The 72,089-nt window shown below is 36.3% G+C and overlaps 1 protein-coding gene across 1 annotated transcript in view; it reads left to right on the top strand.

Annotated features, from left to right (window-relative positions):
* GMNC (geminin coiled-coil domain containing) overlaps positions 1-231 on the top strand; it is a 10,702-nt gene extending 10,471 nt beyond the window's left edge. Inside the window, exon 5 of the mRNA XM_036447597.2 lies at positions 1-231. This exon is cut by the window's left edge and continues 562 nt beyond it. Within this exon, the coding sequence (XP_036303490.1) occupies positions 1-59 (59 nt within the window). The 3' untranslated portion in view covers positions 60-231.
* The last annotated feature ends 71,858 nt before the right edge of the window (positions 232-72,089 follow it).

The following is a 72,089-nucleotide window of genomic DNA, read 5'->3' as shown; positions in this document are numbered from 1 at the left end:
TTGTTCGTCGAGATGAGGTGGGAGGCTGGAAGTTTACCTGGGTTCCCAAACAGACTTAGTGACTCCCCTTCTATCACAAAGGACTGCCATGAACTCTGTTTACAAAGACCTCTCTTGCACTTAAACCTGGCTATGTGGAATACAGAAGCTATTTCCAAGGCTGCCTCCTGCCACTTTAAATGTCACTCTCAATTATCCACTTAAATCTGCAGGGAATGGCTTCCAAGATTCTAATGAAACATGTCTGCTCTTCTTTCACCTAAATTTGACTTGCTTACACACCAACACCTGCTGTTGACTTCCTCCCAGCACTTGAAAAAGGTATTTTCCAATTGCCTGTATATTCCTTTGAGATCTACATTTGCCGTTCCAATTATAAAAAATTTAACAGATTTTCTTCTTGCATCAAACAGTTTAAATGCTCACAGCTTCCACACTCTCACTTCTATTACTCTCCTGCTCCTCTTCATTTCTGAAAACTACCTTCAGAAAGAGTGCTATTATTACTCTATGTACCTGGTACTGAGTGTTCAAGTAGCTGGGGGTAAGGTAGAAACAAGTGTATTTGCCCATCACCATGGATGGGAGTCAAATGCAGATGTGAGTAGTGTTATGTGTAGTGCAGTTCAGTAAGTTGAGTGTCCCAAGGTGGAGTTGACAAGGTATCTTTAAACATCTGTATCTCTACTGATAAGCAATACCACAGATAAATTAAGAATTAAAAAGAATTAAAATTATCTCAAAATGCCCTCGGGGTGTCAGTCTCTATAGGCACCTGGCATTGCCTCTTAAATGAATATGGCCCAAACAAGAACATTTTTGAGGGACTTATGATCACAAATCAAATTATCACCTTAATTACCCAGATGCCAGCATCCTTGAAAACATAGGTTACCCTGGTTCTGCCTATGTCTCATTTATTCATTCATTCATTCATTCATTCATGAATTCATTTTTTCATTCATTGACCCAACCAAAATATTTCTAGAACACCAACCATATATCAAGCACTATACTATTTATGAGGTGGTAATAAAATATGAGCAAGTTAGACACCATGGCCACCCTCATGAGACTTAGAGCCACACATCTGTTGTGGCCTGGAGAAAGCTGTTTTCCTAGTGTGAGAATTCAGCTTTCCCAGCTGCAGAGTGTATAGGAGTTGAATAAATAACCACCAATATTCTATGAATTGAGGCTGGGTCCCATGAGCCTTACTCCAACACTGTCATCCCAGGTCACTACTCTCTTTAGGTTTAAGAGGCACTGCAGACATGTTGGATGAACTTTACATATAATTTAAAAGAAATGTGAGCCATTTGTAGTTAATTCTAGAATCATTGCTTTGATTGTAGTTATTTTTTTTTCTTATATGAGCCCATTTTGCAAGTTAATTCTCAGTCTGTGTGAGAATTATTTGCATCTAACAAATGGAGGAATTACTTTTTTCAACATATTTTTATTGATTTCAGAGAGGAAGGAAGAGGAAGAGACAGAAACATCAATGATGAGAGAGAATTATTGATTGGCTGCCTCCTGCACACCCTCCACTAGGGTTAGCGCCACAACCCAGCCATGTGCCCTTGACTGGAATCAAACCTGGGACCCTTCAGTCCGCAGGCCGATGCTCTATCCACCAAGCCAAACCGGCAAGTTTGAGGCATTACTTTTTAAATGTGTGCATAGATTTAATATAAATGTTGACATCAAAGATTTATCTTTTTCTACATAAAAAAAAAGAATTCTTAGTAGCACTAAATAGAACATGTTAGTTCTTCTTTCCAATTCCCCAAGATACCAGTGCTTCTCAGAATACTTTACACAATATTGATGTGTGCTTGTGCTTTTTTGGACCAAATTTCAATTAATGATAAAATCCACCATCTTGACCCTTTCCTGATTTTTCTGTTTTCCACTTCTCAATAAGTTACCTTGTACAATCAGTGCCTGGAAGCATAAGTAGGCTATTTGGAATTATTTGTAACTAAGATATGCCTTTTGTTCTTGTTGCTGGTTGTTTTTTTGTTTTGTTTTGTTTTGTTTTGTTTTTGCTTTATTTTGCTGACCTATTTGCTGAGCAAATAGCCCATTTTATAATGTGTTGTTACCACCTAGTTTTCTTCAAATTTAATAAAGGGGATTTCAAGATTTCAACTAATATTATTCTCCATAATATCTTAATGACTTACAAAAATACATAACACATTTTATTTAAAAAACAAACAAACAACTGCCTTTGAAATTCTAGTATCTGCACTGCTTGTGGTTGAAATTTACCTTTTTTTAAAAATATGAAACTTAAGAATTAGAATTGATTGCAGTCTAATGCACTAGGAATCAAGAAAACAACACAACTATTTCAAAAGTCTAAATAATCAAGTTGTAAAACAAAATTGAACAGTCAACAAATATTTATTTTGCATTTTATCTATCTTATCATGTGTAATGCACCATGAGGAAACATCCAGGCTTAGAACAACACATTTGAGATATGGATATAAGGCACATGAAATGAATAGCTCTTAATGAAACTTGGTCTAAGACTGGTTTAAAGATATTACAGTACACTTGTAGTAAATAGCTTGCTCTGGCTTGTACCATGGGTAGTAGCAGGAAAGAAAATGACATCTTGTTGAAATCATATCTACAAATCTTATATTTATTTGACTTATGGTAAGAAATTATTTTATTGTTGTTTAAAAAATTAAAAATTTCTTTCAACTGAGTATCTAATTTTTTTTAAATTTTAAAAAATATATTTTATTGATTTTTTACAGAGAGGAAGAGAGAAGGATAGAGAGTTAGAAACATCGATGAGAGAGAAACATCAATCAGCTGCCTCTTGCACATCCCCTACTGGGAATGTGCCCGCAACCAGGGTACATGCCCTTGACCGCAATCGAAACCAGGACCTTTCAGTCCGCAGGCCGACGCTCTATCCACTGAGCCAAACCGGTTTCGGCTGAGTATCTAATTTTTATGATTTTACTATAGTTCTCCAGTAAACCACAGTTAATATTTTATTAATATTCAATATAAAGAGAGAAATAAAACCTAAATATGTTTGTGATCATTATGATATTTTTATATTGTATACTAGAGGCCAGGTGCATGAATTCATGCATAGTTGGGGTCCTTCTGTATGGCCTGCAGGGATCAGGCCAATACCCAAAGTTCAATGCCACCTGCAGCTCCCTATCTGATGCTCCTGCTCATCCCAGCCACACTGCACCTGCTGTGGGCTCATGCCCCATCAGTCCCAATAGGGATAGGCTCGCGCTGCAAAAGCAGAGCTTGCCAGCCATGAGCCCTTTGTCTGGCGCCCTTCCAAGGGGAGTGGCGTGGCCTGTGGGGTCAGGGTGAAACCTGCTCTCCGAGATTCCCTGAGGGGTCCTAGATTGTGAGAGGGTACAGGCCAGGCTGAGGGACCCCACTGGTGCATGATTGAGCTGGGGAGGGACCGCAGAAGGGCTCCAGGGATGTCCAGCCCATCTTGCTCAGTCCAGATCTGCTGGACCCCAGCAGCAAGCTACCTTCTGGTCGGAGCTTCTGTCCCCAGGTAGTCAGTGCACATCATAGTGAGCAGCTGAGAAGCCTTAGCATATCATTAGCATATTATGCTTTGATTGGTGGTGCTACCATTCTGTCTATTTGTATATTACCCTTTTATTTATATAGGATAAGATTTTCTAATAATGGATTTTCTTGTGATTTTAACTGTAATCTTGTTGGTTTGCACCTCTTTTTTTTATGATGTTTGTGGCCAGACCAATGTCCTCAGCATTCAGGGTTAATAGTTTTTACCTTTATTCATGATTCATTAATGAGGCTTTCAGATGTTAAGTGGCTTAAAGAATTAAATGTTTTGTGAGTATAGCACACTCTTATAAACTAACCTCTTATAAAAATTATAATCCAGGATCAATTTTTAACATTTGATAGTATTTCCAGAGTTCTTTGATCAGCTGTAAATAAATCATACTTGTATCTCACAAGTATCTGGAAAATAAGGGCAATTAGAAAGTCTCACTTAAGGTAACATTTCATGAATGAGATTATTTAAAACTGCAGTGATGCTAAGCTATAATTGTGAAAAATTAGAAAAAAAGAAACTATGTGAATCAATGGGGGGGTGGGGGGAATGCTCCATTGCCCAGCCAGTGTGGTAGAGTGGTTGAGCATTGACTCATAAACTAGGAGGTCAAGGTTCAATTCCAGGTTAGGGCACATGCCCTGGTTGCAGGCTCAATCCTCAGAAGGGAGCATACAAGAGGCAGCCAATTGATGTTTCTCATCATTGATATTCCTCTCTTTCCCTTTCCTCTCACTGAAATCAATAGAAACATATATATATATATATATATTTTAAAAGAAGTGCTTTATTGATATACAAGGGTTGGCAAAAGGAGGTTTACAGTTGCATTGTGATATTCTTTTGAGTTATAATGCTATTATAATAATCAAAACCTACGTGTCTTTTTCCATAAGAACAGCTATAATTCCACTTTTGCCCACCCTGTATTTCAAGAAAACAAACATTTAAAATAAGTATGACAAATAAATTTCAACAAATGACCTGCATCACAAATATTGTACAAAGTAATGTATAAAATAATACATCCGAAGTAATGTATAAAATAATACATTCATTGATAACTTTTTAAATCCTTCTTTGAGGATGTTTTATTAATAAGAGAGAGAGAGAGAGGGGAGAGAGAGAAAGAGAGAGAGAGGGGGAGGGAGAAACATCCATGTGAGAAAAAAACATAGATTGGTTGACCAGGGATCAAACATGCAATCTAGGTATGTTCCCTGATCAGGAATGCAACCCACAACCTTTTGATATAAAAGATGATTCTTCAACCAATTGAGCGAGGTAACCTCTTTCCTGTAAAGTTATGATACAAATTTTACATTTGCTTCAGCTTACAAAAGATTCACATTAAGTATTAAATGCACCATTTTATTCACTTTTCATGAAACCAAATAAAATTGGTTTACAAGTTATATGTTGTATGTATGTTTCTTAACATATTTGTCATATTTTGAGCTACATTACTTTGTTTCATGAACAGAACCAGACTTCCAGTTTTATCTAATTCTTACATTGGGTATTCTATAAATGTAAAATATATAATTTAACACTTAATATTTTAAATGATTATGCTTGTTTGTGATTAAAGTTCTTTTTAAATATTTGCAAGTTGGTTTGTAATAAATTTATGTTTAGTAAATAAATGACAAAACTTTTTAATCTTACCTTTGGCTCTAATTTTATTTTATTGTTTTATTTTTATTTTTTATTGATTTTTTTACAGAGAGGAAGGGAGAGAAATAGAGAGTTAGAAACATTGATCAGCTGCCTCCTGCACACCCCCCACCAGGGACGTGCCTGCAACCAAGGCACATGCCCTTGACCGGGATCAAACCTGGGACCTTTCAGTTTGCAGGCCAACTCTAATTTTAGAAATGATTTTCAGTGAATGGAGCAGCAGATTAAAATGTTTTATGTACTTATTTCTGCCATAAGTTTTGTCATAGAATATGTATTTTAATTAACTAATAGTAGCATGGTTAATCATTGAAGCACTTATTCATCAGATAATAGAACTTCTTCCAGATTCTGCAGAAGATATACAGATGAAATATATGCTCAGACTAACTTGACTATAAAAAAGAGAAACATAATTTCAAATATGCTTAATTAAAACAAGGAAATAATTAGCTTCCATAATTGGAAAATTTGTGCCTTATATATGGCTGGACCTAGCTGCTCATGTAGTCAGGAATCTGATTTGGGTATCTAAGAAAATGCTGATGATCAGGAATGAATTCCAAAATGGTGTTAACATAGTACTCACTGCACAAAAGCATGTCAGAAACCAGGATGGGATAAGCAATGTGAGCTTGAAGAGCAGCAAACTATGGCCTATAAGATATTATCTAATTTTGTGACATTCTCCTCTACCTTCATGTTTATAATATTCTCCTAAATAAATAAAACCTTCATTATATTTTTCAGACTGCTTTCAAATATACTATGATGAATTATGAAAATATTGAATGTCTGCAAATGAAAATTGTGAGCAGATTTTTCATTGAGGCCACTATATAGGGCAAATATCCTTAAGGGAATAGTTAGTATCAAGAGATAAATAATTTGAGACTTTCATATCAGGCCAGTAAACCATTTGCTATCTGGAGATTCTCCTATCATCAGTTATGGATCACCTGAATTGTATGTAGTTTCCTTACAGAGATATTTGACTTTTGCTTTCCTCCTTGAAGAAAACTACATCTAAACTCACTCACTCTAAATGGTCCTTGAGCCTGGATGTCATCAGAACAGGTTATTGGAAACAACAGATTGAGATAGATATATTGATTCCCATTTTGTGGTAAGAAAAGTGAATCTAAGTGTTATGTGGACCACCAAAACGAGTTTGACTCAGTGGATAGAGTGTCAGCCTGCAGACTGGAGGGTCCCAGGTTTGATCTGGTCAAGGGCACATACATTGGTTGTGGGCATATCCCCAGTGGGAGGTGTGCAAGAGGCAGCTGATCGATGTTTCTCTCTCATCGATGTTTCTAGCTTTCTATCCTTCCCCCTTCCTATCTATAAAAACATTAATAAAATATATTTTAAAAAAAAGAAAAGAAGTGTTATATGGACCGTATTATAATTACTCATTGAGGCCCAAGGTAAGCTTGGCACTGACTTTAGATCCAGTTCTCTTTCCACTACATCATATGATGGTGATGTTTGGGATAGCAGTCCATCACATATAATTTTAGGCATTTGGCCTAGGAGCATAAAAGTATAGAGGGAATTTAAATTCTTTGTTTCATTCATCAGTGGACTATTCTGGGGTCTAATCTTCTCTTAACCCCATAATTGCTAAAATAAATTATTCACAATAGACCTAAGTCATCTTCTATCATTTTTTAAAAAAAAGAGAAGTACATAAGTTGAAAAATATTGCAGAAATTAGGGACAAAAAGTAGGATGGAAAAGGTAGACCACACATGGGCAAAAGTATTGATATGCTTCTTTTTTAAAAATATATTTTACTGATTTTGTGCAGAGAGGAAGGGAGAGAGATAGAGAATTAGAAACATCGATGAGAGAGAGTCATCGATCAGCTGCCTCCTGCACACCCCCTACTGTGGATATGCCCGCAACCAAGGTACATGCCCTTGACCAGAATCGAACCTGGGACCCTTCAGTCCCCATGCTGACGCTCTATCCATTGAGCCAAACTGGTTTCAGCTTGATATGCTTCTTAAGTAAAAGTAAAAAGTTAGGTAAGTTAAGAGAGAGATAAATTCCTTTCCCAATTCCTCCAAGTAATATAAAGAAAGGCCTGAAGTAGCAATTAATAAACAATGCTCATGAAATATCTTCTCCCTGTCACACAGGACATAGATTTTATACCTGTTCAAGTAATGGCATTGTTCCCTTTCCTTTCCTATCAATCTTTGTAAGCATAATTCAAAGGGAAACTAAAACATTTGAAGGATATTTATAATTCTGGGCCCACTTCTTCTAACACATGGGAAGCATTCTATCCTTTTATTTTGGAAATTGGGGGTTAAATATTATATCTTTGAAGTGATATAGCAGATATGTTTTCTCATATCTTTTCCAGGTTTTTAATATTAAATAATAAGGCATAGAAAGGTGTTGCAGGTAATTTCTCATTTCACGAGTCCTTAATGTACAATGGCTGATTTCTTTGGGATGAGGCCAAAGATCTCTTGATTCATAAGTAGGATATTCTAAAGGTAATGCTCCCTCAGGGCCCCCAGTAGCTGAGAGCAAGAGAAGCCCTTTAATGTGTGTGCAGTAAGAAGTCAGGACCTTTCCTTATAATCAGACAAAAGGTCAAAAACACACCCTTCTTTCCTTTTGGTCTCCTGAGATTTGTCACCTCAAAAGATCTAGAGTCATTCTTCTTCCACCCCCGGTCCACAGGGGAGTCATTTCGGGCAGAATCTGGAAGTGGCATCTGCACAGTGCAGCCCATAGGCCCATCCATCCATAGACCTGTGTGTGTATCCTAGGAATCTCAGCCTCCTTGGGGAGGAGAGCACCATATTATCAGAGTTGTCATCTTTCCTTCTGATCTTAAAGATCATAAGTAATCCATCTAGCCTAGCCTATTTTCCTTACTCCAAATGTTTTCAGTAGTTTTAATTAATCGTCTGCTTTCTTTTGAAATTATAGAGAAATGCATTAATTTTCTTGTGGGCCATTCTGTTAGCAAAAAAGAAAAAGAAAAAAAAGGGCTGAAGACCTAGAATAGCCTTTTGATGAATGAATGTAAAAAACAAACACTCACATACTTTCAATGACGTTGGCATGAACTTCTAGAAGGTTATTTATTATCTATCATAATTATTAGGATTTATTCAAGCCAGTAAATCAAAGATTTATATGTTCATTGCCTACAGATCAGTGATATTATGAATAAAGAAAGGACTTATGTCACTCTGGCTGGCGTGTCTCAGTGGTTAGAGTTTCCGCCTGTGAACCAAAGAGTTTCAGGTTTGATTCCAAGTCAAAGGCATGTACCTGATTGAAGGTTTGATCCCCAGCCAGGGTCAGGGCTTGTGGGGGAGGCAACCCATTGATGTGTCATATAAGTTTGCTTGTTTCCCAGATATTCAATATTTTTAAATGGGTTATAGCATAACTTCAATCTTAATTATCAAAGATAACGATGGTTATAGTAACCAGCTTTTTTTGGGGGGGGGTAATTTTTTAATATCTTGCTATTTATTTTATTTGAATGTGATTAAGAATATAATGAAAAACAATTACCACTTTTTTATGCTTCTTAGCAATTGGGATGCAATTTCAGGGGCCAGTTTCAGCACCTTGGTCAGAGCAATGGGATTAAGAACATTTTTGTACATTTGTACACCTTGGATTCAATGGAGCAACTATATATATATATATATATATATATATATATATATATATATATATATATATATATATATATCTCCTGCTCTAATAATTCTACAGGTATGCTCTAAAGTCTTCAGGCAGCTTTACCTTGATAAGCATCCTTAAAAAAAAAAAATCTATCATAGAGAACTTCTCTCTTTAGTACTTTGCAATTACTTAGTCAACAGTCATGGGGGTCTTCTTTGTAACATAATCAACTATTGTGTTTTCTGGCCTCACTTACTAAATACAATCTAGAATGCCCAGTTTTCTAAACATCTCTTCACCATCTGCCTTAGTATTTCTGGAATTTCTATTTCACTTAGGTTTGGCCCATCATTTTTTTCAAGCTTCATTTTTCCAGTGCTATATTTTAAGGTTCTTCCTAATGTATAAATCTTGTATCACTTACCCTTATCAATTTTCTGCTTCTATTTTATCCAACACTTTTAAGATCCATTTCACTACAAATACATAAAATGTCTTTGTGTATATTTTAAAAAAGAAGTGAGACATTCCAAACATAGAAAGATTGTTTATAATTGATAACTATCTACTAAGACTTAATGTAAACCTATTGGCATTCTAAGTTAACTTGATATTTCCCACTTACATATGTCATTTTGGAATGTGGACACATGAAGCATGGACCTTGGCCCCATTTTTTTCAATAGGTCCACATTTCTAACTTTAGGCATGCATATGTATGCACACACATATTCACACATGTGTATATACCCTCATGTCTTCCTGCATGCTGGACCAAAGAGGAACAACAGGTTTAACCTAGGTCAAATGATAAGAGGGAGAGAAGTTCCAACCCTTTAATGTTTAAGTGACCCCAGTTATGCATGAATAAGAAGAGTGAATTCAACTTGCTAAATAGGTCAGCAGACAGTATGATGAAAGATCAGAACAATCTGGTCATGGATCACCATTTCCAGCACTGGTCCATTACCTTCCATTTCAGCTCATAAACATCCCCCATTATTATAAAGCCTGGCTTACCTAAGATGAAACAGTCTATGCTGTCCCTAATAATGAAACAGATCTAACTCAGTAGCCTCCTTATTTTTGTGAATCATTGCTGTCATTTTTTAGAACAATACTTAGAGGAATATAAGTATTTACTGCTTATCTTAAAACCACTCCATTAAAAAAATCTGTCATTTGCTTGTATATTTAACTATGTCAGCACATACCAGTGCACAGCAATTTGCTTTTTTTTCAGTGCATGCAATCAAACATAACAGTGAAATGAGACAATTCTAAGGCCAATAACTAATTGACTTCAGTGGCTACAGCCCAGTATCTGGGATTACTAATGTCCTTCTGTGCTGCAGCAAATAACATAAGTAATCATTCTAGAGTGATTGTCTGGCAAATTATTGTTTTCTAGATCAGAGTGCCAATATATATAACAAAGAAATATAAGCCAAATAATGTCTATAAATCTAGATCATTGAGTCGTTCCTCATATTTCTCCTAGAACAGTGTCTAGAACAGTGATGAAAACATTTAATAGGCATTCATAAAGGGTTTGTTAAAAATATCTATAATAAAGAGCCAGGGTATAATGACCAATAATGGCCAAAGACTGACCATCTGGAGGTCAGTGCTGGGTTGCCATGGTGACCCAGCGCTGACTACTGAGGCTGCAGGCCCGGTACCCAGCAGTGACTGCTGAGGGGCTTTGAATCAGGCCCGGAAAAGACCTGAAGAGAGAAGCAGGGGCTGATCCATAGCATCTGAGGCAGCTTTTGACCAGCACTTGCCTCTCTCTTTCCCTCAGAGCCTGGCCAGCAGCCCTGTGTCCATTTCTCTCCAGGCCTCCACTAGGGCTGCTGATCAGCCCTACCTTTCTCCTCAGGCCCTGTTGAGAGGCCCAGAGACACTGACTGTCATAGAAACTGGCCAATCAAAACCAAATCTAGGTCAACTATTAAGAGGCAGTGGCTGCCTAGGAGACAGAGCTTTTGATGCTGATTGACATAGAAAATGACCAATCAGAACCAAATCTAAGTCAACTGTGAGGAGCCAATGGCTGCCTAGGAGGCAGAGCTTTTGAAGTCACTGGCATAGAAACTGACCAATTAGAAACAAATTGGCAAGCAGAGAAGGTCAGTTGAGGTTGAGATCAGGCCAGCAGGAAAGGACAATTGGGGGCAACCAGGCTGGCAAGGGGAGGGCAGTTGGGGGCAACCAGGCCAGCAAGGGGAGGGCAGTTGGAGGTATGATCAGACCAGCAGAGGAGGGCTGTTTGGGGTAAGATCAGGATGGCAGGGGAAGGCCATTGAGGGAAAGATCAGGCTGGCAGGGAAGGGCAGTTGGGGACAAGATCAGGCCAGGAAGGGGAGGACAATCGGGAGCGAGATCAGGCCAACAGGGGAGGGCTGTTGGGGGCAAGATTAGGCCAGCAAGGAAGGGCAGTTAAGAGTCATCAGGCAGGCAGAGGCAGTTAGGGGCAATCAGGCAGGCAGGTGAGCTGTTAGGAGCCAGCAGTCCCAGATTGCGAGAGGGATCTCTGACTGCTGGTTTAGGCCCAATCCCGATCAGGCCTAAACCTGCAGTTGGACATCCCCCAAGGGGTGCTCAATTGGAGAGGGTGCAGGCTGGGCTGAGGCAACTGCCCCCTTTGTCATGAATTTTGTGCACTGGGCCACTAGTGAGAGAATAAAACACATTAATTAATTAAATTAATTTAATTGATGTGTTCTTTAGTGATCACACAGTATTTCATATGTATGAAATACCGTACCATTTATTAAACAGTTCCAAGTATACATACAATGTAATTATAAATAAACTAGAGGTCTGGTGCATGAAATTTGTGCATGAGGGGCTTCCCCTCAGCCCAGCCTGCACCCTCTCCAATCCAGGACCCCTCAGGGATGTCCGACTGCCTGTTTAGGCCTGCTGCTCAGTTTGGTCACCCCTCACTAACCCCCTGCCAGCCTGGATGCCCTGTGCAGCCTGTTGCTCAGTTGTTTGGCCATCCCTCAGTAACCCCCCTGCAGGCCTGTTTGCCCCACACAGCCTATTCGGTCATCCATTCAGTTGTTTTGGATGCGATGGTCACTTAGCCTTTTATATAAATATAGTATTGTTGTAACCTGCAATATAATTATTATAATTACTGTAATTTGATACTCAGAGGATATGCATAAAGTTTTAATGAGAAGATAAAGGTTTGAGTTTTGTTTCTGAAATTTTTTCTGTTTATATAATTTTGAAAAAGTGAACAATTTGATTCTTAATTTACACATCTGTAAATAAGGTTGATAAGACCTCTATCATAAGTGTTTTCTGCAAGAATTAAATGAGACATTGATGTAACAAAGTGATGTATATACAGTCAAGTGCTATAACATTTAATTAGTGATCAACAATCTTCAACTCTAGAAATTAAACTACTTGATCAAAGTCCACAGCTATATTTCCAGCTTCCCAGATGTAGGTTACAGAAATAACATTATTTATAATCTTTATTATTCTTATAAACTCCTTATGACATAAGTGTTCCTAAAAAGATAAATCTATTATCCCTCAGTAAGGATATATATTATGAACATCATATTTTAACATTTAATTCAAAGTCTCAAATTCTCATCTTTTAATGACCATTATAGACATTTGTACTTATGAAAGTGATAAGGACTATATATTTATATTTTTCTGCACTGATTAAGAGTGCATCATAAGTACAGATGAATGTGAATGGTCAGATTCAACAATTAGTTCCCAAGAAAACTTCCTATCCAAACCCTATTACCAATTTATAGGCCATTCCTTTTCCTTCTGAGCCAACATATGTCTGTTCCTACATTTAATTTAATTTGCTAGCTTTGTGTAAACCTTTCTAACTAGTTCTAACAATCTTTGAGATATTTGTTAATACCTACTCTACATAGAATTCTATGTTAAAGACAGGAGGAATTAAATTTTAGAATAAAACCCTAGTTTCTGGAGATTTGAAGAAAATAGTTATTCTTTGTTAGTTCAATAAAAAGAGAAATGCTTCTGATCCTTGAGAAGATGAGATGCTAAACACCATTAAATTACTTCTCCTTTTCAGCTAGTTTATTTGAAAAAAAATGTCATCGATAAGTTTATTAATAATTCTATATGGCAGCTCCAGTTTTTAGGCTCCCTTATATTTTTCTACAGATTGCTTTTGACAAGCCTTTTTCTATGCTGATGAAATGAAACCATTTTCTGATTCCTCTTCACCCCCCAAAGAACTCTGAACAATCTTATGGCAATTTCTACATTTTATAATTATTAATTGATTTAATGACTGTCACCCTCATTACAATGTGAATCTTTAAGGGCATATATTTAATTCCTTGATATTCCTTTTTTGGGGGGGAGCAGATCCTATGACAATAACTGGATATACTGTGGTTCAACCACTGTGTTCAATAACTGTATAGACTATCCAAAGTATTTATCTCAGCACTGTCCCTTTTATTATCAGGTATTTTATCTAGAAAAAACAAAACAAAAAACCTCTACCTTGTGCTCATTACAGTTAAATACAGAACAGGAAAATTGGTTTCATTTACCTCTTGTCCCCAAAAATCACTAGAGAAAAGTCAAAGCCTTTGAAACTAAACATCTCCACCTTTCCTCGCATATATTCTTGTGCATGTGGAGGTCTTTCCGTCTGATTTCATCCCACAGATGAGCTATAACTAAACCTGCTCATATATAGGGCATTCCTTTTTCTTTTTTGGTGTTGCTAGCAGAAGCTTCAAATATTTGAGAGCGTTGACCCATCCTGAGGACATAAGTGATCTTTTTTGTGAGGATAACATCTGATGGGACAGTTAGGGATGGCATCTCAAAACATGGTACTAGAATCAGAATTTTCAAGGATGTCAGGGTAGCAGTCACCCAGTTTTCAATGTAGGGAAGATAGCCATGGGAGTCTGGTGGCCTAGGGGATTACTTACCCCACTAAGCGTTTCTGCATTCTTTTTTTCTTTTTCTTCTGAACTTCTGTGTATCTCATTGGAATGTGCTGTTCATTTCAGCATGGATGCACTCAGCAGTTTGTGGCCTGCTGGGCTGTTTTACTTTACCGCTGGATTGTGCTTGCCAGCTTTTGTTGAGAAATAACAGGAGGTCATACACAGTGTCAAGAAAATGTTGGCATAGTTAGAGAAATAGGTATTGTATTAGTTGCAACGAATTCAGACCTACTGATGGTAGGATTAATGAAATCTGTTTCTGGCACTCTTCACAGCCCGATGATGCTAACAATGAGCATGGCCTGAACACCAGTGAGGCTTAGCAAGCCCTTGGACCATGCCTGCTTGATCAAGCCAAATTGACCCAAGGTACTTGGCAAGTAAGTGCTTCCTAAAATATCCATCTAGAAAAGTAATAGCAGACACAGGTGGAAAAAAAAAAGGAAGAAAAAAAAATAGGAGGAGGAGGAGGGAGGGAAAAGAAAGGGAGAGAGGAAAGAAAGAAGGGGAGAATCTATACAAAATTGCATAACATATCTATCAATATCAATTCCAAGTTGAATTAAAATAAACATGAAGAATAGCAACACTTTATTAACTGTATTACTATAGACGAGTCACTGGTCCCAAAGTTTTACATATATTAATGCATGTGATTGCACACCCACACTATAAAGCAGGCACTACTTATATACCCCATTACAGATGATGAAGTGGGACACAGAGAGACTAAGTAAATATCCCAAAACTTCACAGCTGGGAAAGGATTGTCCCGGGATTTGAACTAGGAAATCTAACTGCAGATTCTGTCTTTTTAAACACTGGATGCAACTGCTTCTCTTCGTAAGCTGTCATCTAGAGCAGACTGTAATGGGAACAGACAAACATGGCTTGGTGGGCAGGGTGAGTGGATACATGGAAACGAATCTGAGAAATGTGGAATGACAGAGTAGTAATAGACCTCAGAAAGCAAGCAATTCTAGGGGGTACTGGAGTGAAGGACTGTGCACATCCCATGCTTTGATATGTGATTATTTTTTTTCTAACTTTTATGTGTCATGCCAAGGAAGCACAGCTTCACACCACCCTCCTGCTTAATGTAAACCTTGTTTTTTAAAGTTCTCCCCTTTACTTACAGAATCTGGAGATTATAATGTTTTCAGAAAGAATTTATTAAGTTCATGAATATATGGGTAGGTAGAGTCAGAGAGGGGAAAGACATGGTTATATAGAAGAGCAGGGGGGAATGGAGAATCTAGGTCTTCTCAATCCTAGATGAGTATTCCTATTTCTCACAGAGGAATTTAAGACTAAAGAAGTTACCACAAAACCATGAAGAACAGGAGAGACCAGCATGAAAAGAGGCTCCAAGGAAGAGGGACAGAAAATCTTTCCCATTCAGGGAGCCATAAATAACAGTTATAGAACTCCTTATTTTGCTTTATTTTGTGTTTTATTAGCCAGTATATAATAATGATCCTTACATCATTTTCCTTCTTCTTTTCCGTTCCAAAATTTTGGGAGGATGCAGGTAATATCTACACATGCAAATATCTAGCCCTGAATCACTTAAGTTTACATGTGTAACTTCACTTGTCTCCCAGGACTCTCAGAATGAAACTGAGGGCCCATTTGAAGGCTGTCTTACTAATCTTTACACTTGAAACTTAGCTTCGAATAAGATAATTTAAAAGAGAAAATGAATAAAGACAAACCCTTGAACACATATTAATATGCTAAAGTCCTTGCCCTTTGACAAGGGACAGCAGGGTCCCAACAAAGACTGTTTAAATGCATTAATAATGTTTCAATTTATTTTTCCAAAAGCTCATGATTTTATTTTCTCTATGTTCAAATGTGTGTATATAAAAAAATAATGAAAAAGTGTGATGTTAAAATATCCTTATACAGTTAGACTAGAGCCTCAGCGCATGAAATTTGTCCATGGGTGCAGTCCCTATACCTGTTTGGCAATTGAAGCACGAGCATCTGGCATGGTAGGGCAAGTCCCAGCTGACCTCTGGGCCATGGGCAGCACCTGGGCAGTCTGGTCCCTGCATGCCCCCCTTTGCCGAGTCCCCAAACAGAGATGCAGTGAGCATGGCCGGATGCTGTGGGCTGGGGTGCAGCCTGGATCTCTGGGCCACCCAGTGGCATTGCACAGAAACCAGGTGGGCAGTACACTCTCTCCCAGCCGACACCGCAGATCAGCTCCCGCAGGAACCCATGGGGAGTCCGACCAGGCCCTGCGTTCCCAGTGGCTACAGCTCGGCTCACCAGAAAAGGCCAAACAGGTGTGGGGCAGGCTGTTCGCAGGCACCTGGCACCTCAGTGTGGAGTCTTCCCTGACATGCAAGCCCTGGCATTCCAGGGGGGTATCAGCGGTTGTGAGAGCAAATTCAGCAGACACCATGCATTCTCACAGCACATCAGTCCCCATCACCCTCACCCCAGCCCAGGTAGCCGGCAAGAGGTTGTGTGTGTCTCCCCGCCCGCGCTCCCCCCCCCCCCCCCGATGCTGCAGGAGGTTGGTCACCACCACCCACCTCCAGTTCCCTGTCCCAGCCTGGATCCTGACCCTTATTAGGTAATGGGAGCCAGCCAGCCCAGGGGGATGGACTGGGAGGTTGGCAGGCAGGCCCCATCTGGCAATAGGGGCCTGCAGACAGGGGAAGCTCCTGAGCTGAGCATCTTCCCCCTGGTGATCAGTGTACATCATAGCAAACAGTCATTCAGGTCGTTCCATCATAATGGCTGCTTAGTCATATCTATCAATATCTATCAATATCTATCAATATCTATCAATATCTATCAATATCTATCAATATCTATCAATATCTATCAATATCTATCTATCTATCTATCTATCTATCTATCTATATATATATCCTCCCTAATAAAAGAGTAATATGCAGATAGACCATCATTCCAACACATAAGATGGCTGCCCTCATGTGTACATAAGATGGCCAGCAGGGGAGGGCAGTTGGAAGGGACCAGGACTACAAGGGAGGGCAGTTGAGAGGGACCAGGTCTGCAAGGGAGGACAGTTGGAGGCGATCAACCCTGCAGGGGAGGCAGTTAGGGTGACCAGGCTGGCAGAGGAGGGAAACTGGGGGCAAAGAGCCTGGCAGGGGAGCAGTTAGACATCAATCAGGCTGGCATGGGAGTGAAGGGGGTTATCAGGCTGGCAGGCAGAAGTGGTTAGGGGCAATCAGGAAGGCAGGCAGGTGAGCAGTTTGGGAGAGGGATGTCTGACTGCCTGATGGGATTGGGCCTAAACGGGCAGTGGGACATCCTTCAAGGGGTCCCAGATTGGAGAGGGTTCAGGCTGGGTTGAGGGTCATCCCCCCCTTGCACTAATTTCATGCATCGTGCCTCTAGAGTGTGTGTGTGTGTATATGTATATATATGTGTGTGTGTGTGTGTGTGTGTGTGTGTGTGTGTGTGTATCTATAGTAATAGATACAGAGTTCTCTATGAGTTTGATATGGATTATATATAAAATATAAAATTACTTTCAAATTTTAGGGTAGAGAAGACCTCACTCAAAAGTTTAAAATATTATTTTCATCTTTTTTCCTTATAAACAAGATCATTATTCTCAAAATAATACCATTAAGCAACAGCTCTAAAACTGATATTACTTAAAATCTGAGAGACCATATTCTATGTATGAAAAGCAGTTTGGGGTATCTATACTAATAATAGCCTAGGTGGCATCACACCCTCATGTCATCACAAGATGGCCATCACAAGATGGCTATACACACAGCAAAAGCAGGGCGTGGCGGCTGCTTTGTGTAGTGAGGCCTGGGAGTTACACATCTCTGTGGGGAGAGAAGGAGGCCAGTCTTGGCATCTCCACCACTTCACGTGGAGGAAGCAAGTCCCAGTGGAGGAGACAGGTCATGGCAGGGGAAGGCAGTTGGGGGTGATCAGGCTAGCAGGGGAACAGTTAAGTGTCAATCATGCCAGCAGGGGAGCAGTTAGGGGGTGATAAGGCTGGCAGGCAGAAGCGGTTAGGGACAATCAGTCAGGCAGGCAGGTGAGTGGTTAGGAGCCAGAAGTCCTAGATTGTGAGAGGGATGTCTGACTGCCAGTTTAGTCCCAATACTGATCGGGCCTAAGCTGGCAGTCAGACATCCCTCAAGGGGTCCCAGATTGGAGAGGGTGCAGGCTGAACTGAGGGACACCTCCCATGCACAAATTCTGTGCAATGGGCCTCTAGTTATAAAATAATACCCCATTTGAAAAATGTTTGTATGAAAATAAAATGTGTAAAAGCTAAGCGTTAATATAACAATTTTGCTGAAGTATTTATTGAATAACTCAGTATTTATTCAATAGTTTGTTCCACTTTTTTATATATTACATTTATATTTATATTGTTACTTGTTAAAAATTATCTACTCTGTTCTAGACTTTCCATTACTTACCAATGTTAAATTTCTTTATAGTAATTATTATAGTCATACATATAATATCCACTAAAGCAAATCTACATTCCTTATAATTCTTTTCTAAATATTACTTATTTTTATTTATTTTTAAAAAATTTATCTTTATTGTTGAAAGTACTAGAGTGCCGCCCCCACCCCTTGTTTTTTTCTCATTTACCCCACCTTGCACTTGTCCCCTCTAAGCCTTCACTAAACCATTATCTGTGTCCATTGGTCTATCCATGTATGCATATAAATTAACTGGTTAATCTCTACCCACCCACCCACCCACCCAGGTCCCTGCCTTTCCTCTGAGATATGTCAGTCTGTTCCATGCTTCCATCTATTTTGTTCATCAGTTTATTTTATTTATTAGATTCTACATATGAATGGAACCTAAAGACTCCACCAAAAAATTACTTGTTTTAATAAATGAATTTGGCAATGTAGCAGGAAACAAAATTGACACCCAGAAAATCAATGTTATACACCAATAATGTACTCTCAAAAAAAAGAAACTAAAATAAATAAACAAACAAACAAACAAATAAATAAATAAAATCCCATTTAGCAATGCAACAAAAAAATTAAGATATTTAGGGATAAACTTAACCAAGAGAGTAAAAGACCTATACTCAGAAAACTGCAGGACATTGACAAAAGATATACTAGTAAACAAGAAGATATACCATGTTCATGGATTGGTAGAATCAACATCATTAAAATGTCCATACCACCTAAAACAATCTATAGATTCAGTGCAATCTCCATTAAAATACCAATGGCATATTTCACAGATCTAGCACAAACACTCCAAAAATTTGTATGAGATCATAAAGATTACAAATAGCCATAACAATCTTGAGAAAGAAGAACAAGGTTGGAGAGATCGCAATACTAGATACCAAGTTATATTACAAAGCCACTATAATCAAAATAGCTAGGTTCTAGCATAAGAATAGGCATATAGATCAATGGAACAGAATAAAGAACACAGAAATCAACCCACTTCTTTATGGACAATTAATATTTGACAAAAGATTAAAGATAGTTCATCAATAAATGGTATTGGAAAAATTGGACAGGTTCATGCAAAAAAAAAAAAATGAAATTACACCACCAACTTACACCATACACCAGAATAAACTCAAAACTTATTTTTAAAAATACTTAAATGTAAGATCTGAAACAAAACCTTAGCAAATGACAAGACTTACCCTAAAATGGCAGGTTGATTTTTATCTGTGGTCAGTTGAGTTTGCTGTGTAAGATTCTCTCATCACCCTAAAATGCCTATCAAAATGTTCCTTCCAAATACATATTTCATTTTCCCAGGGAGGAGGTTTGATAATTATTTTTTTTTCAGTTTTTTAAATTTCCAACAATGTTTTATTATGCTGGTGATATTTTATTTACCTTTTTAGGTTTGTATCTCCCAGTAATTGTTCTTTGCTATCTTACCATTTTATCCAGTTCTGTCCACTATCCTTATCACAAACACAACATTTCACACTTGGAGTTTTGCCACCATTCCCTAACTGGTCTCTGCTCCCTGTATTGCACCATGCTTCTTTCCCTTGCACCACACCAAGCATAACTTTAGCTACATGATCTTTGAAAAACACAAATCTGTTCATATCACTATTTTGCATAAATTATCATATTATTTTTTTCCTCTTAGATCTCAAGACCTATTTGGACATATACTTCCAATCTTATATTTTGACATTCCCCATCACACTTTTTTTTTTCAGGTAAAATGAACTTCTTAAAGTTATTTTACATCCAGTGGTATATTTCTGACCTCTGTTTTCTTCAAAGGTTGTCCTCTTTTTCTGGAATATTCTAAATAAATAGAAATCCCTCATCATTCAGATACAAAATTAGACTTAATTTTTCTTGGGAATTCTCTTCTAACCTTTAATACCAACTTGAATCAGTAACTCTCCTCCATCCTTTTATAGCCTCTGACTTGGTCACTAGCATATACCTACCACATTACATTTAGTTGTTTAATTCCCTTTATTTCCTTCCCTAGATCATAAACTCTGTGACCAAGAGCCTTCATTATGTATATTTTGAAAACAAAAGACAGAATATTTATACTGAAACTATCACTGGGCCACTGGGTTATTCACTAATCAATTATTCAACATGCACTAAAGATTTGTTGGTCAAAAGCCAAGTGTTAAGAATGTTAAGATAAAACACAGAATCCTCTGAACTCGTCTCAAAGGTATTTCAAGAAAAATATGACATACCTGAGTGACTTAGACTATAGAGTGGGAAGCAGTCCTTGAAATAAAGAAATAGGGGTTGTAGAAGAGAGCTTTATAAACTTGAGGAATGGAGAAGAATGAAGGGCAGAGAAGTTCTCATGTTGGTTAAAAACTGGAAAATTATTTAACATTTTTAAAGCCAAGATGATTTCAACAGGGTACAAATATCTCCCTGTGTTAGTGAACATCTGTCCACTGGGATAAAGAGAATATTTGATTTGACTCACAAGCAGAATTCCAATAGATAAAAGCTAACTTGGAGTTCTTTCAAATGCCTTATTAAAGGGTTAACTCACAATTTGTATCCCTTTACCTAATTCACACAAATGTGTTTTTTTTTTGTTTTTTTTTTTTTTTTTTTTTTTTTTCCTGCATCAACTTTTCATACTTAGATGTCTCATTCACCTTTGTCTTAGGCATACTTTCCCAAGCAGGTTGTTTGCTGATGTACAACGCCATCTACTGGCTACAATTGGGGAACAGCAGATGTGCACAAAGGTTGAGACTTGTTTCTTGGGGAAAGACTTGTTTTCACCCTCACCAGATACCTATGTTTCTCACACAGTGGTATTAGGGAACTGTGGCAAAAGCCACTGTGAGGAATCGTCCTTTTTATTAGAGATATACCCGAGTGACTTGGACTATAAGAGTGGGAAGCCAGATTATATCTTTGCTTTTTTGTGTGGCAGTAGAAATATGTAATAGAGTATAATATATGGATTTACAATATATGGTCAATATTCACTGGGATCTGATAGCATTCTGACATCAGGAGCAACATAAAATATCTCTATATTTGAGAATGAGGAAAAAGCACTTTTCTGGAATCATAAAATCTGGATTTCAGTTGTGTGAACTTGAGCAAGTACTGTCACTTTTTGTAGTCTAGTTTCACATCAATTAGATTATAATTCTCCCACCTGCTTTGAAGTGCTACTCTGATAATAAAATGAGAAAATGGATGTGAAAATATCAGTGAAAAGTGAAACTAAGTGACAGGTGGGAGTACTAATTAGTTAGTGAAATTGGATTATACCTTTTATGACAATGAAATCTAAGCTCTGATTCTGTTCCAAGCAGGATTATGACGTTGATGTCTTGCTGAGTTGCTAAATATGGGTTATAAAAGTTTCCTTGTGGTTCATCCCTCCAGGGAAAATATTCCTATTTCTCTATCACATCAATATGGGCTGGATGGGGACTCAGAGAAGCAGCCTATCCTACCTGAAAAGAGGTGGCTTCCCCACAGAGTAGTCAAACACTTTTGGTGTGAATTCACACACACGATCAGTATAGTTTCATCCTCTGCCCACACCTGATGTCCATAAAGAAAGGACCCACAGGACAGGTTGAGGGTGATTCCTGCTCCAATCACCTGGGCCAAATTTGTACACTTTGCCTTGATGCCCATTTTCTCATTTGAGATCACCTGCTAATGCACATTTTGCCTTTTTAAAAAGAAGGGTTTGGGGGCAGTTATACTTAGGGCTCTAGAGCACAGTGAGTCCATTTGCTTCCTTTTGTAGATGAGAAAACTGATGACCAGAATAAAGAAAACCAACATTTCCTTTCGATATCACAATGGTACTGGACAGAGACCCAAATATATTGAATCCCCAACAAGTGTTTTTGTTTTGTTTTGTTTGACTATACCAGATGTTGTCCTGGCTTTGAAGGTTTCCTTGATCTATATTCCAAAAATGATTCTGATTATTGAATGTCAACCTCATAATAAGATAGCATCTGATGGCTTAATAACTACTTCGTGGCTTGCAAACATAGATCACACGTGTGGATCAGAAGCTCCATCAGTGGTGCAACAGAAAGGCTGCATACTTGGATGTCCATAGGAGAGGGCAGCCAAGGAGGATAAGCTTAGCTGCATGTAATAAAGGGTAGTGAGTCAGCAGGGAAGTCAGGGATGGAGAACCTTTCTTCTGCCGAGGGCCATTTGGATATTTATGATGTAATTTTCAGGCCATAAAAATTATCAACTTAAACATTAGCCTGCCACATTTGGTCGAATATTTAATTAATTCACCCCTAATGCCTTGGCAGGGCTAGGCCAAATGATTTTGCGGGCCTTATATAGCCTGCGGGATGGATGTTCCCCACCAATGCCTTAAATCTTATCCAATACCAAATTGGAATTCCACAGGGGTATCTGGGTTTTACTAAAAGGAAACATGTAAGGCGCATCTATTGCTAAACACATAAGTCCCCACTGCAAAGCAGGGAGCTGAGTAGGACCAAGAAGGACCCCTGACCTTTCTTATCCTAGACGAAACCGAGACACTTACTTCTAAAGGTACTGATGAATGATGCTCTGTCTGCATAGTTAGTTATTAACACTGGCCGCACGCTCTGGGCCCTTCAAAGCACAGTTAATGTCTTTTGTTGTTTAAACTTCAACCTTGGGCCCTGTGTCAGACAGCAAGCCAAGGAGGATGCGGCATCTTTATAAAAATAAAAAAAATAATTTTAAAAAAGGCCTGAAGCATACTACAAAACTCCTCTGTTTCAACGATTAATTTTAGAGTCTCTAATATTTAATATTTAATATTTAATATTGAGTGTAGATACAATTGATAATTTTAAGTCCTTGTTTATTTGCAAAGATTTTAAAAGCACCCACCTCGGATGTGTCTGTTGACCCTGTGGGATAAATGTTCCTGCTCAGTGACCTGGCAGCAGTCTAGTCTCATTCACAATAGAATATTTCCTCTTCAGATGGTTCCATGGCTCCCTCCTTAGGAGAACATTAAAGTTGGAGACTCTCTGGAATCCCTCACTATCCCTAGGATAACACTGGCTGTGAAGTCAGGCAGGCATGCTAAGAAGTGTGGTAGGAAGAAAAAGACTGCCTTTTTAGAATAACCTTTTGATACTGTTACTTTTGGATTATATTGCATTCAGCACACATTTATAAGAAATTACTATCAAGATGGACTATGAGAATGAGATGACAAAATTGTCCTAGCCAGTTTGGCTCAGTGGCGAGAATGTTAGCCATCGGACTGACAGATCCCAGGATTGATTCCAGTCAAGAACATGTACCTGGGTTGCAAGCTTGATCCCTGGCCCTGATCAGGGCGGGTACAGGAAGCAACCAATCAATGTGTCTTTCTCACATCGATGCTTCTCTCTATTTCTCCCCCACATTTCCATTCTCTAAAAAAAAAATCAATAGTAAAATATCCTCAGGTGAGGATTAACAAACCAAAAAGAGAGAGAGAGAGAGAGAGAGAGAGAGAGAGAGAGAGAGAGAGAGAGAGAGAGAGAGAGAATGAAATGACAAAATTGATGTGTGAAGTGCCCAGAACTTTCAGAATGCAGTGGCTAATATATAGGTTAAAATACATATCATTGAGGTAATAATAATTTCAGTGGAAGTTTTAGATAATTCAAATAACACCCAAAATAATAAAATCACCAAGAAGCTCATGCCACCCAGAAAATCCCTGTTAACATTTCCAGTCATTTTTCCTACAATAATTATTGTTATAATAATGATAGATACAGTTTATTCTCCAACTGCTTTGTGGATGACAAGATAGTTATCCTTGAGAGATTTGGTGTAAAAAAAAGTATTGAATTAAAGTGGGAAGGCTCAGGCTTTAGTCTAATTCTGCAGTGAACTAGCCTTCTGACCTCAAGAGATGCTCTCAAGACTCTCTAGTTTGCATTTTACCTCGATAAGTGTGCAAGTGGAGCTAGACAATCACAAATGGCCCTCTGCACTAAGAATTAAAATTAGAAACAAAGTCTATTGTCCTCTTTTCTCACATTTCAAAATCTGCACCCTCGTATGCAGTCTCTTAGAAAGTATTAAATCATCTATGTTTTCTAAAAACCAAGAAGTCCAATTAATTTTCACAGACATTTACAATTTTGTTTAATGATCATTCATATATAGTTTTAAATACATATGCACATGTACATAAACACACACGTGCATATTCTTAGTAGTATTAGTCACCAATAAATTAAAAAGATACCTTCATTTGAGACCTGACACAGTTTCAGCAATCAGGGAAGCTAAACTCATTTGGTCTCCTAACTTGTCAGTAAAGAATTGATGAGCTGTGCCTGCTCAAGCTCTGAGCTAAGGTCAGAGCACCCTTGAGAAGACAAGAAAAAAAAGAATAAGTGATTTACAGATAAAGCCCTACTCTTGGCACCAGGAGCTTTTGTTTTCTTAGCTTCAGTCCCTGGGAGAGGAGTGTGCCCCCGCGGGCACAAAGTGTTCCCCAAACAATGTTAGACACACGCCAAATTGGAGCCCAGCCAGGTTCCAGCTGAATTCCTACTTGCCACCCGTGGGCACACACAAAAGGCAGACCCAGGTTACCACAGCCTCTCAGGAAAGGACCAAAGCTGCTATTCGTCATCATTAAGCGAATGGGCCATTCTTCCTTTCTCCTATCATCTAATCAATGGCAGTGAAACTTGCTTGGAAAAAAAAAAGTGGGACAAACAACAACTCAAAATTCTACCTTTCTTCAACTGTTTCTACATCAGGAAGCATTGCCAAATTCTGCAATTTATTCTCTATGTCTGTCTGAGTAGTATAGTAATTGTTTTCTGAATAGGGAAGTAATGCTTATCATTGAGGATAATTTAGGAAATCATAAGAGTTCATAAAAGAAATTAAGAAGCTTTTATAATTAATAGCCCAGTTTGTAGCCACAATGATCATTTTAGTGTGTATCATTCTGACCATTTTTATGTGTGTGTGTGTGTGTGTGATGTAGGTATGTGTAGCTTATATGCGCAAGTATGTAGTTGTGGAGAATCACTATTTTCCATACGTGGTAACATACTACGCATATTATTTTGTATTTTTTTCCATTCAATAATATATTATGAACATGTTTTCAGTCACTGAGTAATTGTAAAATTTTGAAAATAATATATTTACAGGATGTTATAAGTATGTAATAAACAAATGCAAAACACCCTACAATGACACCTGACAACTAGTAATCACTGACATAATGCCAATTTCATTAAAATCTAATTAACATGAAGTTATTTTTCTGTTTAAAATACCAAAAACTAGATGTCAGACTAGCTGCAAAGGCAAGGAGAAAGGAGAAGGGTTTGCTGACAATCACAGAATTAAACACCACGGGCCTTAACACTGATTAATATGACCTACAATCTGCTCCTAAGGGTGGCCCTCACTAAACTTGAGCAGACATTAAATACTAACACAGCTTATGCTCTTGTCTGGCAGCTCATCACTTGAAAATTATCAGATTGTATCCTTATATCAACCCAGTGATTCTAGGGCAAGGTGTTTAACAATATTTTAAAAATCTTATTTCCTTTGCTGGAGACACCTGTGCAGACAATATAGGACAGTGATGCTCACAACTGAAAATGTACTTTGTGTATTCTGCCTAACAGAGAGGACTCTTACCTAAGACTCTGGATATGTTGCTTCTATGAGCAGACTGACACAGAGAATAGTTGACTTAAATTAGGCTTATTGTTAATTAAGAGGTCAAAGTATTCTAAAAAGGATGTCAACCTTGTGAACAATCTTGTGAAAAGTAACATGATTAGTTCTATGGAACCAAAGGAAGAAAGAATATCTCTTGAAAGCTGATGATTAAAATGAGGTAGAGCACTATATGTGACTTCAAGTCACATAACCGATGTTCTAAAATGCTCAACTCTGACCCATGGTCCAGAAGATAGCCTGTCATTCCCTGGCAGCCAAAAGCTCTTTGACGGTTTCAATCAAATGGGGAAATAGGGTTGTCACTTTCTAGTCTCCCATTCTATTATTCAACAAGTATTGTCTATATGTGCTAAGCATTATAATTGACCTTTTATATATGCCATGCTATTGAATTATTACTCTGTTCAAAGCAGCACAGATTTAAGATTAGTTTTCTATCCAGTTTTAACACCTTTTTTGTGGGGAAGGGGGCAATTAGTCATTTGCATGTAATAAAATTATTACATTTTAATTTATATATACTATTTTACAAGTTGCTACTTTCTCTGTATTCAGTTTTCTTTAATTTTTGCCTTCTCTGAAATGATTACATATTTTAAAATGTTTTCTCTCTTTCTGATTGGAAGTTACATCTGCACTCTTCTTGTTTTGTGTTTTTCCTAGAAGTTACAGAATATGTTACTAACGTCTATTATTAATAAATGCTTTTAACTTCTTTCTACCTATAATTAGAACCTTAAGAATTTTTTATTTTAAGTTTTACTAACCTCATTATATTCATTGTAATTCCCCATACAATTAACTGTAACTAAACATTACATTACTGTTTTAAATAGTCAAATAATATGTTTGCAGTAAATATTATGTTTACTGACTTAAATAGCTAGCCACATTTTAGAATTACTTCAAATGAGTTCAATTTCAGCTATTCCAATTTGAATAATTACAGATCATACTGACAGTGGATCAGGACAGTCTAGATCCTTGATGATGTCTTGAGCAGCTGTCTCAGTCATGAAAATCTTATTCTGAATTTCTTGACTGAGGAAAAGAAAACTCTTATCTGTTATAATCATTGCTAGTTATTGCTGTACTATTGTTTCCTGCCAAAAAATTATGATTAATACATCTCCCTCAACATTCAAGCACCAGTAACAGCTGTCTTCTCACAGTGAGACATGTAACAGAGGTTCCCAAACTATCTTGGTCCAAAGAACAAACTGATTTAACAGTAATTGCTTCATAATGCCCCAGACTAAAGAAACACCTAGGAGTTCTGTTTATTAGATCTAAACAATTTAACAGTTATCATTTATGTGGCATCTATTTTTTTTTCAAATATGTAAAATTCCAGTACAAGCCTGTGAATGGGCTGTAGTGTTCCAGAACATTTAGGTACAGAATTTTGGAATTATGTTCTATTGTGCTTTCTTAGAACAGCAAAGTAAATTTGTACTTTTTAAGACTGGTTACCTGGAATGGGGCAGGAGGAATAAGTGCAGAGGGTAACAAAGAAACATTTTATGATGATGAGCTAATCTATGTCCTAATTATGATTTTGCTTATCTAAGTTTTTAGAAAGAATAAAATTCCTAAGGTACACATAAATTACCCAAATATATAAATTGTAAATTCACTAATTATATTAATTAAACGGGACTGCTTGCCTGTTTAATTGTTAGGACATAAAATGACAATACACACAATTCTACATTTTACTCAAGAAAAAGAAATACAAAAATAAAATAAAAAAGAAAGAAAAAATACATAATTCAGAAACAGAAATAAAGTAAAGACATACATCACAAAGATCTCACAGTAAGAGGTCTGGGGGTTTAGACGAGCTCTAATTGTGTGTAATGGCCCTGTGGATGCTGTGTTGGATAAGGAAGTACCAATGTGTGCACAGTACTTTGAAACTATAGAATCCACAATGGATTCTTCACTGGGCTTTCATGTAATCTGTTGACCACATAAGCACAGTCTTGCTATGTGAACAGCTCCAATCGGCAAAACTCTCTGGGGGTTCCCCAATCAACAGGTAAAATCATCAATTTACTCTTATTGATTAAACAATGCTGATAAATTGGTGGAAACCATCCTCAAACTCCTCAAACACATGGGTAAAAAGTGACATTCTTAATAATTATATTGTATGCCTTAACCAAGGGTCAGAATTCTTTCAGTAATACAGCACAGGCCAATTCTGCATTTGCTGGAACTAACCCTCATGATGCAGTAAATAACATTTTAATTAACAAAAAACAAAAAAGCCTATAACTGCAAATCATCAGACAAACATTATGAAATACGTAAAATAATTCTTCCCTTGCAGTCCTTCCATAATAATAGAGTGATGACATCATACTTATATTCACAAGTTTCAGTTTACATAGTATTTTATGTAATAAAGCAAGACTGCATATAGTATATCCATAACATTTTAAGATTAATATCAATAACTCAGGCAATAAAGTTAATTCCTTTATTTTTGATTATATAGTATATTAATGCTAAAGGATTAATTAAAATCACCAAGTTTCAATTTTGTTATAGCTTGATTTTGACTCAGTCTTATATTGGATATGTTGTAGAGTAGGAGATATACAGAGCAAATGAAACATTTACTCTTAAATATTCAATTTACACTCTATTAAATAAGGATAACAATCTTGTCATGATTGAAAATGAAAATGCATATAACCCACTGAGCATATGGAGACATTTCATAATGATAATAACAGGAACAGATGTAACCTATGCAGTCACATAAGGCCTCAAGCTCAGAAGAGCCTGTTATTTGATTTAATGCTTTACCGTCACTTATTTTGTAAGTGTAAATAATTTGATCTGTAAACTTTGAACTTGTGTTTTGTAAGTGATGTCCCAATGGAACAATGGACTATATGCAATATTCATGTCCTCTTTCCCATCAACATATAGTGTTGAAGATGTCCTGTGAGCTTAGAATTCTGGCAGACTCAAAATACATGGAAATTCATCAAAACTAAAAATGTATACAAGATAAGCTTCCTATATCTACAACTGAGTAAGGGTGGCAGAAACAACCCTAAACAACCCATGCTTTCTAATCTAACCAGAACTTACTTTGAGTTAAGAAAAAGGGTAATTGTGTTTTAAGAAACATGAATGACCAAGACACTTCATCACATCTTTTCTTACTCATGTTACTTTCCTGCATTAGCCAATCACTTGCACTTAAAAAAAAAAAAAAAAGACATAGAAGGAAAGGAAAGGTAGGAAAACCCATAGATCCTTTGCCTTTCAATCTTTCCTTAATCATCAGTAAGCTGGAAATACAGTGTGTTGATAGAATGTGCAAGTAGCAAGAAGTAAAATAAAAACAGTTGAGTTAGCTTGTGTAGCATTTCACTATTCTGGCAAGAATAAGGTACTTATGCATGCACAAACTATTAAATACAAATTGTGTACTTTCAGTAATTCTGCATACAATTTAAATACTATCATTTTGCATTAGAGATGGCAAGGCACAATGTAAAGATCTACAATAAAAGGCAGACAAATTTAAAAAAAAGTAATTTTCTTTACTTAGAATGGCATAATATCAAATAAAAAACCCACCACAATAAGGCAAGAGAAAAACTATGGCAGAAGGAAAAATGCTAATAAGTTTAATATCACTTTTCCCTATTTTTGGAAACATACATTCTCATTTTGCACTCAACATCAAAATTATGCTGTAGGCCCTGGGTAATTAATATTGCAGCAAGTGTTCTTGATAGAACAGAAACCTCATGCTGTGGATGAATGAGTACTTGGATTGCTACAAATACAAAAAAAAATCATTCACACCTCTTATTTCTTGAGGGGAATTTTTAAAAATGAAATATAAATAGAAATAGTGAATATTGACCCAACTAAATGTCTGAAAGAAAAGGCTGCATGACTAAATGTCAATAGTTTATTTTGTAACCAAACCTGAAAGGTGGGTACCTGCTTGCAGGTAAGTTCTGGGAAATAGAAATCTCAATGCCTTTATATTTCCTTGGTGATAGGTCTTTCTTTTCAGATATATAGTCTTTGTAAAGGCAAAGTTGAAAGCTTTGACTGAGGACTATTTCCTCATTCTGTTGGCTTCAACGTTTTTACATTGCTAATAATTTGGAGGTCAGATGCAAAATGGCAGCAAGACCACATTAAGGGAGTTTGAAAAAACTAATTAAAACAGGAATGAAGATATTATTCAATAAATATCCTTTATGCATTTAAGGACTCAAATACAATATTTCTGCCTGAAGTCCCTCGTTTTAGAAAAAGATATTCAGAATATGCATTTTATCTTTATAAAACACAAATTAATAATCTAGCAAAGGTACTGTTTTTTCTTAAATGGAAAATAAAAATCTTAGGTATATTTAGCAAGTATTGTATTCTTTTAAATATATTTGTTAGAATTGTCAACTTTTTTCCTAATGGACAATTTGTTTTATTATTTCATTTTGAAGAGTCACTGAAATTTAATCTATACGTCATTTTACATATATATTTTGCCCAGAAAATAGATAAGCCTGGGCATAGTTTAGGGAGAACCCTAGAGGCATAGTAGTTTGGCCTTGAAAGGACCATTCAAGACCTTGAGACAGGAGGGTGGGTCCAGAGGACGTAGCCTAACACAATTTCTTTTTGCCTAATGAGAGGAGCTTCTTTATTAAGGTGCTCTATTAACCTTCTCTAAGAATGTAGGCTTTTTATATAATTTCTATGTTTATATCTATAATAATAAAAGCATAATATGCTAATTAGACCAGACATCCTTCTGGACAAAGCTGGGGCTGAGAAGGAAGCCCGATTCCTGAGTGTCAGAGGGAAGCCAATGTTGGCAGCCAGTGGAAGACCTACTCTTGCAAAAATTTCATGCATCAGGCTTCTAGTAAGTGTATACAATATTTTAAAATATTGTACAAAAATGCAAACTCTTTATTTTACAACATCTGGCAGAGAGAGAGAGAGAGAAAGAGAGAGAGAGGTTTCTGAGAACTAGCTGAAATGATCAATCCAAAATGAAAATAACTCAAATTCCATGTAAAGTAGTTACTTACGTAAAAAAGAATATGAATGACTTCCCACTCAGAATTCAGTTATTTAATGTCATGAAATTATTTTAGCAATAGCACTGATTTTCCTTTCAACCATGAAATCAGACTTTTCTAAAAGATGAGCAAAACTCTATTCTATTATAATTTCCTACTTTAATAAAGATGTAATCATGGAAAAAGTACTTAAAGCCCAAGGGTCTGTTTTTGGTATTGTCTAAGGAAAACTGCATAATTTTTCCCATTTGCCTTTTGAGCTAAGACAACTAATGGCATACAATATGAAGTATTGACATCACATTTTCCTTTTCTTCTTTCCTCTCTCTGCTTTTTCTTCCCTCTCCCTCCCTTCCTCCCTTCCCTCTTTTCCTCCTGCCTTTCTTATTTCCTTCTTACCTTCCTTCTGACCTTATTGAAACATGGGATTGCAGGTACCTCTTTGGGATAGTGATTTAATTTCCTTAGGTATATACACAGAAGTCATTTAGATCACATGGTAATTCTGTTTTATAGTAGCTCTGATGGGCAACTTTAATAAATTTCAAAAGCCCAGAAATTGGATGTATAATAATATTCACACATAAAGCATTTGAAAACTGGATAATATATAAAAAATAGAAAGCATTGAACTGTGGTCTCTGAGATAAAAGAAACAAAAGTGAGCTCTATGTCTCTTCTCAGAGTCAACTTTCAGATCATAGATCAGTCAGAGTACATTAGATAGGATTCTCCAGATAAGTAGAAAAATTAGCTTATGATTATGTACATAGAAAGAAATTTATCATAATGAATTGGTTTATGCATTATGGAAAGTCCAAAATCTGCAGGGTGGGTAGGCAGTTGTGGAACCAGGGAAGAGCCCTTGTTACAGTTCAAGTCTTATGGCCATTTGTTCTAGAATCCCTGTTGCTGGGAGGGAAGCCAGACTTTTGTTTAATCCAGGCCTTCAACTGATTAGATAATGCCCACTCACACTATCAAGAGCAATCTGCTTTATTCAGAGTCCACTAATTTCAATACCAAATTATAAACTCCTAAATATATATATATAGAAAATTTAGATGACTTTCGTATTGTCAATGTCTTTTTAGATATAATACTAAAGGCACAATCTATGAAAGAAATAATTAATAAGCTTGATCTCAATAAAATTTTAAAATTCTGCTTGTGAAATATACTACTAAGAGACTAAAATCCAAAACACAGACTAGGAGAAATTATCTGTAAAAGACATATCTGACAAAGTACTGTTGTCAAAATACATATAAAACTCTTAAAATTCAACAATAAGAAAACAAACAACCTGATTTTTAAAAAATGGGCCAAAGCCCTTTTCAAAATACTCATCAAAGAAGCTATACAGAGAACAAATAAGCATATGCAAAAGCGGTCTAATATCATATATCATCAGGGAAATGCAAATTCAAACAATGAGATATTACTACATACCTATTAGTATAACCAAAATCTGGAATGCTGAAAACACCTAATGCTGGTGAGGATGTGGAGCAACAAGAATTCTATCTCAAATATCACTGGTTAAAAATGCAAAATAGTTCAGTTACTTTAGAAGACAGTATGGAATTCTAAAACAAAAATTCTCTTACCATTCAATCCAGCAAGTATGATCTTTAGTATTTCCCCAAAGGAATTAAATAATATATATGTTTATGTAAAAACCTGCACTTGGATATATATAACAGCTTTATATGTAATTCTCAAAACTGAAAGTAACCAAGATGTTTTTCAGTAACTTAATCCTATACAGTAAAACCCTAATCTGCGCATAGACTGAATGGCAAAAAGACCAGCAGAATGTCTGGTCACAGGATATGCACTGACCACCAGAGATCAGACACTCAACGCAGGAACTGCCCCCTGGTGGTGAGTGCAGAGGGAGTGCTGCTCAGCCAGAGCTGGGTTCATGGCTAGCAAGCACATTGGCAGGGGCGGGAGTCTCTCCTGCCTCTGTGGCAGAGCTAAGGACCAGAGAACAGGTGGGCGGTAGGAGCAAAGGGTCCAGGATTGCAAGAGAGTGCAGGCTGGGCTGCGGGATGCCCCCCACCTCTAGTAGATGAAAAAAAAAAAAAAGGAAAGAAATATATTTCAGTATTAAATTAATGATCTATTAAGCCATGGAAAGACATGGAGGAAACTTAAACTCATATTGCTAGTTGAAAGAAGCCCCCAATTTGAAAAGGATATTTACCATAGGATTCCAAAGATATGAAAAAGCAACACTATAATGTAAAAATATCAGTAGTTGCCAGGCGTTAGGGGAATAGACAAAGAGACAGAGAACAAAGAAATTTAGGGCAATATAGTCTATATGATTCTATAAAGGTAAATAAGTGTAATTATACATTTGTTTATGAGGAGATAGAAGAGTGTTAGGTAGTTAGGGATGGGACCATGGAGGGCCGGGGAAGCAAAACAGGAAACTTCAAGAGTAATTTTGATATAGCTTTCTGACTAATTGCTAAGGCAACCAGGTTAGGCAAAACCCAGCTAGGTGGCAGTTGCTAGGGCAACCCGATTGGGCAGGGAAGAACCAACACTCCTACGCAGGGAGCTTCCTCTACCAGGTCAGGAGTGAGATATTAAACAAGTGCTCATGCTGAGGACATACTAAGACAGCTTGGGAAATAAAATTTGATAATCATCAGTATAAAGATGGTACTCAAATCCATGAGACTAGATGATACTATTGAGAGAGTGAGTGAAGATAGAGAAGCAAAGAAGATTGAGGTCTGAGTCCTAAGTCCCTTCCACTTCATCCATCTGGCAAATCAGCTAATGAGAAAGAGTGATCTATGCGGTAAAAAGAACACCAAGATGTTAAGATATGAGCATTATTAGGGAATGTACAGTTAGCATTTGCATTGGGAAACTTAATATGCTTTCTTACCATTTCATGAAGATTGTGATTATGAGCAGAAAGTAGTGGTTTATGTTTTTAGACCAAAAATCTGAATTAAATTTTTAAAACTTCACCTTTAACTGACTATGAGATGCCAGTCGAGTTATTTAATATGCCGTTAGTCCTCTATTTTTCATCTAAAATATAAATAAAGGTATAAAAAGTGCACTCAAATAATATATTGTATTTTATTACTGGGCATAAATATCTTATCTCTTCCAATTCCTTTGCCTACTATGAATTCTAATGATTCCTCATTTTGGCTTGTTTGCAGTCGTAGGAGAAATCATATGGTAATATGTTCTAAACTTTTTAGTACATGTTTAACTTATAGGGGAAATATACCTAATCCTATTTATGAGAAGAAAAATGTTGTTTCTTTAACCCAAAGGCTTTTATTTTTAACTTTTACTTGTTCTGGCATATTTTAGTCTGTAAAAGACCTTTCTTTTTTGTTTCAAATGAAAATCAACTTATTATTGTGAAACATTCACAGACCTGGATTTCTAAATTCCCCAAGTCTAATTTTATATTAACATTCTGTAAATCTTTGACTTTTAATGGCTTTACAAGATTGCTTTCTTAGGAAGACATATAAACCACTAATGGCATGAGATCTGAAATATTCACTTTATATCAATGCCCAGTATTTTTTGTTAATCGTGTGTTAAACAGGACCATTAGTGTAGTCCTGTTTAACACACGATTAGTAGATGTTTATGTTCAAAAAGTATATAGTATGGTCAAACTCCTTCCCTTTTTCCCTCTCCAGACTCCAAAACTTACATAAATAAAATTAATATATATTTCTTCAAATCTCTGATATTGGAGCTTTACTCACCTCTTAATGTCTGACAAAAAAATATGAGACTTTCTGTAAAAACTTTCTAAATTCAATCAATTAAAAAAATCTCTGACTCTCACCATCTAATATTTAATTTTATAAACTCATTTTCTTAGATATATTTATTAGCTACTCAAGGATACAGACCAGGCCTTATGCATACATTTATCTAATATCTTTTAAACTTAATAAATTACCCAAAAATATATGTTGACTCAAAAATAGAAGAATATATATATATTTTCCCCCAAACACCATTGGATATTCATCAAGATGTACCATATCCTAGGCAATAAAGCAAAACTCAACAAATTTAAAATACATGTTATTTTTAGAGTATGTTCTCTGAAAAATAATGGAATCAAACTAGAAATCATTAACAGAAAGACAATTGGAAATTTTCTACAATTAGAAAAAGCCTCACTATTTCATTTGCCAAGAAAGAAGTCTCAAAAGGAAATAAAAAATGCATGGAATTAAAGAAAAAGAAAAATAAAACATATAAAAATATGTGAGATACAGATAAAGCATCAAATCAATAAACTAAGTTCTTATTTTAAAAAATAGAAAATAATAACATAAAGCCAAAGTAGGAAGAAGTAAAAATAATAAAAATACAAATATAAATCAATGCAATTAAAACCAAAAAACAAGAGAAAATCAATTAAACAAGAAGTTGGTTCTTTGGATTAAAAACAATAACATTGTAAACAGGACCACACCAAAACATTGGGCATTGATACATTGAAAATCTACTACTAGAAAATAGAAAATGGTGCTGGGCTGTCATAAATGAGACAATCATTATAGCCTTGCAATGATATATATCCAACATAAATACCTTAAGAGAAATAGTCAGAGCAATTAAATAATAAAAGTAAAATATGAATTAAAGAATGCTCTGGGATTTACATTTAGAAAAACATTCTTGGAGTCATGGTTTTATCACATGCAAGCCCTATGGACTGTATTCTGTGAATGTTACTTTTTAAATTTTTTGAGGAATAAACATTTATAATCCACTAATATTTGTGTACAGAGAAGTAATTGCATACAGAGAACAATTCAAAGCTTTAAAAATAAAATTAATATAACAGTTCATCAGGTTTAGTGAATGAACAATATAATAAAATTAACCATAATTTTAGGCTTTAACAGTATATATATATATATATATATATATATATATATATATTAAAGTAGTATAAAAATATAAAGCATTTAAGGATAAAGAGTCCATAAAATATGTATAAGACACCCATACACAAAGAAATATTAAAAATCTGAGTCAGGCTTAACAGAATATAATTTATATAAAATCATCTTTTTTAAAGTACAGTTCTATGATAAAAATGGCAACAAAGAGTATCTATCAATAATAACCTTAAATGTAAATTGATTAAATGCTCCAATCAAAAAGACATAGGGTTTGATTCCAGTCAAGGGCATGTACCTTGGTTGTGGGCACATCCCCAATAGGGGTGTGCAGGAGGCAGCTGATTGATGTTTCTAACTCTCTATTATAAAGAGAGCAATAATGACATAATTCCAAACCAGATAAAAACACCACAAAAAAAGAGAACTACAGGCCAATATCACTGATGAACATAGATACTAAAATCCTCAATAAAATTTTAGCAAATCAGATCAAGCATTATATAAGAAAGATCATACACCATGACCAAATGGAATTTATTCCTGGAATGCAAGAATGGTACAATATCTGCTAATCAATAAATGTGATATATCACATAAACAAATTGAGGCAAAAATGACATAATCATATCAATAAATGCAGAAAAAAATGACAAAATCAAAAACCTTTTCTTGATAAAAACTCTCAGCAAAATGGGAATAAAGGGAACATACCTCAACATAATAAAAGCCTTATAGGCCAAACCTACAGCCAACATCATACTCAATGGGAAAAAACTAAAACCATTTCCCCTAAGAACAGGAACAAGATAAGGATGCCCACTTTTATCACTCCTGTTCAATACAGTACTAGAAGTGCTAGCCATAGAGATTAGACAAGAAAAAATAAAAGGCATCCAAATTGGAAAAAAAGAAGTAAAACTGTCATTATTTGCCAATGACATAGAAACCCTAAAGACTCCATCAAAAAAACTACTTGACTTAATAAATGAATCTATCAATGTAGCAGGATACAAAATTAACACACAGAAATTTATGGCCTTTTTATACACCAATAATGAACTCACAGAAAGAGAAACGGAAAAAAAAAATCCCATTTACTATTGCACCAAAAAAAATAAGATAAATGGAATAAATTTAAATAAGGATGTAAAAGACCTGTACTCTGAAAACTATAGGGCATTGAAAAAAGAGATAGAGAAAGACATAAACAAATGGAAGAACAGACCATGTTTATGAATTGGTAGAATCAACACAATTAAAATGCCCATAATACCCAAAGCAATTTATAGATTCAATGTAATCCCCACTAAAATAACAATGGCATATTTTGCAAACCTAGAGCAAACTCTCCAAAAATTAACCTGGAATAAAAAAAGATCCCAGGTAGCCATAGCAATCCAGAGAAAGAAGAAAAAAGTTGGCGGGATCACCAGATATCAAGCTATATTACATAATAATACCAGACATCAAGTATATTACAAAGCCACTGTTTTCAAAACTGCCTCATGCTGGCATAAGAGCAGATAGATAGACCAATGGAACAGAACAGAGAACCCAGAAATGAATCCAAGCCATTATGCTCAATTAATATTTGACAAAGGATGCCAGAGCATACAATAGAGTCATAACAGTCTCTTCAATAAATGGTGTTCTGAAAATTGGTCAAATACATGCAAAAAAATGAAACTAGGTCACCAAATTACACCATACACAAAAATAAACTCAAAATGGATAAAGGACTTAAATGTAAGACAGGAAAGCATAAAAATCTTAGAAGACCCCATTGGCAGCAAAATATCAGACATACGTCTTAGAGAAGACAGGAGAGTGGGCGTTGGGAGATCAACCAAAGGACTTGTATACATGCCTATTGGCATAGCCAATGGAGATGGACTCTGGGGTGGTGTGGGCTTGTTCTGTGGGATGGGAGTGAGAGGGGGTGTCAAATGGGAAAAAGGGAGACATATGTAATATTTTAAACAATAAAAAAGTTATCAAATAATAAACTTAAAAATTTATTATGTTAATTGAATATCAATTAAGCAGTTAAAATTTAGTAGATAAATAACTCATTAAGATAGGCAAAATATATGAAAGGCAATTCGCTAACAAGAAATGTCCCATAAGTCTATGAAAATATATGCACTCTCACTAACAATTAGGGAAATACTCATCATAGTAATAGTGGTTCCATTTTACAATATTAAGATTAGCAAAATAAAAAAAAGGTGACAATACCACATTTTGGTAAGTGCTATGGAAAATAAAAAATCTCATATATTGCTACTAGGAGAGTGAAATAGCATAACCATATTAGAGTAATTTTTGAAATATTGACTGACATTGAAAATGTAAATATGTATGAATACCCAAAGGCCCAGCAATTTGAATTTCAAGTACTAAAGAAAACCTTTATATATTATATGTGCCACACAATACACATACAAAGATTTTTACTGAAATAATATTTGCAATAAAAAATAACAAAAGGAATAAAAATGTACACAATTAAAAAATAAATAAAATAAATAAGTGAATATATTCCTAAATTTAGAGATTTAATACTATGCAATAGTTAAAACTCTATAGATATCATAAATCAAATATTGAGTTAGATTTTAGAATAAATTGCATAGAGTATAATAATGTAATTAAAATTTAAAATACACAAAACTATACTATCCTATATAATAAAGTAGGGGTGTTGAACTCAATCAGAGAAGGGGCCAAACTCTAAAATCCAGCCTAAATTGCGGGCCGAATGGTTTACTGAACAGTCAGTCATAAACTGTCATTGTGATGGAAACGCAGTGCAGTGCAGTGATGACAGCATGGTGCGGGCCACATTGCAAGGCCTGGCGGGACGGATTTGGCCCGCGGGCCTTGTGTTTGACACATGTGTAATAAAGAGACAATATGCAAATTAACCCTCACACCCTCACAAGATGGCTGCCTACAACCAGGCCAGCAGTAGGGTTAGTGAGGGGCGACCAAATGACTGAATAAGTAGGCTGCATGGGGCAACCAGGCTGGCAGGGAGGTTAGTGAGGTATGACCAAATGACTGAACAGCAGGCTGCATGGGGCAAGCAGGTTTGCAGGGGTCTGTGAGGGGTTACCAGACTGGCAGAGGTGGGCAGTTAGGGGCGATCAGGCCAGCAGAGGGGCGTTAGGGGTGACCAGGCTATCGGGGGGGGGGGGGGCAATTGGGGACTACCAGGTGAGCAAGGGGGCAGCAAGGAGTGACCAGGACAGCAGGGAGGAGGCAGTTAAGGGCAACCTGGCCTTCGGGAAGGAAGTTAGGGGTGACCAGGAAGGCAGTCAGGTGAGTGATTAGGAGCCAGTGGTCCAGGATTGTGAGAGGGATGTCTGACTGCCCATTTAGGCCTGATCCGTGGGATCAGGCCTAAATGGGCAGTCAGGCATCCCCCAAGGGGACCCCTGGCCCATTCATGAATTTTATGCACCAGGCTTCTAGTATATTCTATAAAGATTCACATTTAGGTAGTAAATATACAGTAATGTTAGCTGGAAAGATTTCAATTCTACCAAATTTATCATGGTAGTTACTTTTAGAAGAGACAGTGGAAGAGATAAATAGTACTGTCATGGAGAACAAAAAAGATTTTAAGTTTATCCATATTGATCTGGCTCTTTAATGAAAAATATATGTGTATGTGTCTGTGTGCATGAAGCATTGATATTTGTAATGTTATTCTATTTATATTTCTGTGATTTTAAATATTTTTAAACAAGAGTAACTGTATATTTGCTATTGTTTTTTTAATATATTTTATTGCTTTTTTTTTTTTTTTTTTTTTTACAGAGAGGAAGGGAGAGAGATAGAGAGCTAGAAACATCGATGAGAGAGAAACATCGACCAGTTGCCTCTTGCACACCCCCTACCCGGGATGTGCCCGCAACCAATGTACATACCCCTGACCGGAATCGAACCTGGGACCTTTCAGTCCACAGACAGATGCTCTACCACTGAGCCAAACCGGTTTCAGCTGTATATTTGTTTTAAGATAAAAATAAGCTAATAAATTCAGAACTTGTCATAAAACTGTAAATACTAAATACTGGTAAGGCATATATTAAAACCATGTGTTAGGCAAAATTATGCATCCTTTTCCTATTAAGTATTGATAAATGAATGCACTTTCAAAGCCTTTTAATTTTTCATTTTTTATCAAGTAATTGGTAATTAAGTGAAAAACACACCAGTAACCAAATTACAAATGCCTCCCCCAAAAAAAACAAAACAAAACACAAAACAATAACAAAGTGAAGGCACCAGAAGGAGGTGGGAGTAGGACTGTGGAGATATGCATGCCTTTCCAATGTACCACACTACCAGGCTTAGCTCATTGTTAGTGCTCTGTAAATGTTAAACAACAATAATAATAATTGGGTACCATCTGCAAATTTAGAGTGATAAAAATATAAAGGGTTGACAGTCCTAAAGACCAGACTTACCTTACTGATTATTCCAAACATATACAGCATTTCTTCTTAGCTCAGTCAATAGCATAAATATTCTGTCACTCAGACCAAAAATCACCATCATCTTTAAGTCTACCCTGTCTATCATCACTTGCAAACTCTTTCAGAAGCCCCCTGTTTCTTCTCTTCCCCTACTAAGCAGTACTTAACTGTTTTCATTAAAAAAAAAAAAAAAAAAGCAAGTCTAGTTCTATTGGTTACTTGCTTTAAAAAACTCTGTTCATGTTTCATTGCCAAGAGAAAAAAGTCAAAATTTTAGCTTGGTATATAGACTCTTTAATGTATTACTTCAACTCATGTTTTCAAAATTACATCATCCTACAATTACTTGAAAACCTTCTCATGCATCCTGTGAGTCCCATATACAAGGCTAATTTACATTTGTCACACAAAACATCCCATGCATTAGTAAGTACTCACACTTTTCCTCATTATGGAATGGTCTTTTCCTCATCTCTATCTGTTGGATTCCCACCAGTTTTTCAAAGATCCCCTTAAAGTCATCTTCTCTTAAAGCACATCACTGATCCTCTCAGGAGAATCTAATTTATCTTTTAATACATTATTTGTGTCTTTCACACCATATAGTTGGCTTTATTTAATGATTATAGGTACATTTATTAAACACTTATTATTTATCAACTATTTTAAGTTCCTTTTATTTTTATATATTAACACCTATATTAACAATAGTTCCAGAAGAATATTTATTAGTCACTTTATACATGAGAGAACTAAGGTATAGAGAAATCAGCTAATTTGGCCAGAGCTGAGATTTGAACCCACGGTGACAGCTATTAACCACTTGCTACTACTGATGAGCTACCTGTCTTGCTACTATAGATTCTGAGTGAATTGAAAGCAGGTGATCATCTTTTCAGCAATTCACCAATTTTTCATCTTCCAAACCACATAAATGTCCAATTCTTCACAGCACCTAACAGAGCTTCATATAACTGGCCCATAAGCTATGTTATGGAACGGGGAAAAAAATTTCAAACTTAGACTAATATTGTCTCAGCAAAGATAAACAAAAAAATATCTATCATTTCTTATATCCTTCTCCCACCAATAATGAAAACTAAGTAGATAGGCCTTGGAGTTCATTAATTCTGGCCTATCCTCCCCATTGGTAATAATTATAAGCTATTTTGTGTTTTATATTCCAAAACTGGAGTTACCCTGAAAACATTTTCAACACTCACAAAGCAGTATTTTGGAAGGCTTAGGCCTTTGAGACAATTAGGTAAAATTATCCACAGGAAATTCTAGGTACTGTTTAAGGAGAGCGTTGTGGACTGAATGTTTGTGTGGCCTTCTCCCTAATGTTACTAGGCAGTGTTACCTTTGGAAGGTGAGTAAGTCATGAAGGTGGAGACATAAGAAACCTTAAAAGGAATACTGCTCTTTTAGGAAGAGACAGGAGAATCCCCCCCCCTCCCCTGCTCTCTACCATACAACAATATGGCAATTTGCCAACTAGGAAGGGGTCCTCACCTGACACTGGTCTATCAGCCTCTTGATCTTGGATGTCTCTGTCTCCAGAACTATGAGAAATAAATGTTTAAGATCCATAGCCTTTGGTTAGTTGATGAAATCATATAATTTTATAAAATAAATTAAAATAAAACTAACAGAGTGTCTTTCTTTTTCTTTCTTAAAAGAATCAATCACAGCCCTGGCCAGTGTGGAGAATCATCCCAGGCACAAACAGGTCACTGGTATCATTCCTGGTCCTGGCACATATCTTGGCTTCTTGGTTTAGGTTAGATCCCAATGCTGGTATGTACAGGAGACAGCCAATTCCTGCATATCTCTCTCTCTCTCTCTCTCTCTGTCTCTCTCTCTCTCTCTCTCTCTCTCTCTCTCTCTCTCTCTCTCTCTTCCTCTCTTCCCCTCTCTTTATAATAGGTAGAACATAGCCTCAGGTAAGGATTTAAAAAAGAATCAGCCTAACTGGTACGGCTCAGTGGTTGAGCACCCATCTATGAATTGGGAAGTCAGGGTTTGATTCTGGTCAGGGCATATGCCCAGGTTGCAGGTTCAATTCCCAGTGGGAGATGTGCAACTAAGAAACTATGGTTAGAACAACACTGAATATAGTTGGATAAATTATAGTCCATATATATATATATATATATATATATATATATATATATATATAGTCCATATATATTTATATATATATATAAATAAAAGCCTAAGCAACCTGCCAACTGGCTGGTAGCTATGATGCACAATGACCACCAGGGGGCAGACACTCAATGCACAGGCATAAAAACATGGAACAGACTGATTAATCTCAGAGGGAAGGGGGAGGGAGGAAGGCAGAAAGAGATTAACCAAAGATCTTATATGCATATTAGAGGCCCAGTGAACAGATTCATGCACCAGTGGGGTCCCTGGGCCTGACCTGTGGGAATCAGGTTGAAACTGGCTCTCTGACATCCCCCAAGGGGTCCCAGGCTGCAAGAGGGCTCAGACCAGGCCAAGGGACCCCACCAGTGCATGAATCTGTGCACTGGGCCTTTAGTGTTATTATAAAAATAATGGATATGGAGACTACACTTAAAATGTATATCCGATTTAACTCAATAAGTATGTATTACACAGAAGGTATATAGTAGTTAAGAAGTCAGATATCACCTCTGTCCTTAGGAAGCCAAACTTTTCAGGAAATTGTATCTACAGTATGATTTCACAATGCAAATATTGTTAGCATGTGTGCTAATAATTAAATGAAAAATAAAGGAAAATATTTTGTGCCTGAATTGTAAAGCAGTGAGTAAAATTTTGAGTGATTTTTTTTTAATTTGTGTGTTTTCTACAAAATGGTTTAGGCAATACATTTAGAAATGATAAATAATGACTAACAATTACTCAATCCATTGGCACTAACATATTTTTGAATTCTATTAGGTAACAGGTATCATGGTAAATGCTTCACTTATATTTTCTCCTATAATCTTTACAATAACTGCATATGTTGAACTTTATGTTTAAAAAAATTAAGTGATTTGTCTAAAGTTAAACACATAATAAATGGCTAAATCCAGCACTGAATGCCTATTTCCAAACACTCTGCTCTTAATCACTATTGCTAACTCATTGGAGAAGATCCCATTTTCTCTGTGGATGTTCTATACCTCACTTAATTTCCTGTTGTTGTCATGCTGACATTAAACACTTAAAATAACTACCCTTAATCTGGCTGTGACCAATGCAAGGTCTCCCAGGAGCTTGTTGGCCTGGTATCAGAGATCCCAGATGGGAAATCCGCACAAGCTGCCTTTCCAAGGCATACTTTGGCAGCATGTATTTCAATCCCAGATGGAAACTGCAGTGAACAAGACCAAACTTAACAGCTCAAATATGCAGAATTAATTAAATTAAATTCTTTTATTTTAAGTTAAACTTTTTAAAAGTTAAAAACAAAGGATGGACAATTGCTTGATTAAATTTTTTCTTGTTGCCTTTTGACTCTAAAATATAGCCCTCTAAGTCATAGTGACTAATTGAAAAATAATACCATTTTGGCATACATCTTCCCCATTTAATAAGCCACTTTCATGGGTATTATCTTAAGTCTTTGTGTTTTCCTCATTTTTTTAATCCTTATTTCACCTGATCATGTTTGATACACCTTGTTCTCATAATCTGATAATAAGGCAAAAGATTTTCCCCCTCTCAATAATGAGGTAAACCCAGATGGCCACAAAAAATAAGATTATATGTTCATATTTGAACCTTAGCTATAGAGGTTAGTTCCCCCTCATCAGTTCCTGGTATTCAAACTATAATATTCCCAAGGATGTAGCATTAATATCAGCACTAAGAAAATGTTCTCTCTCTCACAAATGGAAAAACATACTATTTACAGTAAAAATGTTCTCAGCTAAATTGTTATGCCTCTAGTCATCTAGTTGAGTAACTTTTTACAATTTATATGTCTCTGATATTCAATATCAGAGTAAAGGGACCAATGGTAAAGACAGTTTCATGGATAAAGGCAAGATTATAAATGAAATTTTCTATTAAGCCAATAGCTCAGATTTTATTCTGCAGATTTAATTCTATCTCAGTGGGAGGCTTTGTTTTCTTTCATAAGCCCTGACATTGATGGCTGTATTTATGTGATGTGCGGTGTCTGTAATGACTACATGAAAATCTTTGTTTTGCTACCATGAGCTTTCTGTGTCCATGTATATGGTCTATATTCTCTTTGATATCTTCCCACTTATTTGATACTGAATGATCCTCCTCTGGCTCAAAAAAGTCTCACTTTGGGCTTTACATTTTACAAAAAAATATATATACCTCTATTAAATAGAAATTTAAATATATAATGTAAAGTAATTTAAAATCGTCTACCTCATGAGGCTCCATTAAAAGTGCAGGATGCCCCACTTGTCTTACTGTAGTTCCATACAGTTATTTTATGCACCTGTTAGAAATCATAGGTGATTCATATTAATAATGGGGACCAAAAATTATCAAGTAGTAAATGGAAGAGGTTAATGTTCACATTTTAGGAGGATTCACCTAAGGCTACCTTTAAGAGACGTTTCTCATTATATATAAAAGATGTACTATTATTTTAAAAATATTTTTAAGTGATCCTTCCTGCCCTGCAGATCATACAGTTACAGTAAAGCTAAATATTAAAATAATTTGGAGGAAGAGATTGAGGATAGAGGTAGAAGTAAATTATGGAAAATGGAAATTAAACAATATTTGCTATAATGGAGCATTAAGTTTAACTCACAAACTTTATTTTTTTTTAAATATGTTTGATTTCAGAGAGGAAAGTAGAGGGAGACAGAGATAGAAACATCAATGATGAGAATCAATCAATTGGCTGCCTCTTACACACCCCACACTGGGAATCCAGCCTACATCTTGGCATGTGCCCCTGACCAGAATCGAAACTGGAACCCTTCAGTCCATAGTTTGATGTTCTATCCACTGAGCAAACCGGCTAGGGCACAAACTTTATTTTATAGGGAAGACATTTCTGTGAAGAGTTTCATTGAATTATAATGTCTGACTCTAATTGCTTAGGGGGAATTAATAATTTCTCAGTATTTTAATTGTTGAAGAAAAATCCTTGTCCAGGTCTTTGAGGAAGATGTTTAGCTGAAGTTTAGCCAAAGGGGAAGGAAAGAAGGAGACAAGTACTTGGACAGTGAGAGAGAAACAGCCAGAACTGCAGGTATAGTTAGATTCTCTGAGGGTAGAGTTATGGGAGTATCTGAGGACTTATAGAACTTGAGCTCCACTTTCACTAAGAGAACTGATTTGGTAACTCAGAGAGAGTCAAGCCATTGCACATCTAGAATGGCTATAATATTTGTAAGTACCAACAATTGTGCCTTTGGATTTTAGCCTTTGAGCAAAAAAAAGGGGCCAAGGATTAGGATTCAATAGTTGCATCTTATAGCAGCAGGAGCAGAGCTAATCATGGTGAGTATACTAGCAAAAGAGCCATGGTTTTCCCCATTATCCTGAAGTCAAGTAAGCTTGCAGAGCACCATAATGAGTAATATTGGGTATTCTTCTAGGTTGCTAACAGGGCCTTATTCCAGGTTTAAGTTAATCTAGGAAAAAATGTAAATGTGGTATTTCTCACTTAAAGATTTTATAGAATAAATCTATATATACTACATGTAAAATAAGTTCTACTGTCACTGAGAAGCCACAAGTATTTTTGAAAACATGTTACTTTGATAGATTTATAAAGATTTACAGAGAGCTGAACCGGTTTGGCTCAATGGATAGAGCGTCGGCTTGGGGACTGAAGGGACCTGGGTTCAATTGCGGTCAAGGTCATGTACCTTGGTTGCCGGCATATCCCCAGTAGGGGGTGTGCAAGAGGCAGCTGATGGATGACTCTCTCTCATTGATGTTTCTAGCTATCTATCTCTCTCCCTTCCTCTCTGTACAAAATCAATAAAATATATTTAAAAAAAAAAAAGATTTACAGAGAAATCTTGTTTCCAAAGATGAAGCATTTTTGGTTTTGAATATTCAGCAAAAAGTATGTGATGTCTTGTAGGAGAAGGGTTGAGGAGAATATAAACAATGATTTAAATATCAGCAGCAATTTCAGATGGGTCTATGTACATGTTTGTTACATGGCAGAGTAATTTGCATAACCACTCACCCACTTAACTACTGGGATTAAATCTCATCATATTGTCAGTTAAACAAATTCTCAGACCACTTTTTCTTAAATCTTTACACAGATGTCAAGACATTTAAGTGCTAGACATCTAAATGGAAAAAATGTGATTTCCTGAAATCTGTCAGCTCCTACTTTTGTATAATTCATCATAAGTAGTAATTATCTATATAGCAGCAAAAGTGGTAGTAAAAAGATAAATTAATTTTTAGACAAAGCAAATACTTTGTAACAATAAAGAGACATAAATATTTAAGTAAGTATATTTGAGGGTGCTACATGTAAAATTTTACCAAAACATTATTTATATATTTTCATCGTATAATTAGAAACAAACCCCATAATAAATATTTGTACATTCCAGATTTGTAAAAGATACCTCTTCTGTACTACTCAGAGCTTCTTGCCTCATTTGTATCTTGCTTGTACCCTCTGCTATGGATATCAACTTTGCATTAATATTTATAGCACTGTTCCTATTACCTGTGCCATGTATCTTTTATTTTCTGCTCCCAAAGCTTCCATTTATTGAAAGGCATAGGAAGCAATGGGACTTATAAAATATATTTGAGTATTACCTTTCTTGGATGAAACCCTGATAAATGGAAAATAGGAAGTACCTGAATAATGTTCCTCCTCACCATCCCCAAAAGAGATTGTCCTGAGATGCAATTTATGTAGCTTATTAGTAACTAGACTATTAGTAATCAATTGCATTTTGCAGCAGCCAAATCAATAGCATGTCTAGTAATTGGATTTCCCTTTTTCTCTCTTTTACTCACCTTTTTCCTCACCCCTGCTGCTCCCTGGTATTATATTTCCCAATAGTGTGGTCTCAGATAAGAGTTTTTATTTTGCAAATAACAGTTATATCCATTTTTTAAAAATTACTGATTCAGCCCTAGCCAGTTTGGCTCAGTGGATAGAGCACTGACCTGCAGACCTGGGTTCAATTTCTGTCAAGGGCAAGTACCTTGAGTGAAGGCTCCTCCATGGCCCAGGCCCTAGTCGGGACTTGTGCAGGAGGCAACAAATCAATGTGTTCCTCTCACATTGTATTTCTGTCTGTCTTTCCCTCTCTCCCCCACTCTCCCTAAAAACCTATGGGAAAATATTCTCAGGTGAAGATTAACCAAAAATAAATAAATAAATAAATAAATAAATAAATAGGAGGACCATTTTTATATAATGGAAAACATTTCACTGAATTGCATTTTACAATTATGGGAAAAGCAGAACTTATAAGCTATGAATCTGGATATTTAGTAGAGATGTTCAAACAAATGTTAAAGGTATAGCAAACTTCCTGCTTAGAATTTAATATGACAGGAAAGACATAAATTGTGAGAGAAATTCTTAAGCAAAAAGAAACCAGTATATGACTTGGTATCCATAGCCTATCCAAACCGCAAAAGATGCTGAAGTTAGGAGATTCATTGTTAGGAAAGTGTCCACAGGAGAGAAAGACAAAGTGAGGTTGAACAAACTTTTGCTAGTGACTCAAAAGAGACAAAGATCACAATTTAGTTAGTCACACTGAGGTCTATTTGAATAGATTAGAAATGTAACCCATAAAATCTCTCAGCCCTATCAGGGAAAGTAAAAAATAGAGATGGTTTATTTAGGAAATACCTGTAGAGAAGCCTTCTGTCTATACACATAAAATATACAGGGGTTCACACAACTTTTGAAAATGCCATGTCCACAGAAGGACTGCAAGCTTGCCTAAATGGGACAGGGAGGGACCAAAAGAAGACTGTAAGGCCACCAAAATTCCACAAGAAAAGAAACTGAATAATAAAAAGTCAGTTTCAAATATTCTACCCTTCAGGATAAAAGAAGGCTGTATTCCCAGTGTCCAGCTTGGCATGTAAGAAGCATTGATGTTGTAATTCTATCCTAACATAAATAAAAATTTGGAAAAACTGAAAAATCAGCAACTCTTTCTAGATCTGTCAGGAACCTTATATCACAGGACCAACAGCTGTGCCTAAAATTGAAGACAGACAGGCAGATACAAATAATCCTACCCAATTGACAGAAACTTATTAGCAGTAGCAGGTTAGAAAAATCTAAACTGTTATTAAATTTATGGAGGCTCACAGTGGATAATTCTGAATTAAAAACCACAAGAGAACCCAAAGAGCCTACTACTTTTGTAAATTTTAGCTCCAGGAGCTCTATTTATGAGGTTTCCATAATAAAAATCACAGAAAAATCCCTATTACTTCCAGCAAGGGGCAGAGAAAAGTAACCATTTTGGAGATATGCAAAAGCATTTTGTACTTAACAAGGCCTGCCCCAATAAAATAAGTAAACAAAGAAATATAATCAATATGTTAGGAAAGGAAATAAAATAAAATTCATTAAAAGCTTAATCAATAGAGAAAATCAATTAAATAAAAAGCTAATCAATAGAAAATTAATTAAATCAAAAGCTATATCTTTGAAAAGGTCAATAAAATCAATAAACCTATAGCCTTCAGACTCAAGAATGTAATATTAACTCTTGAATCTGGGACTCAAGCCTACCAGCCTGCTCTGAAAATTTTGAACTTGACATCCTCCACAAATACATGAGCTGATTCCTTAAAATTAATCTCAATCTCTATCTCTCTCTCTCTCCCTTCCCTCCCTCCTCCTTACCTCCACAATAAGGAGGCATAATAAACATATGTGGCCTCCAGAACATTCTCTAGTGACTCCAGAAGGAACTGGAGCCAGCTATACTGATACATTGAATACAGCCCAGTGAATCTAATTTTGGACTTCTGGTCACCAGCATTGTAAATGAATGCATTTGTATTGTTTTAAGTTTATGGTAATTTGCTAGAGTAGCCATAAGAAACTAATATACGGTATTACCCTTAATAGTGAAATATTTCTGTTCTAGTATGCTATTTTAGATAACAATACCACTCCTTTTTTTAAAGGACAGGTGTAACTGACTCAACCTGTGTCTCACTTTACATTATTTCAGTCCTCCTTTTCACTCTGGTTTTTACTATGTCAGTCTAGTGTGGACAGATCTAATTCATGGCAGCTCACCTCAACTACAAGGAGTAGCTTCACTTCTCTCCTGAGCTTCTCTTCCACTTCTCATAGGTCAATGTCCAGAAAATAAATTGTCAGCCATTGAGGGAGTTAAACCCTATGTGGCTACTGTTAACTAGTGTGGATGGCAGCTGTGGAAATTATTTTCTTCTGAAAGTCAAAGACAGTAAAGAAATACTTTCTCTTTGGTTTCTCTGAGGTATCTAGCAAGATGAATCCCCAGTTTTCCACAGTATTTCAGAGCTGATGGTTTATTTTTGGATTGGCTTTCTTTCTTCCCTTTTAAACCCTTCCTACTTCCACTTCTATCCCTTGGGATCACTTTCAAAAATAAACTATCTGCATAGAAGTCCATATTTCATGCCAGCTTTATGGGAAAACTAGCCTACATTGGTTGGCAACAGAAATAACCTTGGAAATCACACCATGATAATAAGATTCTAAAACTAGAACACTCACCAGTCGGAGAGCAGTAAGGATATGTTGCTGGCAGTAAGTAGGATGTGATAACCCTTGCGTGCTATAGCATTAGAGTCGCTAAGGATTTTACCAATTACAGATTGATATGAGGTCAATGCAAGCAGGAGGTAAAACTTTAGGTTCTGTGGTAGTTTTAAGGGTTAATATTTGAATCAGTAAGCAATTATAAGTATAAAGTTAGTGATTTGGTTGTTTTTTTATAGCTTCAAAAGCTTTAAGAAATGAAGTGTTAGACTGAGGTAATTATACTTTGAAAATAAGAAGGCCTCCATGACACCATTTATTTATTAATACATTTTATTGATTTTTTTTTTTTTACAGAGAGGAAGGGAGAGGGATAGAGAATTAGAAACATCAATGAGAGAGAAACATCAATCAGTTGCCTCCTGCACACCTCGTACTGGGGATGTGCCTGCAACCAAGGGACATTCCTTGACCGGAATGGAACCTGGGATCTTTCAGTCCACAGGCTGATGCTTTATCCACTGAGCCAAACTGGTTAGGGCTCCATGACAACATTAAAAAAAAAAAGCCTCCTCTCCTACAGCTGCAAGGTAGAAGTCCAAGACTTACATATAAAGGTAGCCACTAATTATACACCTTGTTAGGTCTCTTATGCCAAAGACAAGGTGCTAATAGAAAAAAAGAAAAGAGACTCGAGGTCTGCACTATTCATTGGATTGTATAAGCTTGGAACCTTCAACTTTTAGATTCTCTTGACTTCTCAGACCCAGCACAGGCAGCCTGCTTTTGCTTGTTATAAAAAAAGATGCCTCTCATTCCCTGGGGTTCCTGCAAAGCCGTCAGAGGCAGTTGCCTTGCAAGATCTCATTTGTTTTCCACTAAAGATGCCCCTGCCTCTCTTTTTTTTTATTACTTCCACAATAACACACATAGACAGGAAAATAAAGCCTCGTATCAGAAATAGGTAGACAGGACAGGCATGGGGAGAGGGAACAAGGGAGGGAGAGAAAAATAATGAATCATTAAGCAAAAGAGATAAAATGCTAACAATAGATGAATATAGATGAGTTTTCAATTTGTTATTGATATTTTTTGGTAAGTTTAAAATTACTTCCAAATAAAATAACTTAAAGTAGACATTTTTCAAACTGCACTTTAAAGATGAGAAAAAAATAAGGCTCTTCCTCAAAGGATCCCTAAATGTTGCATCTATGAGGAGAGCAAGAGTTCAACAAGTATTCTTTGATTTTAGAATTTTAAGGGAGTTTAAAATCTTTTTCAGTTTATACTCCACATCTCAAATACATTTCAGGAATAAGTCTTAGATGATTAGTTGGATGAGTAGTGTTTATATCTAATAAAACACTTGCGTTAGACATGCCAGAGCAAGAGGTTGTGAAATTGCTGTGAGCTGGTTCAAAAGTAATCCAAGTACTTGCTTGCATTCCAAACAAGCAACATCAAAAAGCAAGCCCAAGGAGCAAGTTGTTCAACTCATTGACTCCTTTGACCCTCAGAAATAGCTGAATCTTAACAGACAAAATAGTATTAATGAAATTGAATTTTTTAAAACCTTAAAAAGTAAGAAGCTTTGAAAATCTCCCTAGTGAATCACCCTTTTAACTTCAGCTAAAAGTTAATAGGAAATATATATATATATATATATATATATATATATATATATATATATATATACTGAGTGGCCAGATTATCATGTATTCAGAGATCATAATAATCTGGCCACTCAGTGTGTGTGTGTGTGTATATATGTGTGTGTGTGTGTGTGTGTGTGTGTGTGTATAAATATATATATATCTTAGAGGCCAGGTGCATGAATTTGTGCATGGGTGAGGTCTGGCCAGCCTGGCCAGGGGGAGGGGACATGGGCAGTTGGCTGACCCACCTGCTGGTCAAACTCCTGGTTGAGGAGACAATTTGCATATTAGCTTTTATTATATAGGATATACACTGAGTGGCTAGATTATTATGTGTTCATAGATCATAATAATCTGGCCACTCAGAGTATATGTGTGTGTGTGTGTGTGTGTGTGTGTGTGTGTGTGTGTGTGTTTACACTAGAGTCCCAGTGCACAAAATTTATGCATGGGTAGAGTCGCTAGGCCTGACTGGCTACCAGGGCTGATCTGTGGGGCAACCAGCAGGATGATCAGGGCTACCACTCACACCCACATGGCCTGGCACCGCCCATTCATCTTCTCCACCATCTCACTACGGTCCCGCTCTCACCCTGCCTGTCAGCACCTCCACTGCTGCCCACTGTCAGTGATGCATCGCTGATGCCCACCATGTTCTATGCCACCCACCACCCCCTGGTGGTCAGTGCATGTCTAACTCCCAGTAGATTGAACTCCCACCTATGGGGACAATTTTCATATTATCCTTTTATTATAAATATATATATATATGACAGGAAAAGAAAATTTAAAAATATGACTGAGATAATTTGTTTTGTTGTTCCACCTGATGAAATATTTCACCCATTTTTATAATTTACTGTTCAAATAACAAATGGTGCCCTGGCAGGTATTGCTCATTGATTACAGAATCAGCCCATACACCAAAAATTTTCAAGTTTGATCTCTGGTCCCAGTCAGGGACTGTGTGGAAGGAAACAAATTAATGTTTCCCACATCAATGGCTCTCTCTCTCTCTCTCTCTCTCTCTCTCTCTCTCTCTCTCCCTCCCTCCCTCCCTCCCTCCCTCTCTTCTCTCTTCTCTCTTCTCTCTTCTCTCTTCTCTCTTCTCTCTTCTCTCTCTCTCCATTCCCCACTCTCCCTTCCACTCTTTCTAAAAATCAATGGAAAAAAATCCTTGGGTGAGAGAAACAAATTACAAATGGTAAAATACTTCAAGTAATGTCATCATATCGGAACCATTTAGGATGTATTGTTCTTTATTTCTATAATATGACCTTAAAAGCTTTAACAGATCTTTCTCTCGCATTACCAAAGCAACATTTTTGAGATTTAAATGCTCAACCAATTCAGGTCCTCATATCAGGTGAATTATAGAAGCAAATTAAGACTTAAGTTGTGGTAAAAATATCAGATAATTCTCTACCCTGCAAGTCATATTTTCAATGCCTAAATTTATTTTAACCCATTAACTTTACATAGAAATAAATTGTGGCCTACACAGGTGAGGAAACTTGTCCAAAGCAGACTCAGAATGAGTGCCCAGTCATCCTGTCTCAGTTTAATATTATATGCATTACACCTAAAAAACTGTTTTTGTTTACTTTGAATTTGCTCTTCTCAACACTTCAGCTTGAACACAAGGAGGAGTTCTGATTCCCTGGCTAATGACAATTCTGGGATTATTGTATTTAAACATGAAAGAGGATTATTCAATATGAAATCAAACTAGCTCCTCAGAGTTCAAATTAATTGTAACTTTTTGGTTGGTTAATGCTGAACTTTAGCTCAAATTTTTAACACGTATTGTTTTTGCTACTACCAATAGATTATTTGGTATGTTAGGGATGAAATCAACCACTTCTTAAATGCATTACTATTAATATTACTGAAAGTTGAATGAATCTGTTTGTACATATTCCTGCTTTGGGTTGAACCCAGCAAAGAAAATGGCACCAGAGAATGCATATAGAGTAAGGGGACAGAAATTGTTTTTGCACTTACCCTCAAAACAAAATTATTGATTATGAAAACAATGCACATCTGACAGTAACTTTGAGAGAGCCCAAAAGTTCAGTGGAAAGGGCCAAGGACCCTGTTAGAGAAAGAAACAAAATCAAGAATAGATGCACTGGGGAAGATAAGAAAAGTTTCATATTTCCTGTGACATTCTATCTTCAAAGCATCCCAGTGCCAAGAGAAACCTTTTGGGCCTCTGATTTTTTCACGGGGAAAAGTGAGATCATGGTGAGTGCCCAGCTTCCCCAGCCATTTGGGACATTTCCCACTTCTTTATTGCCCCACCAGGACACGTGGGGGATAATCATAGCTGAAAAGACTAGGGATAGGAGAAAAAGTGGTGGGGATTCACATCAGCCATAGTAAACTCAACAAAGGACACAGTTTCTACTTACTGATGACTTCTCAGCAGAAGCCTTGGAGGCCAGGAGAGAGTGGATGATATATTCAATATGCTGGGGCTGCAAATGTAGAAAACTATACCCAGAAAAAGTATCCTTTAAAATGAAGAAGAAATACAGGGTTTCACAGACAAATAAAAGATAAGGAATTTAATCACCACTTGATTTATCTTGAAATTAATGCCAAAGGTTGCCCTCCAGGTAGAAATAGAAGGATCCTAATTAGTAATGGAAAACATGGAAGTATAGAACTCTCTGGTCAAGATAAGTATATAGTAAAATTCAGAATACTCTAATACTATAATATTGGTGCACAAAATACTTTTAACTCTAACATACAAGTTACAAGGGAAAGGTACTAAAAATAATGAAAGTTATAATAATTTGCTGTACACACAATACTAAAAGATATAAATTTTGATATCAACAACAAAAAATGTTGGAGGGGAGTAAAAGTGTAGAATTTTGTATGTGATTAAAGTTGTTATGAGCTTAAAATGGACAGTTATAAATAGAAGATGTTTTATGTGAGCTAATGATAATCACACAAATATGTATATACACTGAGTGGCCAGATTATTATGATTTCTGAATGCATAATAATCTGGCCACTCACTGTATAGCCTATATAATAAAAGGCTAATATGCAAATTGTCCCCTTGACCAGGAGTTCGACCAGCAGGCAGACCAGCCAACTGCCCATGTCCCCTCCCCCTGACTAGGCTGGCCGGACCCCACGCATGCATGAATTCATGCATATAAATACATAAATAAATAAATAAATAAATAAATAAATAAATAAATATTATATATATATATATATATATATATATATATATATATATATGTATGTATATATATATATATTTTTTTTCAGAGAGCATAATAATCTGGCCACCCAGTGTATACATATGTATATATATCTATATAATAGCCCAAGCAACCAAATGAACAATCGAACAAGCTGCATGGGGTAACCAGGCCGTGGGTGGAGGCAATGGAGAGTGATCAGGCTGGCAAGCAGAGGCATTTAGGGGTAATCAGGCCAGCAGGGGGGCCACTTATGGGCAATAAGGCAGGCAGGCAGGTGAGCGGTTAAGAGCCAGCAGTCCATAATTGTGAGAGGGATTTCCGACTGCCTATTTAGGCCCGATCTTAGGCATAGGGCCTAAACAGGAAGTCGGACATCCTCCATGGGTCCTGGATTGGAGAGAGTGGCAGGCTGGACTGAAGGGACCCTCCATGCCCATGCACAAATGTCATGCACTATGCCTCTGGTATATACATATATAATATATCAAGTATACAAAAGATAAAAGAATCAAAGCATACACTAAATAAATCATAAAATCACAAATCAGGATAGCAAGACAGGAAGAAAATAACAAATGAACTACAAAACTATTAACAAAATAATGTCTTTATAAATAAATATAATTAGATTAAATTCTTTAATTAAAAGACAGAATGGATGAATAAGCATTTTTAAAAGATACAACAATATGTTGTCTACAAGAGACTTATTTGGGCTTAAGAACACATGTAGACTGAAAGTAAAGGTATAAAAGAAGATATCCCATGCAAATACTCATATCATTCAAAATAGATTGAAGCACTGTGAGAAGAGACAAAGAAAATCATTACATAATAATAAAGGGATTAAACAAAAAGATATAATAATTGTAAATATATGTGCACTCAACATTGTAGCTAAATATATTAACAATTGTGAAAGAAAAAATAGACTGCAAAACAATAATGGTAAGGGACTTAACTACCACAATTTTAATAAATGATAAATCTTTCATGGGAAATATCAATGAGCAAACAGCATACTTGAATAACACTATCAACCATATGCACCCAACAGACATATATACAATAGAACATTACATCCAATAAAAGCACAATACACATTATTCTGAAATGTGCATGGATTTATTCTGGATTGATTAAGATTGATCATATGTTAGACCACAAAACAAGGCTTACCAAATTGAAGAAGACTGAAATAATACCAACTATTTTTTAGGACCATAATGGATGAAACTACAAATAAATAAGCAGAAGAAAACTTAAACATTTTTTAAATGTGAAAATTATATGATACACTCCTGTATAATCAATAAACCAAGGAAGTCTTTGAGACAAATAAAAATAAAACAGAACACAAAAAAAACTTGTAAGATATAACAAAAGCAGCTTGAAGAGGGATTTTATAGTGATAAATGCCTACATAAAACAAATTAAACAATCAAATAAGCAACCTAACTCTATACCTCATAGAACTAGAGATAAAAGAACAAACTAAGCACAAAGTTAGTAAAAGAAAGAAAGAATAAAAATTAGATTAGAAATAAGATTAGGAAAATAATAGAAAATAACAAAATTAAGTTGTTTTTCAAAAATGTAAACAAAATTGACAACCCCCAGGGAAAAAGAGAAAAATCAAAGAAATAAAATTACAAGTGAAAGAATAGACATTACTACAGAAATTCAACAGATTATATTACACAGCTTTAAAAATTATACAACAAATTGAATCCCTAGAAGAAATGGATAAATTCCTAGAAACATAGAATCTATTAAGACTATTCAGATTTTTAGAAGAAATATAAAACCTCAACAGTCAAATAATGAATAAGATAGTGAATCAGGAATCATAAACCTTTTCACAAAGAAAATCCCTGGATCAGACTGCTCCACTTGTGAATCCTATTAGACATTTAAAAAAGAATTAACACTATTTTTTTCTCAACTTTCCTAAAAATTGAAGAGGGAACACTTTAGAATTGAAAACTCGTGTTCTGAGAAATATCTGTGGGACATTTTGAGGCCTAGGTTGATGTAATATTCTTCCAAAAAGAATTCATATTTGCCTCTGCCTGGTGACCAGGGGTGCTTTCAGCCTGTAATTTTTAAAAAATAAAATTTTGAGCTTATGTTTTGTTTGACCAAACTGAGTTATAACTCAGTAACATAATCATATGAGAGCCAATTTTTGTTTGTAACTTTCCAGATTATTTTTCTTTTCCCAACACTCAAAGTATAAAAAAAGTTACATCTTCTTTCTATTGCTTTCTGTGCATTAATTTTTATCCTTATTCTTTTTTTATTAAAGCTGTGATATTTTTAATCTCAACCTTATGGCAGTGTTTACTATTAGAGTATCCACCTCAATAGGCCCTTTATGTCATCTGTCCATCATTCCACACAGTCTTCAAAATGGCAATCCAATGTCTTTGGATGAAAGTTCTTTCTTGGGCTTTCTAATCTCCCATGATTTCTGCCTTAACTTTGGTTTGGGCCTTTGATAATTTCTCATGGTATTATAAACTTGTCAAAAATTCACATTTCACGCCAAAACCGGATTTGGCTCAGTGGACAGAGCGTCGGTCTGCGGACTGAAAGGTCCCAGGTTCAATTCCAGTCAGTGGCATGTACATTGGTTGTGGGCACATCCCCTGTAGGGGGTGTGCAGGAGGCAGCTGATTGATGTTTCTCTCTCATTGACGTTTCTAGCTCTCTATCTCTCTCCTTTCCTCTCTGTAAAAAATCAATAAAATATATTTTAAAAAAATTATATGTTGTTCTAACCCCAGATTAATTTAAAGCTAACCTATATTGACAATATTTATTTATTTATTTATTTATAACATTAAATCACATACCATTCTAGGCACTGGCAGTGCAGAGTAAATACAAACAAGCCCCAAACTTTATAACGTAACAGTCTTATGAAGGAAAACAGAAATTAAATACATAAACAATAAATAAATAGGTCTGGGGGTTTCCTTTTATAGATTATTTATATCTATATATTAAAACACCAAGAACTTTGCTTTGGACCTGTCTGAGAAAGGAGAGAAAAGGAGAGGAGAGGAGGGGAGGGGAAAAGAGAGGAGGGGAGAGGAAAGGAGAGGAAAGGAGAGGAGAGGAGAGAAGGAGAGGGGAGGGGAGGAGAAAGGAAAGGGTGAGGGACCTTGAGATTTGGGAATTCTACATCTTAGGAAAAATTGCAGAGGTTGATGTTTTCATCAAAGATACAAAATATGTAGGAGCGGTAATCTCCCATTCAATTAAGCTTTACAAAGCCTACAAAATCATATGGATCAGGGAAGATAACAGAAATAAGGTATGTCCCACCACATGGCAGGATCCAGGTATAACAGCTGTAGATTCTTACCAGAAAGAATCAAGATAGTTTCTGACACTTAATTTGCAATTATTTGATTTGGACAATGTATTTTTCACAATCCTCATCAGTAAAGAATAAGAAATGTTTTACATGAGATGGATAGAAGTACATTTACTGTTTTGCCCCTGAACTATCTTAGTTCTCCTAATCTTCATAGTTGGCAGGGACCCTGATCATCTTAAAATTCTATGCAATATGATGCTACTCTACTATATTGATTCACCACGCTAATTGGATTGAGTAAGAAGAAATTTTAAAGCACCTCTGTAATTTTTTTGACTTTAAGAATTACAACATACTATGGTTTCAGAATACTAACTGCATTTCTTTTTATGTATTTGACTTTTAAACTTATACAATTTTGGTACATTTTGACATGTTAGTTTTTTCCCCCCTAAATCTATAAACATTTATTCGAGACCTATTAAATAAACACAAGTTCTCTACTTGAAAATGTCTTCGCAAATATGTTATATTAATGTGCAGACCTATTTTATCCAGTACTATATGTTTAACATAAAAAATAATTAAATGTATGTTTCATTATTTAACCCATTGATATTCTTATGTTTATTTCTTGATATTTATAGGCCCAGTGAATGAAATTCATGCATGAGTAGGGTCCTTAGGCCTGGCTGGCAATCAGAGACCTTTCTTCTGGCTTCTGGACTGGCTGCTGGCTGCTGGCCAGTGCCTTCCTTCATTCTGCACTGCCCCCTGGTGGTCAGAGTACTTCATAGCGAGTGAATGAAATCCTGGTTTCTCAGTTGAACTCCTGAAGGGACACTTTGCATATTAGTCATATACATATATATATATATATATATATATATATATATATATATATATACATACACATACATACATACATACACACACACACATACACACTAGGGAGCCAGTGTATGAAATTCATGCACAGGGTGTGTGTCCTTCAGTCCAGCCTGCACCCTCTCCAATCTGGGACCCCTCAATTGGATAGGATAGATTATAAATTTAAAAGAGAAATTATGATAGATGTAATAGTGAAATCACATCAATTGTACAGATTAAATTGAGAAATCCTATCTAATAAAAGAGTAATATGCAAATTTACCATCACTCCAATAGACAAGATGGCTGCCCCCAGGTGGTCAAAGATGGCTGCCCCCATGTGAACACAAGATGGCCACGCAAGATGGTTAGCAGGGGAGGGTAGTTGGGAGGGACCAGGTCTGCAGGGGAGGGCAGTTGTGGGTGATCAAGCCAGCAGGGAAGGGTAGTTGGGGGAAACCCAGGCCTGTAGGGGAGAGCAGTTGGGAGGACCAGGCCTGCAGGGGAGGGAAATTAGGGGCAATCTGGCTGGCAGGGGAGCAGTTAGGCATCAATCAGGCCAAATTTTTTAAACTTAAACTTCTAAAGCCGCTTCTTCAAAATAGACTCACCCAGGCCGTGGTATTTTGTGGAAGAGCCACACCCAAGGGGCCAAAGAGCCGCATGTGGCTCATGAGCCACAGTTTGCCGACCATGAACCTAGAGAATCAACAAAATAGTAATAGTGTTTATTTGGTCTGGATAGATGAGAACTTGAAAATTCCTTCCACAGGAAATTTTTTCAATGTGAACAGTATAGATATATCTGTGGTCATGAGAAGTACAATTGCACTGCAGCTAGACATCTCACGGTAACAGATGTTGAAGAGTATTATTGTAAATTCAGTTAAAGATAGCACAAGCTGCCCTAGAAGGTACTGAATTAGTTCCCTGCCCGTGGCAGTTGTGCAAAAGGAGGCTGAAATTACTTGGAAGGGTGTATATGAAAAATATGTTAGTGATAGTTTAAATTTCTTCCAGTTGTAAGTCATTGCTATTGTGGAATTTATGATGTAGTTAATTTATTCTTCTCTTTGATGTTCTCCTAATTCCACACACAAAATTTACAGTCTTAAAAATATATGGTAGGTCATCATTCCCCTGGTGACATTGCTTCAGTTCTGATTCAACAGGCATTTTGTTGGCCTGTATCAAATTGCAACTGTAACATACGATATCCTTTGGAAGATACAACCCTTATTTAAATTCCTTTAGGGATGATGTTAAAGGGAATGCTTTCAGCTGATGTTTTGGATTTGATTCACATTCTTAAATGCTCTGATATAATTTGGAAAAGCCAACTTTACATTCCTTTGCTTGTAAGCAGAATAAATCCCCCAAGACAAAAACCAAGAAGGATGACTGACCTAACTCAGCTTTTGTGCCTTTATTTGTTGAGGAAGTTGAAAGTGCCAGAGGATTGATTAAATCAAATAAATAGGTTGGGGTTGACACTTTGGGTAATTTGTCCATTTCCTTTGTTTGGTCCTTCTCCTGAGCACTGCCAAGACCATTGCCATGAGGACAAACTTGACCGTTTGCTGGTAGATTATCACTTTTTGGAAACAGGGCTAACAATAGTTCCTCATTTCAAAAAAAAAAAAAAAAAAGTGGAAGTTAAGTCCAAGGTAAATAAATACTTAACAGCCCACTCCTGTTTGTGTTTCGGTTGGGTAGTTTAAATGCCTTATGAATTTTGTTTTCCTCACATACAAAAACAACTGATTCTCCTAGCCTCCAACTCGAAACTAACTTCTTTCCTGTTGAACACAGTTCAATTTTTGAATCTCTTGGCACAGATTTTAAGAAAACATTTATTTTTAGAATGACCATTAACCTATCCACGTCCAAGCATTTCTCTGGGTGGCACGGTGAATAAAACAAATCACATTTCAGCTTTGTTCAGTAAAATGCAAGCATTTGTTGGACTCCCACTGCACTCCAGGACCAATGCTGGCTTCCAGGGAAAGGGAATAAATCTAATTTCTTGCATAAAATTGCTTACAAATTAATTGGGGATAAAAATAAAGAAGAATAATTCATTATCAATTCAAAACCAAACCTAAGTGGCACAAGAGAGGGATTAAATGCCACAAGTTTCCCTCCTGAGAATGAGCACCTTTAATTAGGAAAGATCTTGTGAGTTCAGAAGGTCAATAAGGTTTGAATCAGAGATGGGGGTGGGGAATGAAGAAGAATCAAGGCCCAATAATAGATAAGTAATATGCTTTCTAAGTGAGTCAAATGAACTAATGAATTTTAAAAGGCATATGCTTTAGTATACTGTAAGGTGAATATTGCCTTTTATAGCTATTATTTTTATAACTAAATTAGGTCATCTATAAAGGCTTGATATTTTGGGACACTGGAAGCACATATTACTACATAAATCTCCAGAGAAGCCTGACCTGATACTGCATATAATTGAGACATTCTCATTTCCTTCTGGGAGTAAATCAGTTGATTTTCAACTATTTTATTCACCTCTAATTTAAGTGTCCTCTTTCTAAATGGTAATTTGACCCAGAATATCTCTGAAATGTCTGAGACATTATCAATTCCTCAAGGGGCTATTACACCTGTGAGTCCTGATGAATTCAGAACAAGTTAATGACTTAAAAAAAAAAGTATTTGATGTGATAAGATTCACTTCCAGGAAATCACTTAGCATAAAATCTAAAGGTCAGGAGGATGGAAAGTAGTAACATGATTGCCTAACATGGTTTTCTTTAGTAATAAATAAAGGAAAGCTGTGAGTACATCCAAGAGATGTTTTTACAAACTAACATCAGAAAGACAGCATGATACTGTTAAAAGAAGACTAAAGCTGGCACTGGGAAGTCAGTTTTGGCTTTGACACAGATGTCCTCTCTGACTAATCATATTATTCCTCCTGGGGCTTCCAACTTCCTCCTGCACTTGTCCAATGAAAAGGTTGGAAAAGATCAACTCTAAAGTCATTTCAGTTCTAACTGCATTATCTCACCTTATCAAGCATTTTATCCTTTCAGAATTTTAATAGTGAAATTTAAGATTGAGGCCTGATTTGAGTTTATGGACTTGAAAAGTTTGGAAGCAACTCTAGAAGTGAATTGTGCAAATCAAGATGACAATTGGAATTGCATTATAAATGAAGCTGAGAATATCAGAAATAAATCAGTTGGCCACAAACCAATGTCTGAGAACCTAGTGCTGAAAGAAAGAGTAATACAGAGATTGAATTAAATTTGATGCTCTGTTTAAAGCCTTGAACTAGTAGTGAGGTTTATGAAATCATTGGCCTAGCAGTGACTACTAGGGAAATTAACTGAACAAAAACTATAAAGTTAAAAAAACAACAGAGTGACTAATTGTTCTTACTGTAATGATAACAATTAGGTTGATAACAAATGGAAGTCCAGAAAATGGATTCAGCATCTAGAAATATTAGGGTTGGGTATAGCTTTCTAAAATATCTTGCTGACATATTCATTTTATAGATGGAAGCACAAGGGCTGAGAGAGGTTTGTGTAAACATACTAGAGGCCCAGTACACAAACATTTGTGCACTGGAGGGAGGGGTTCCTCAGCCCAGCCTATACCCTCTCACAGTCAAGGAGCCCTCAGGGGATGTCCTACTGATGGCTTAGGCCAGCTCCCCACAGTCTGGCCTCCCTCTGTGGGAGGTGACCTGGTTGATCAGGGGAAGGTGCTATCCCCATGACCCTGCTGCTGCTGCCACTGCCAGCTGCTGCAGCTGCCCTCACAGCTGCCTCAGCTTTATCCAGAAGATGTCCAGAAGGACAATCAGAAGTTGTCTGGTCTATACGGTCTAATTAGTATATTACCCTTTTATTAGTATAGATATATACTCCCTTCCCCCAAATTCCTTGGGGAAATATCATCATCTACTTTTCCTTCTAAAGGGTTAAAAAATTGAACTTAATTGGCCTTACTAGTAGATTTGTAGTGGACCTTCTCTGAGTTTTCTATCAAATTTCAATAACATTTTATAAAGTTCAGTCTCAAAGAAATATCAAAGATATGATAATATTCAAAGTACACTTTTAGTGACAAATGAAGGTAACAAGATGGCAGGTATATCTGTATATGTATTCAATACAAAAAATAATGCAAAGAATAGACCCAAATCAGGTATGTTTAAAGTTAGATAATGAAAATTATATATCATATCTATATTATTTCTTCCTTCAAAAATTATTGCATATTCTAAATTTACTCTGGAAGTGTGTGTGTGTGTGTGTGTGTGTGTGTGTGTGTGTATCTTGAAAAAAATAAAGAGCTCAGATTGGTTTCTTAGAAGAGTTACTGTTTTCAGTGGTGTACCTTGGGTTTTGCTTTTGAGTTTCATATGGTCCTCTAATACCTCAGTTCCAGCCTCTCTCAGGAGACTCCTAGTTTGTTCACTAGCCAGACTATCATAAATGTCAGGAGAAAACTTGTCCACAGACACATAGATATAACAAACTTGAAAGGCCTAGAAAAACATTTAGCTGTAGAAAAAAAGCATAGAGTCTAGCTCTTAATATTATTGAGTAGAAGTATTTGTCTTCCTGGTTCAAAATTAAATAGATGTAAATTTATGACACAATGTGAAGTGTTAGGTAAATTCCAAGGATGTTCTTAATATATTAGCTCTTTTAAACCTATCTTCATTTTAGAAAGAAGCTTCTGCTGTTGTAGTGACCTTTTTTCATTTTTTAAATTGGAATTCTATTGTATTCCTGAAAAATGAACTTCACTATATATAATAGAACAGAAAAATACAAATTTTATAGGGATAATTCTAGGAAGCTTCACAAATGTAGTACTGAGGATTGGTGTGCAACCTGATTGAGACTTTACCAGGCATATAAATGAGAAAGGACCTCCCAAAAGAAAACAGTAGTATGTGGCAAGACACAGAATGCTTAAGAGTCTCACTTATTTGAAGCACAGTGGGGAGAGAGGTTACAAATGAACCTGGAGATATAAGTTTCTGTAAGAAGAATAAAAAGCTCCTTTGATGAGTGTTCCCATTGTCTTGTTATTAAAAGAGTGGTAAAGGGGGATATTAAGCATGGGAAAGGGACATCAATGCTGATCCTTAGGAAGTTAGTTTTAGAGAAAAAGCAGAAGACAGAGTGAGGATAAAGGTATTTGAAATTCAACAGGATGTGCTTTTGTTTTTTTCCAGAAGTCCAAGTGAAAAATTATCTTTTTTAAGTAACTCAATGAAAGAGTAGAGAACAGGATTCCTGAAATGTAATCAGATTCTGTGCTCTTGGGCAGAAATCTCTCTGGATTTGGATATAGAGACTGGAAAGTAATTTGACATTCTGTTTGATGCTTTACTGTCTCTGTATCTATTTTTTTGTTCAACAGTTTATAATTTTCTTTATTATCCATAAATGAATGAGATCATGTGGTATTTTTCTTTCATTAACTGGCTTATTTCACTCAGCATAATGTTCTCCAATTCCATCCAGGTTGCTGCAAATGGTAAGGATTCCTTCTTTTTTATGGCTGCATAGTATTCCATTGTGTATATGTACCATAGTTTTCTGATCCAGTCATCTGTTCTCGGGCACCTAGGCTGTTTCCAAATCTTAGCTATTATAAATTGTGCTGTTATAAAAATAGGGGTGCATATACCATTTCTTATTGGTGTTTCCAGTTTCTTAGGTTATATTCCCAGGAGTGGGATTACTGGGTCCAATGGGAGTTCCATTTTCAGTTTTTTGAGGAAACTCCATACTGTTCACCACAGTGGCTGCACCAGTCTACATTCCCACCAGCAGTGCACGAGTGTTCCTTTTTCTCCACATCCTCGCCAACACTTGTCGTTAGTTGATTTGTTGATGATAGCCATTCTGGCTGGTGTGAGATGGTACTGCATTGTTGTTTTGATTTGCAACTCTCGAATAATTAGTGACTTTGAGTATGTTTTCCTGTGTCTCTTGGCCTTCCTTCTGTCTTCTTTTGAAAAAAAATTCTATTTAGGTCTGTTGCCCATTTCTTTATTGAATCACTTTTATAAGGTTTAATTAGCTCACATGAAAAATACTCTAAAGAACTTGATGAAAATAGAACATTTTATTTTTTTAAATTAGATACCCTCAGACACTTTTGTTTACCAGTAATTAGATGAACTTTTATCTTTTATATCTGTAAGATGTCTGTACCTTTTTTTTCTGCTCCTATTTTAAGAACTGAATCATACCATAAACATATACTACTAATCCCAGTCTGTGTGCTTGTCATCTTTGCTTAATCCTTTTAAAGCACTTCTATTGGCTCCGGAGTAGCCAAAAAAGCAGCCATTGCCACCTAGGTTATTCTTCAGAAGAAAGTTGGGGGGAAAATCGGTTTTTAATTAATATCTTCCATATCCCTGCTTATTTTTACACTAGAGGCCCAGTGCACAAAATTTGTGCATGGGGGGGCCTTCAGCCCAGCCTGCACTGTTCCTATCTGGGACTACTCAGGGGATGTTTGGAGGATTGAGCCTAAACCAACAATTGGACATCCCTCTTACAATCCTGGACTGCTGGCTCCTAATTTCTCACCTCCCTGTACTCCTGGTTACCCCTAACTGCTCTCTACCCTGTTGGCCAGATCTCCCCTCACTGCCTCGTGTGCTGGCTTGGTCACCCCTAACTGCCTCCCCCCATACTGGCCTAGTTGCCCCTCACTGTGCCCCTGTCAGCCTAATCACCTCCAATAGCCCCCCTTGCTGGCTTGGTCACCCCCAACTACAACCCCCTACCAGCCTGGTTGCCCCCAACTTCCCCCATGCTAGCCTGGTCACCCCCAACTGCCTCCCTGCCCCACTGGCCTGGTCACCCCACGCAGCCTGCTGTTCAGTTGTTTGCTCATCCCACACTAATCCCCTGCCAGCCTGGTTGCCCCACACAGTCTGCTTGTTAGTCATTTGGCCATCCCTCACTAAAACCCCTGCCAGCCTGGTCATCTTGTGAGGGCATGAGGGTCAATTTTCATATTATATCTTTATTATATAGGATGATTTACTCCTTAAGGGTCTTGAAATGAAGCGACACATTTCAGATGTGATGTTTGCTCACTGGAGAAAGGCTGCCAGGTCTTTGGATTGTGATAATGTGATCGCTGGGATATGCAAGCAAGCAAAATATTCACTCTCTCTTTGGCTGTGCATGATTCAGAAGCATTGGGATATGAACAAATTTTGCTATAAAAATACTAGACTTGGATTTCTATGGCTCACCTCTATTTCTGAAATAATGGGATTTCTCAGCAGGTATTGAAAAATTCTGAAAAATATTGTAGACTTCTGAGCTATATTACTGTTAGGAGCAATGTTTTCACTGGGCTAAAGCAATTTCAGTACAAAAAAGAAAGGTAACTTTCTCCCTCCATATACCTAATTTTTTCCAACCCAATAGGTATGCATTTATTCTGAGTCACTCTTGATGTTCTTGATGACAGAATAACTGTTTCACCCTTCTTTACAACATCCACAAGAAAAGATATATGTAAAAAAAAATATTTCTCATCATGTAAGAAGACACGCTCTTAGAAAAAGTGATTTCATAAGATGTAAAATGTTTGGAGGGTGATTATCCCCAAAATATCATGTTATCAACTTTATCAAATTATTATTATTATCTAATTAAATAGGCTGAATTCAGGTAAATTATTTCTTCTTGTTAATGAAAATATTGGTTAAAGTTCAAGTTTATGGATAAGTGCATAATGTTTTGAAGCTACTTTAAATTCAAAATTGCTGGCATTTTACTTAGAATGCTGCACAATCACCTATTTAAGGATAAACATCTAAGTTTCTATATCTTCCTCAAATCCTTAATTTAGTTTCTGAAAAGTGCATTATCATCAATATCTCTTGAACTTGAAAATATTTAGAGATGTTTAAATACTTCAGATACATGTTTATTTAACAATAATAAAAATTCTGTTAAGCAAATATCATTTTTTCTATTTTATACATAAGGAACTAAGGATCAATGCCAATAGGTGACTTGATCTTGTGTCATATATATATTGTGTCATATATATATGTATGTATATATATATATTACACATATATACATATATATTACATATATATTTTTTTTACTTGAGTACATTTATTAAGAAGATTTTATCCAAAGAAAATACAATTATACAATGGGAAAATAGGTAAATAAAATCAAGGAAAATTACCCACTCTGGCTTTGTTAACTGACTGACAACATAGCTACCAAGACCATTTATTGCACAGTCACCATATTTCTCTTGAGACTCTACAGCTCTTTACAACAAAAAAGGCTATTTCAATCTTAGATTGTTTTCTTTATGAACTTGAAATTTTCATTCCAGAGTGAGGAACTCTTGGATATCAAAGTAATATTATACTAGGACAAAAGAAAATAGCAGAGTTGGGACAGATGGTGGAAATAAGAATGCAGAACTTGTATCTTGAGGAATCAGAAGTATGCTATTGCTGGAATAGACTGTTATACACATACTAGAGCCCTCCGGTGGGATTAGTGCACCTCAGTCTGTTCTGTGCCCTCTCACAATCCGGGACCCCTCGGGGGATGTCTGATGTTTCAGCCCGATCCCACAGGTCTGACCTGCAGAGATCTGGCTAAAACCTGCAGTCCGACATCTCCCGAGGGATGTAGCAGTGGGAGAAGCAGCAGATAGCCAGGGAGGAGCCGGAGCTGGGGCCTGTGCTGCACCACTCCCGCACATCTCAGCCCTGCTGTGCCTGCCTGTGGCTGGGTAGTGCTGCTGCAGAAGAAAGAGAGGCTCCCGCTGCAAAACCTGCGCTCTCCAAGCATGAACCCAGTTTTAGCTAACCAATGCTCCCTCTGCGGGAGCACACTGACTACCAGGGGGCACCTCCTGCATTGAACATCTGCCTCCTTGTGGTCAGTGCACGTCATAGCAACTAGTCGACTGGTTGTTCGGTAGACCAGTATTAATGGTCACTTAGGCATATATATATATATATATATATATATATATATATATATATATATATATATATATATATATATATATATGGTTGCTGTTAATCAAGGTCACAAAGAAAGCTATCAACAGTGTGGGGACTTCTAAAGGATCTTCAGATTCTGTATAGTGCTCTTTCTAATCTCATACTATTTAGTTTAATACTCTTTCCATTGTCCTAGTATATAATTGAGATCCCCTAAACTCTAAGAGTTAGATTAAAGTACCCTTGTTCATTTTGGGCTAAAATCATAAAGTGAAACCTTCTAGGATAAACAGTATTGGAAATACATTTTTTTTCCCAGCCATATGAAACTAGAAGGGCAAGTTTCTTTTACTTTCATGAGAGAATTCATCTAAAAATTTATAGCTCCTCACCATAAGAATACTAGTATAAATATATCATTTATTGATAGGCTAATACGCAAAGATAGGGTTTTTAGGAGAAAGGTCTATTAGTGATTTTGCAAATAATAAGCTTGTGTTAGCTGATAATCATTTCAGTCCTTATATTCATCATCAAATTTACATTTCTATAATTAGTTGAAATTACTTACATGAAGTTAGGTTTCCAAGTTTAATGCAGTCATTATTATTAGTAAATTGTAAACTTGAATTATACTAATATATTTATGAAGCATTACTCTTAAAAGAATACCTTTCTAATAGAACCCTAATCTCAACCCATAACCAATACTCAACCCCCACTTTTGGCAAGTGACATGGACAGTGAAAAGGTGGAATTCATGGACTCACTCTTAAACAGCTAATATATATTGATATATGATAATAAATAGCAATATATGACAGTTCAGTTAAATGTTATAAACTGTAGGAACTCAAAAAAAGAAGAGGTTGCTGTTATCCAAGGTGAGAAAGACTGTGAGAGCATGTCACCTTTTTTTTTTTTTTTTTTTTTTTTTTTTTTTAAATATATTTTATTGACTTTATACAGAGAGGAAGGGAGAGAGATAGAGAGTCAGAAACATCGATGAGAGAGAGTCATCGATCAGCTGCCTCTTGCACACCCCCCACTGGGGATATGCCCGCAACCAAGGTACATGCCCTTGACCGTAATCGAACCCGGGACCCTTCAGTCCCCAAGCCGACGCTCTATCCATTGAGCCAAACCGGTCCCGGCACCTTTTTTTTTTTTTTTTATTAAAAATAAAGTTCACTGCATATAGTGAACTTTATTTATAAGAGTGAATCATGATTTAAGGGCATATGAACTTGGGCATATGACTTTATTTTATTTCATTTCCCATAACACTTAAGGTCTTATTAATCACAAATTAGCAAAACCTTTAGGATCTTGTTCTCTCAAAAATCTATTTTTCTCTTTATTTCTCTCTCAATGTTATTTAGAGTCTACAAAAAGAAATTGAATTCCCTTCAGTATACTACATTTGTTTTAGAGAATATATGGGGACCATAAAATATTTGAATTAAAGATTGGACTCACAATAGTTTAACTCTTACTTATTACAATTGTTTATTTAGGAAAGAAACTCAACAAATATATTGGGTAAGAGATCCCCCTCGGCTTATTCAATAGTCAAAGTTATGGGAGTCATAATGCAGAGATTCCTAATGATTCCAGAATAATCTTTGAAGAAGTTTCAGTGTTAGTTGGGCTGGTAGGTCCCTTAAGTAAACAGCAAGCAGCTTTGCCACCAAAAAAGTAAAAATTTTAAGGGAAAATACTATCACTGTTTATTCTGCTCCTACCTGTATATACAACAAAAGCCACTTATTAGAGTAATATAGAGTAAGAACACAGACTTTGAAATTGAGGCCCATCACTACCACTAACCGGCCATAAATCTCTGAGTAATTAATTGTGTAAAGAGGTAGAGGCAGTGAAATGCAGTGGAAAGACAATGACTCTGGGAACCCAATATCAGCCATCAGTCCCAGCTCCACCTCTTAGGAGCTGAGACGTAGAGTAATTACTTTACTTCTCTGTGCTCCATTACCTCATTTAAAAACTGGAACAAGTGATAATATCTATTCAGTGGTTTTTTTGATGGATTGAATTAGTATGACTGTGCTCTTAAAACCAGGACCTGGTAAATAATAAGCATTGGATAAATGTTTATTATTATCATTACTACATTATTTGACCTCCACCTTCCTCATTTATACAATAGAAAAATAGATAATACACTTACCTCATATGATTTATATAATTAAAAGGAAATGATGTAGTGCCAGCACACAGTGGATCCACATTTTATCTATCATTATTGTTGTTGTTCTTACTATATAATACTTTTTATGATAAATAAGGCATGCAGCTCACTGGCCACAAGTTTGACATGCTTGATATAAAGGATTAATTTTATTAAAATATGATATTTTAAAATATACTTGGTTGCCTGATATAAATAATATGCATACCAGTAAACTCATAGTTCTCTAAAGGTCTTGAGCCACTTTGTATAACTAAATCTGGGTTTTCATCAGAGCTCTTTCTGATAATTCTCTTCTGAGTAGCAAAGGAGCCTGAAGTGTCATTCAGAAGATTAAGTGTTCTTTAGTAAAACAATTGGACACACACACACACACACACACACACACACACACACACAAAGTTTACCTAGTCTCAAAGATTGTCCTCACATATCTCACCTCTTTTTTGAATGAGTGACTCTCCTGGGTAACACATTCACGAAGGAACATTCAATGAAGGCATTACTTGTAGTGGAACTATGTAAGGAAGTAATAAAAGAAGAAAAATGAAACAATTTGCTTTGTAGGAAATGTTGTTTGGATAAATCTACAGGGAAAACCACCATTTTCTCCTTTGGGAGATGGTCTTTTAGTCCTTGTAAAATATAGTTCTAGGAGTTTTTTGATAATTGCTTTTTATTCCCCCATAGTCTTTAGTAGTAGAGTGTGTTTGAATAGGAATAAAATGGGACAGGGGGCCAAAACAATGTACTTTATTTCAGGAAGGCCAAAGTCTATGCCTGGCACTAGAAATGTTAATATCCTTGCTTTATCACATGTGTCAAACACAAGGCCTGCGGGCCAAATCCGTCCCGCCAGGCCTTGCAATGTGGCCCACACCGCGCTGTCATCACTGCACTCCACTGAGTTTCCATCACAATGACAGTTTATGACTGTTCAGTAAACCATTTGGCCCGCGATTTAGGCTGGATTTTAGATTTTGGCCCCTTCTCTGATCGAGTTCGACACCCCTACTTTAGATGGTAAATACGTACTCAAATTCAGCTTACGAGAAAGAGCCATCACACCTAAAGAAATGACTCCTGTGGACAACAGGTAGCAGAACAAGAAGGAAGTGATATATTTGTTCTGAAAGGATTTTTGCCACTTCACTGAAGTGGGTACACTTGATACCAGATAGTCATCATTGCTTTTTGACAGCTTAGGTCAGGCAAGAAACATAAACAGTGGGTTTAGAATATTCTAATGGATTTTCTTTCTCCTTAAATAGTCAAATGTGTATTAATTCATCCAGAGTTCCTTAAAACAGTAATAAATAAGCTTAAACCCACCACCTTTTAAGTTTCTGTAATGCTTTAATGTGATTTACTAACAAAAATTTGGTAAGACATTCTATTAGGAATATAGATTAGACTCTGGCTCTTTTCAGGAAACACCTCATGTTTATTACATCAGCACTTAAATCAATAAACTCTGGAACGAGACAATACCTAT

The sequence above is a fragment of the Pipistrellus kuhlii genome, unplaced genomic scaffold, assembly GCF_014108245.1.
Source record: "Pipistrellus kuhlii isolate mPipKuh1 unplaced genomic scaffold, mPipKuh1.p scaffold_m20_p_2, whole genome shotgun sequence".
NCBI classification, from domain to species: domain Eukaryota; kingdom Metazoa; phylum Chordata; class Mammalia; order Chiroptera; family Vespertilionidae; genus Pipistrellus; species Pipistrellus kuhlii.
This window is presented reverse-complemented; position numbering and strand designations above follow the sequence as displayed.